Genomic DNA, 72089 nt, shown 5'->3' with positions numbered 1-72089 from the left:
GATTTTGATGTTGCTCTATGTTTGATTTTGTTGTTGTTGTTATTGTTTCGGCTGTTGCTATCTTGTTGGTAGCTCACCAACTTCTGAGGATTAGTGCTTGCAAATGACAGGGTTTGCTTCCTAGTGCCAACCTAGTTAGGATGGGGTTGCTTTACTGTGATGCTTATGCACTTTCCTTCCCCCCTTTATTGATGTATCTCATTACTTTATAATTATGTTTTCATTAATAAAGTCTCTCTTTTACCTGATCAAAAAAAAAAAAATATTCGAAATGCTATTTTACAATGAGTCCAATTATAATTTGATTTGAAATTTGGGAGTTAATTGAGATAAATAAAAAGATAAAGAATAAAAAGAGATTAGATGTAAAATACAATTTGTAAAGTAAAATTTACCCAATATATTGAATAATTTTAGGTATTATGAAAGAAATATATATATATATATATATATATATATATATATATATATATATATATTTATAAGCCAAAAGTAATTTTATTGATGAATAAATGTACAACCATAAGAGTTACACCAACAAATATGAGGAAATGCAAAGAGCATCACAATAGAAACACTATGAAATGCTTTTTGAAAATTTTATATTAGTTGATTAGTGTGTAGTGTTTTATTATATGTGTAATTCAATAGTAGAGAATTTTCATAATATTTTTTTCATGATACCTGTCATTACTCATTTATTTATATGAAGTGTACATCCCATTTGGGATGAATGTTGTCATACTTTTTCTTTTTTTTTTTTTTTTTTTAATTGCCCTTTGCTTTCAATAATTTTCACCTTCAATAATTGCTAATTTTTTTTTTTTTTTCATCCATCAAACCATGCACAACTACTAATTGATTTTTATCATTTAAAAATCGCTAAACAATTTTTTTGATTTATCAAACTATTTAAAAATTAAAATGTATAATTGTAAACGCATCACGTTTACATCCACTACTAATATATATATATGGTTGTGTTTAAATCATAAATTTAGGTAGATATTTAAAAAGGAAAAAATAAATATAATGACATTTTTTCTTCTTTTTTTTGTTTATTTTTCTCAAATTACTATTCGAATCCATGATCCAAATGCAATCTAAATGTGCACAGCTTGTTTCTTACGTAACTGTTTGCTTAAGTTTCATGTTATTTATTTACTTATTTGTCATAACCAAATTGAGACATATGGTATATATATTTTTTAAAGTGTGTATTATAGAATTTAGGGAATGGCTTCCCTCCAGTCCAATCACGAATTGAAGGGTACTATTGGGCCTACGAGGGCCGTGACGGGTCCTATTTCGATAATACGAACCATTTAATATGTAGAACTCGTCAAGTACTATATGCCTATAAAAAATCACGTTGATCGAATATCGATAGCTATTTGATCAAATCAATTTTATATGAAAAAAAATTGGACGGTGAAAAATAAACGGCTTATTTGTTTATTTAGATTCTCTCAATTATATAATGGGATATAGTTTAGGTGTGATAGCCAATAATGGTGTGCCTCTTCATACCATGTGGGAGCATGCAGGTCATGCTTTCAATGAGGTAAAAGTCAAACTGCAATTTTATTTTTTATTTTTTTTAAGGATCGGGTGTTCGGATCAATTTATGCACAGTTCGACTAATTTAGAGACCCATGCAAAGCGCCCCCTCCATATGAATCAGGCAAATCTCGGGCAAAGCTCACGGGTATGGCCTCAAGGAGTTGATAGCACCTAGTGGGTGCTGAACCTAAGACCTGGAGAAAGCATACTCCCAGGCCCCAAGTTACACTCATTAAGCCAACCTTTTGGGGTTTAGGCTGCAATTCATCATAGCAAAAAATGAAAACTAAATTGGACCCAAAAAAAAAGAAGAGAGAGGATAAATTACGACGGTAATAATCCCTGTACTTTGGTCCTTGTATTATTTTAGTTCTTGTAATTTCAATTGGTGCGATTTTGACCCTGAATTTATGAATTTGTCTCAATTTTGTCCAATTAATTACAATTCTTAGCATTTTTTATTATGCACAAAGCGTCATGTGTGATGGGAGGCAAAAATGAGCTACAAAAGGGCAAGATCAAAATGCTTGATCCAGAATGATGAGGCGGCAGGTCCAGGGGAACTATAATTCCAAGACCAGGGGTCCAGGTATATGCAAGAATAGGAATGGAGAACCAAAATGCGCACCCATAGGGGGCAGACCGAGTCAAAGGCGTGTTCTTAAAGGAATGTATAGCACTTGTGTCCTTTTAACCATTTGAAAGTATTTAAATTCCTTTATTTTTCGTTATTGGAGTCTTTAGAGTTGTTGTATCTTAGTTTTGGAGGAGTACAATTCGATTTAGACTTGTAAGAATTGTTCATTCGCGCTTGGTTTCGTCGAAAAGTTCATCAGGAACTTAGAATTTATGTTCTGGTGTCAACACTAGACTTCTAGAGGGTCGGCACCTACTGTTCTCCCTTTCTTTCTTTTTGGTTCTACTTTCTAGTGTCGACACCACTCTTTTTGGGTATCGACATTGCCCTATCTATTTGTTCTTGGTATTGGTACTGATTTTTTGGGTCAACACCAAGGCTTTTGGCTGTCAACACCCTATCTGCTACACATGTTAGTGTTTCACCGCTGTTTCTTGGGGTCAACACCTCTCTTCTAGGTGTTAACACCTATGAGAAAATTATGATATTTCTCTGCCACATTTGGTCCTACTTTTTGGGAGTTTTTGATTGTTTTGGGTTGACTTTGGAACTTTATTTCACTTTGACCTAGTATTATAAATAAGATCCTCACTTATCTTCTCTTTTCTCTCTGTCTCTCTCTCTGTCTTTCTCTCGTGAATCACCATAGTTCTTTTTGAACTCAAGCTTTTTCACTCAAAGTTGCAAATCTATTCACCTCGGGTCATCTTCTCATCTTGTTCTTGTGAGATACAGTATAAAGCTCGTCAAGGGCTTCATTCTAACCGAAGCAAATTATTGTTTCGCTACCGTCGACTTTTGGAATTTTCTTTTTCTTCATTCTTCTTCTTTTGCTTTGAGGTAGAGATTTTCTTGATATCTTGTATGCTATTTGACTTTGATATATGTTAAGTTGTAAAGTAAATGATTTTGGAAAGGTAAGGTTTGATTTAAGTTATGTATTAGAGCATAAAAAGAGGGTTTTCTCTTAGGTTTTGCTTGTTGGTGAATAAATATTCTTTTGGTTAACTTGTGACTTGGTTTTGGAAGAAAATGATATTTTGAAAAAGATATGCCAATTTTTCTATAAAAACATAGTTTGACATTGAAGATTTTGGAAAGAGGTTTGGTTGGAAAGATTTGTGAAATCTTTGGAAATGATAGGTATTGATTACTCTTTTTAAAATATTAAGCTTGTTGGGAAAATTATATTACTTTTTGAAAATTGGTTTTGAAATATTGAGATTCATGAGACTTTTAAAAAGTGTGAATGTTGTTTATTGGGAATTGTTGAGATTTTGAAAAAATCATAGAGATTCTAAATTTTGATTTCGTGTTGGATTAATTCATTGTTGTCATTCTTCAAATTTTGAAATTTAAAGATAGTTGTTTTGGCTATCGGTGGAGGACAGCATTGCCATGTACTAGAAATTGCATGTTGTTTACGCAATTAAATTGTTTATGAATTATGCATCTCATGGAATCATATCATGAATTTGTGAACTACATACGTTATGTTTTGGAAATGATTTTGTTTTGAGAAATGGATAAATAAAATGGTGAATCCGTATAGGGAGTGTGGTTGTAGTTAATTACCCGCGCAGTTAGGTGCCTTCCTTCCAATTAGGAGCTAGTAAAGTGGTATTTTTTGTAATGCTTGAGCTACTTACAGACACTATCCCTGGGGATTTACGGTATTGTATTTACTGTCATGTTTTTTGATTCAACAGAAGTGTTTGGGATGTAGTTTTGGAACTCTTGCGTGGCATTGTTTCAAAATGATAAAAACGCATGTTTTTGGCCATAGCATTTTATGTGCATTCACCATATGGCATTATTAACTATCATACATGTCATTAAGTTATCTCTAATGGACTTTATGCTCACCCTAGGTGAAAACAACTTTCAACTGTTAATGGTATGCCTCCGCCAAGGTTATAGCTTGGGAAGACCTTGCACCTAAATGTTCGTTTTGTTAATTGGTTTTTTTGTATAGCCTTGGGCTTTTGTGTATTGGACTTATTCAACTTTTGTTGTAACCGAGTAAGGCCTTAGAATTTGTAACCTTTAAGGCATTAATTTGTATTGATTTAGATATTACTTTCTTTTCATTTACATGCATTGGAACTTATGTTTATGATTATTTAAGCTTCTGCACGTTTAATGAGAATAATAAAGAGTAGTTCAGCAATTTGTATTTTTTTCAAGGCGTTACAAAAATGACTCAACTAACTCTTAGGAAATCGCGCCTAAGTAGTACATGATCCCTAAATAAAATGGGTTGACTTGAGGAGTGGGAGGAGGCATTACCGCCTATAATGACTAGTGAGAGCAGAGTATCAATAAGGGTAGCATCCAAAGCTAAGGTACACACATTGCCACTTCTACCTGAACTTTCACTTATACATTGTGCTCATTTGTCTACACGTTCACAAACTTAAGTATCAGAAAGTCCCCAGGTTGCTCCCCAGCTGGACTCTTCACTTTTTGTGAGTATTTTCAGGTTCATTAGAGTCCAACTGTCGCCGAAATGCCGCTGCAGCTTGATTCAATTTTTGCTCACTACATATGTCATATTTTTATGAGTAAAATTACAAAATTACTCAGCTTAGTGAGTTAACTTTAACCAATTTAATAATAATTTTCCTTAAAAATATTAACAATATTATCAACTGGATCAAATTAACACAAAATTTAAAATAAATGGTTAAAATTGAGCTAATTGAAAATGTAAGGATCAAAATGACATAAGAAATAAAATACAGGGGCCACTGGTGTAATTTGTTCCAAAAAAAATTAAAAAACTATAATTATTTAATAAAAATGATTTTTAAAATAATAAGACCAAAGACTATATTATATCATTCTGAATAAGTATTCATCATAATTTTTTAATTTATATAACACTATTCTTATTTAATATACCACAATATTTCATTTATTATTTATGGAAAGTGTTTGGGTATGCAAAATGCATACCATATGTACTTGTGTAAATTTTTATAAATATACATAAGTTACCTTACAAAATAACGTAAGTTCTCACAAATATACGTAAATTATAATTTATCAAATTTTTATGAATTAACTTACGTATATTTATGAAAACTTACACGAATTTGTGAGGTAATATGCATATATTTTGTGCATTTAAGAATTATCTATTATTTTCAATGCCTTAGAACATATTTAATGATGTGTCATATTTCACGCCAAAATCAAAATTTAATATTGGAGCACAAAATAGTCACTTCAACGATATGCCAAAAATCGACAACTTTGGCCGATTTACTTTTATCTTGAAATTTATCGAGCTTCTATTTTTTTTAATTTCAAATTAAAATTAGATTTACATAATCACATTATACGGTAAAATGGAATCATGTGATGGTTGTGCTAAAAAATAACATTTACACAATTAAAGCAGGATTAAAAATAAAATTCTAACATTATAAAATATCAAAATTTGCGAAAGTCAATTGTTAATTGTTAAATTAGTATTAAGAGCTAGTGTCTCCACCATTGCAAAGTACTAAATGTTTGCCTCATAATTCAACTCTTTCTTAGAGAAAGTTGAACCTATGACCACCTTAGAACTAAACTCTTTAAGAGAGTTATGCTGTCGAACTATGTTACGTCTAGTTGCTTATTGCAAAATTTGACCTTGATAATTCAATTTTTGACAATGACCATGAAAAATGCTCTTAGTAACCAACAAAATTATAAGGATTGAAAGTTTGTGCACTTTCTATCAATAATACTAGAGACTAAACTCTAACACTGGAAAGTATTAAGAAAATTAATATATAATTCAAATTCATTTTAAGCATAAATCCTACTAAACATGAATTGAATCTATATCATATACAGATGTATTTTTTGAAATAATTTTTTTATCTAAATTCTCAATCTCATCTTCATAATTGTATCCCTATCTTTGCTCACATTATTCTGAATACTGAGTCACTGACTGCTCTGATTTGGGTTTCTCTCTGAATTGGTTAGAACTTTGAATGGCTAGAGGATATGATATGATAGCAATTCTAGTACATAAAAGTGGTTTTGGGTAAGTTTTTCACATTTTAAGATGAGAAGTTGGACTGTTGCAACTTCCACAAAGCCTCACATCTCTTGGCTTTTTCTATTTATTTAGGTTTGTTTATGAGTTGTCAACTAATCATAGGAACCCTATTCGTTGAGACATGTTTGATTGCAGAATTCTTTTTTATAAAATTGAGTGTTAATGAGATTATTGAGAGAATTGTATGAATAGTTATATCATAGGATTAAAATTTTATTTAGAGTTTTTATATCTTGCTAAATAAATACCGGATTAAGAAATATGTGAGACTAAATGTTTTTTCATCCAGAATGTCCCTTTATTCTGTAACCAAACGTGGAATTAGAAACCTAAATGAGAGCCACCTAAAGCATCCTTATCAAACTAATTATTTTTATTGTTTAGTTAAAATAATGAGTAAACTATTTTAGAAACATGGTTAAAAGCACTTTTTTTGATTTTTTTTTTTTTATCACATCTCCTCTCTACTTTTTTGTACTTTTTTTTAAAAAGGTAAAAAAAAATAAAAAAACCAATTTTTAATCTACTTCCCAAAATAAGCTTAAATTTCACTTTCATCAAACTAGTTTTTTTTTTTATCAGCAAGAAGAAATCTTTATTGATGAAATCATAAAAAAGAGTACATCAATAAAGAGGAGCTCGGAGCTACATTAAGCTCGGAGCTCCAGTTGGAGAGAATCCAACATAGAGGAAAACCAAAGAAACAGAAACAGAATACACAGCATGAGAGTAATGTAGCAGCATACACCAAAAAGGCAGATTGCACACCCCAGCAGGTTGCCCACCATTCAGCACCCAAATCTGAAACAAAACCAAACTAAACCTGCAAGCTAACCATCTAAATTGCAGCTGACCATCAAAATTGCAGCAAACAATCCTTCATCTCCAAACCTTAGCACCACAAAAACTTCAGATAGCTGAATCAGCAAGACTAGCAACAAAACACTCTGAGAGCCACCTAAACAGCAGAGGAATTTTCTACAGATCAATAAGTAGCAATGGTTAAAATAACTGGATTCCTGTAGAGTAAGTAGAGCACACATCAACTTCCATCAAATCCAACCAACACCAGAACATAGAGACTAAACTACATAACTAATGACAAGCACATTCTAGCTGCATAACCAGAGGCAGAACTTCCTCACACACAACAGAGACTGTCCTGCACAGATTGAGACAAAACTCTGCAGCCTAGCATGCCAACCGAGATCATTCTGCAAAAGGACTGGTAGGAAAAAATAGGCCTCCTCATATACTTCACCCTCTGACACCATCTCCCAAACTAAATCTGATACACTGTAGATTAAATATGAAATCATGAACAGAGAACAAGTGTTCCTTAAATACTTCCTTAAACCACACAGCCATTTTTAACTTAATCAGATCTATAATTCCATCCATACTTGGGACAACCTCCTGAAATAAACATTCATTCCGATGTTTCCATAGAGACCACATCACTACAAGAGGAAGGGCATTACACATCATCCTTTCCTTTTTATTAAGACCCACCCCTGCCGACCATTCAAGCATGTCCTCCACTGAGGCTGGCAGTGCTCCTTGGATCTTCCACCATCTAATCATTTCATACCACACTCTCCAAGCCACTGGACATAATAGAAGCACATGTATGAGAGACTCAGCTCCAGATTTACATAGACAACATTCTACAGATGCACCAACAGACAGAACACCAATCGTGTGTAAAAACTCAACCGTCTTTAGTTTTCCTTTCCAAGCAAGCCATCCAAAAAATTGGACTCTAGGCAGGACATGTTTAATCCAAATCCTTTTGCTAAATGTGCATCTATTGCTGGATCCCTCAACCAATAGCTTATACATAGATTGAACTGAATATCTTCCAGATTCCGAGGCTTTTCAGACAAGAGCATCTTCTGAGTAACACCTAAGATTAGGACCTACCTCAATCTGACTCACCAATCTGATTAATTCCACTCTTTCCCAGTCAAACAGCGCCCTTCTAAACTGAAATGACCATTCACCAACTTCCTCCTTCCTGATCATCATATCAGATAAAGTCACTCTCTTATCAACTACTACCCTATACAACAGTGGAAATGCATCTTTAAGGCTCAAGTTTTCACACCACTTATCCTTCCAAAACTTGATTCTATGACCATTACCCACTTTCACCTTACAATTGTCCAGAAAAATAACCACTAGACTGCTACTCTGTTCAGATTGTAATAAGATATCCTTCCACATTTTAGAACATCTCACATTAGAGATTACTTGAGGGCTCCAACTCCCCTCCTCAATCCTATATTTACTGCTCAAAACTTTCCTCCACAAAGCTTTATTTTCCACGCCAAACCTTCACCACCATTTCAACATAAGGCAACTATTCACTTCCTTCACTCTCCTAACCCCCAAGCCCCCTTGGTCTACAGGCTTCGCCACTTTCTTCCATTTTACTAGATGAACCCTCCTCTTCAATTCAGATCCCCCCCACAGAAAGCAAGCTTGAAGCTTGTCCAATTCTCTAGCAATCCCCTGTGGCAACTTGAACAATGACATATAATATATAGGCAACGAGGACAGAACAGATTTGATTAAAACAAGTCTCCCAGCAAATGACAGCAGTTTCCTTTTCCAACCAGCTAGTTTGCTTCTGAATTTATCTAGTATAGGCCGCCAAGTTGCTTTCCTACTTGGGTTAGCCCCCAGTGGTAAACTGAGGTATTTGAACGGCAAACATTTAACTTCACAGTTCAGCACTGATGCGTACTCAGACATTTCCTCTTCTAGAATACCCACACCACTAATTACACTTTTATGGTAATTTATCTTCAACCCTGATATCAACTCAAAGCACCTCAGAATCTTCTTTACATTCTTTATCTCCATTACATCAGCTTCACAAAATAACAAAGAATCATCTGCAAACTGGAGATGAGTAAGGACTAACCCATCAGAGCCAATCTTAACCCCCTTTATCAGCCTCAGGTCCAAAGTTCTATTGAACAAAATGCTTAAGCACTCTGCAACTATGATAAACAAAAATGGGGACAAGGAATCCCCTTATCTCAGTCCTCTCTGTGGACTGAACTCCTCAGTAGGAGAACCATTAACAAGCACCGATAGCCTAGCTAAGGTAATACATACCTTAATCCACTCCACCCATTTTCCCCCAAACCCAAAATTAACCAACATGGAGAGTAAGAAATCCCAATTCAATGAGTCATAAGCTTTCTGAAAATCTAACTTAATAATCACTCCTTTCTTTGTAGATTTCTTCCAACTGTCAATAACCTCATTGGCCACCAAAACACCATCCAGAATGTTCCTCCCTCCAATAAAAGCTTATTGGTTTTCACTTACGATCTGAGGAATCACTGCCTTCAGCCTTGAGGAAAGAACCTTAGACAGAATTTTATACATCGACCCAACCAAACTGATAAGTCCATAATCCGCCAACCCCACTGGATTCTCCTTTTTAGGTACCAAAGTGATGAAAGAGCTATTGATTCCTTTGACCAACTTACAATTCTTATGGAAATCGAACACAAAATTCAGCACATCAGACTTCATTACCTTCCACAGTTTCTGAATACAACACTACAAAAAAAAGTGTTTTTTGCGACGGCAAAACGCCGTCGCAAATGCCCCATACGCCGTCGCTAATATTTTTTGCGACAGTAATTTGGTTTTTTGCGACGGCAAGTGGGGGTCGCGACAAAGGGGGTTGCAAAAGGGCTTTAGCGACGGTAAGTGCCGTCGCCATTGTTTTTTGCGACGGGAGAGTGCTTTTTTTTGCGACGGCAATTTTCTGTCGCCAATAAGTGAAGAAAATCTGAGTTTTTGCGATGGTACAGTATTTCCGTCGCTAAAATGGGTTTTTTGAGACTGCAAGAATACCGTCGCTAAAAGAGTCGTAGCTGATAACTATTGGCGACGGCAATCTGAGCCGTCGCTAAAGGTTTATTTTTCAATTACATTCCATAGCTTTTGCGACAGTATGGGTGCCGTCGCAAAAGCCCCGTACAATTTTTTTTGCGACGGGTGGTATGCCGTCTCAAAAAAAAAAAAAAAAAACTGTTGGGAAATTATTAAAAAAATTAAAATAACCTGTATTAAATGAAAAATAACTATAAAAAATCCAAAAATTACATAATAATATAAATACATACATAAACAAAAGTTGACAAATAATGAAAATTCATAATGTTGTTCCATTCATAACAATACATAAATAAAAATTCATAACAATAAAAGTTATGCCACGACATAATGTCGCATAATACATACATAATATTGTTCACAAATTTAAATAACATAAATCAAAATCAAAATCAAAATCAAAACCAAAAGTTTTCGTCTTGATTCTTTCGTGGGTTACAAAAACAAAAGTTGGTCATAATCTTTATGCGCCCGCATTCCACAAGAAGCAAACTGCTACTCATGAAAATCTGAAAAAAACAAGATAAAAATAATTAATAACCATATAATGGTGTTAATATTTTAATTACAGAAAATTAAAAAAATAAAAAAATAATTGACTACTATATAATTAGAAAGATAGTTTAGTAAATAATTTTGCCTAGACCGAAATCCGACTCTAACTCCCAAACCGGGAACCCGATTCGAGCCCCGTCTTCTCCCACAAGTCTATCGTGCCTAGGCGGTCGTGTGTGCCAAGTTTCGTGCTAAACCGACGTCGTTTGGTGATTTTGGGGCATTAACGTCTCGAATTCAAGTTTCTTAAGGAAGTAGTTTGTCTAAAGTGAAATCCGGCTCTAACTCCCAAATCGGAAACCCAAGCGAGCCCCGTCTTCTCCCACAAGTCTCTCGTGCCTAAGCGGTCGTGTGTGCCAAGTTTCGTGCTAAACTGACGCCGTTTGGTGATTTTGGGGCGTTAACACCTCGAATTCAAGTTTCTTAAGGAACTAGTTTGCCTAAAGTGAAATCCGGCTCTAACTCCCAAACCGGGAACCCAATTCGAGCCCCGTCTTCTCCCACAAGTCTCTCGTGCCTAGGCGGTCGTGTGTGCCAAGTTTCGTGCTAAACTGACGCCATTTGGTGATTTTGGGGCGTTAACACCTCGAATTCAAGTTTCTTAAAGAACTAATTTGCCTAAAGTGAAATCCGACTCCAACTCCCAAACCGGGAACCCGATTCGAGTCCCGTCTTCTCCCACAAGTCTCTCGTGCCTAGGAGGTCGTTTGTGCCAAGTTTCGTGCTAAACCGACGCGGTTTGGTGATTTTGGGGCCTTAACTCCTCGAATTCAAGTTTCTTAAGGAACTAATTTGCCTAAAGTGAAATCCGACTCTAACTCCCAAACCGGGAACCCGATTCGAGCCCCGTCTTCTCCCACAAGTCTCTCGTGCCTAGGCGGTCGTGTGTGCCAAGTTTCGTGCTAAACCGACGCCATTTGGTGATTTTGGGGCGTTAACACCTCGAATTCAAGTTTCTTAAGGAACTAGTTTGCTTAAAGTGAAATCTGGCTCTAACTCCCAAACCGGGAACCCGATTCGATCTTGAATATACTGCAAATCCGTCGCACGATTCACTTTCGAACACAATTGTCTAAAGAAATTGCTCAATTCAATCAAGGGTTCAATTACATTCTTCAGTAACGATCTTCGAATAGCCAATGGAATAAGTTGTTGCATCAGAATATGACTATCGTGGCTCTTAAGACCCCCAATGCTTCTATCATGTAAGCGCACACGACGTGATATATTGGATGAATACCCGTCGGGAACTCTTACTTCCTTCAACACTTTCAAGAACAAATCTTTCTCATCCTTGGTCATCGTGAATTGTGCTGGTGGTAAATAGGCTTTATTCGACCCTCTTAACTGCAAATGTAGGGGTTTTTTAATATTCATATCTTGTAAATCACGCCGAGCATTAACACCATCCTTCGATTTTCCTGCAACCCCTAATATTGTCCACAACACATTGTCACAAACATTCTTCTCTATATGCATCGCATCGAGGTTGTGTCTTATTAGATTGTGCTCCCAATATGGCAATTCATAAAAGATATTCTTTTTCTTCCAACTATGAGTGCGATGTCCAGTTTTCTCCTTCTCTACATGTCTCCTATGCCTCTCCTTAAGGTCATTCCTCTTGTATTGGGTTAAAATACCCTCAGATTCTAATTGTAGCAACATCTCAGTTCCAGACAACAATTTTGGTTTGAGTTTGACTTCCCGACTACCATCAAATGATACTTTATCCTTCCGGAATTTATGGCCAGTAGGTAAAAATCTGCGATGACCCAAGTATGATTGTTTCCTACTATGCTTCAACCAACACGATGTAGTTTCCTTATTGCAACAAGGACATGCATATTCGCCTTTAGTGCTCCATCCTGACAAGTTTGCGTATGCAGGAAAATCACTAATTGTCCACAGTAAAGCTGCATGCATTTGAAACATTTGATTTGTTGATGCATCAAATGTTGACACACCCTCATTCCATAGTTCTTTCAACTCATCAATCAACGGTTGCATATACACATCAATCTTGTCACCAGGTCCTTTCGGGCCGTCAATAAGCACGGATAAAATTAGAAATGGTTGCTTCATGCACATCCATGGCGGCAAGTTGTATGGAATGAGCACAACAGGCCAAGTGCTATGAACTATGTTCATCGTCCTGAATGGGTTAAAACCATCAGATGCTAAGCCAAGCCTTACACGTCGGCAATCATTACTAAAGTCAATATTTCGATGGTCAAAACCTTTCCATGCAAGGGAGTCAGCAGGATGCCTGAAGACACCATCATCAGTTCGTTCCTCTGCATGCCATCTCATGAACTTGGCCGTCTTGGATGACATAAACAACCTCTGCAACCTTGGCTTTAAAGGAAAATACCTCATCTGTTTTGCAGCTATTTGTTTGCCACCTTTGTTAGGACCATTTGAACCACCATCACCATTTGATTTCCATCTAGAACTGTTGCATATGACACATTTGTCAAGATTGGCGTCCTCGTTTCGAAACAACATGCAACTGTTGGGACATGCATCCCACGTCTCATACGTGAAGCCCAAATCTGTTGTGACCTTTTGAGCTTTATAATATGAGTCCGGGAGTTTCACACCCAACGGGAACGCCTCATTCAATAACTCAAGCAACATGTCAACAGACTTGTCTGTCCACTGATTAAGCTCCTTCAAATGTAGAAGTCGAACAATGAATGACAACGATGTGAACTTCTGACAACCCGGATACAATTCACTTTGTGCATCTTGAAGAAGTTTGAAATACTTTGCAGTCTCTGCATTTGGACCGAGCTGGGGTTCAAATGCATGGGGATCAGGCCCATGTGGTTCATCACCCTCAACACTTGTACCGGCATGTGGATTTCCCATATCCCCTTGTATCATTCCAATCATATCATCCCCAATGTCTGAATTAGCTAATGTTTCATTCTCTCGATTATCATGCAGAGATACGTAAGATTCCCCATGATTAATCCAATGTTTGTATTTTTTTAAAAAACCATTCAAAATCAGATGCTCCCGTACATCCTCTCGTACAAAATAGTATCGATTCTCACACTTCCTACACGGACAACTGATCATCGAACCTTCAACCCTATTGGTGTAGGCAAACACAAGGAATTCATCAATCCCATTAATGTATTCGCTCGACATCCTATTTGGCAAATCGACCCAACTCTTATCCATCATCTGTACACATCCACAAAAATATCTCATCAAAGTAACTCTAAATATAATACCTACGTATTCATGTACCATGATACCTATCCATCCAATTTCTCTCAAATAGGTAGGTAGTCTTATCCTAATTAGTTATTTACCGATTTAATAGGAGAACATAAAAAATGAAATACTTATACAACAACATGTGAGATCAATTAATTGAAGAAAAAAATGATATAATTTCATACTTTCTGAGTCATAACTTAAAAAATAAATAAATCATAACCAAACACCACATGAGGCACAACCAAAGATCTTATAAGTCTTAACTAAAATAATATCATAATTAACGAAGATAATTCATCATAACTAAAGAAAAAAAAAATGACATAACTAATGATGCATATGATAAATGGATATGTATGGTAGAATTCTCCAAATTATTAGTATTCCATAATACTATGCGGCATTATTTATAAACTTGATAGATGAGTTATACAAAAACACACTAATCAAGTATATTGTCTCAAAAATTATTTAAGAAAGATGGATCATTATTCTGTATATTATAATTTTGAACATCACATACATAATCTTATGTAACAAAGTAGAATAAGAAAGCCCAGTCCAAGTTTCTTTTCTATCTATATATATGGAGGCCCAATTACTTTCCATACTACAAATTACTTCCACAAACACACCAGCAAAGATCAACCAGATAACGTAAATACTTAAATGCCTCGCACGCTACATGTTGGGAACATTGTAAGATATGCTCTCCTTGAAAGAAAATACAAAAACTACATATAATGAAATGATAGCAGAACTGCATTAGCTATGGTTATGAAGTTCACAGACTAGATAGATGTACAGTACAACCAAATTAAGCACAGAACCATTACCTGTCGATAGAGTGGTGACTGGAACTTAAAATCCACCAAAAAATAAAGGCTTCAAGTTCCTGGTTCAAGTCCCGGCCTAAATTCCCAAAAGTTTATCAAATGATCAAAAATACTACTTTTCGATACAGTTGTCTGGAAGAAAAACAGAACAAATGATAGGTACATCAATAACAGTATCAGCAAAATTAAACTCATGATTTATTTTATTATAAGACTTACACTTTGAGTTTTTTTTTTTTTTTTGTAATTTTTCATATTATTTTTTATTGGACACTTCTTATATTATTGAGAATTGCATTACTTTAGTGATTAACTAGTGTATATAATATGAGAAATTTGTTGGATTATATAATGAAATTTGAAGTATACCAATGAAGTTTTTTGAAACTCTTCAATCGTGGAACTAAACTGGATTTGAACAAATTTTGCAGTTTGGTTTTGGTTCGATTTCTAAAATTTCACGATTTATGATTCCAAAATTTCTCTAAGGATAGGTTTAGTACTTAGATCATCTCATAAACAAATTAAACTAGTATGTAAACACCCCTACTAAAACAATTGATTAATCAGGCTAAAAATGATTATACATCATTCACTTTTATAAGTCATGTATATTTTTATTTCTAACATTTTTAGCAAGTGGCCACAAATAAGAGACCCGTTAACAATTTTTTTTTTTTTTAAATATCTAAAAATAGGTTGTGAATTTTTAAAAGTTTATTATTTTTCAAAAAAATAAAATGATTGGAAATAATGAGTGTTTCCATAAATGTTATTATTATTTATTTAAATATACAAATTAAGTGTTATTATTTATTTTCAAAAAAATAAAATGATTGGAAAACAATGAAAACAGATTTTAGTTTTAAGTTAGGAATAATATCAATGTAATTAGAATTATAATGTATATATATATTTATATATAATTTACATATTTATATATATATATATATCAATATATATATATGATACAGATATATCATATACATTCGCAGATGATCTACAGATCTGTATATATATATACACAGAGAGAGAGAGAGAGAGAGCATACGCAGAGAGAAGACTTGTCGTCCTCGCCGCTGGTACCTGTCGTCCTCGCCGCAGCACCACCGCACCACCGTTTGCCGTTCGCCGTTCGTAGGGATTTGGTTGAAATAATCAATACAGCCATTCGGCTTCGTAGGGATTTGGGGGAAAAAAATTTGTTTCAAACATTTAGGGATTTGGACTATGTTTTGATCGAGCGGCAAGATGAATAGGGAAAAGCGGGGGCAAAATTTTTTTTCACTTTTTGCGACGGTAGGTTTTACACCGTCGCAAATGGCAAGTATTTTGTTCATAAAACGACGTCGTTTAAATTAGACTTTTTTGTGACGGACATTTACCGTCGTAATATGTAAACTATTTGCGACAGCAAACGTATGCCGTCTCAAAACATTTTTTTTAGCGACGATAAAAACATCCGTCGCTAATACTGATGCATTTACTCCCCTATCCGCGCATTTTTTATTACCGACGGGGACAACGCCGTCGCTAAAGCCTTCATTTGCGACGGTTTAAGCTGCCGTCGCAAAAAACCATTTTTTGCGACAGGACAAGCGCAGTCGCTAATGCTTCCGTGTTTTTTACCCCATTTTCTTGTAGTGCAAGCCAAGTTAAAACCATCTAGACCTGGAGTATCACAACCCTTGACAGCAGCCCATACCTCTGCCTCAGTAAACTCTGCCTCCAACATATCAAAACAAGGATTATCCCTCGCTGACTTAAATGGACCTACCAATACAGGCCTATGCTGCCAATCCTCAGAGTACTGCTTCCAAAATTAACCAACATGGAGAGTAAGAAATCCCAAATGCATAATAGGCCACCAGCAGAGCCCTCAGCATCCACAGTCATATATTCCATTCTATCCCTAACCCAAATCTCTTTGATCTCCTTTTCGGACATGGAGGCCTTCTTTGTCTCTTGAAAGAGAGTTATATCAATATTGCTATCCTTCAACAACCTCTTAATTTTACTTCTTTTTTCCTTTCTCCCCAAACCTCTGACATTCCATGTTAGTAGCTTCATCATAACCATTTACACTGAACTCTGACCCCCCAAGATCTTATTAATCCGCAGGAACTACATCCCCTTTCCCTCCTTGCTCTATCATTTGCCTCAAGGTCCAAGATTTTGGTAAACACTTCCTCTTCTTTACCTTTATAGTTTATACCCAACAACTTTCCCATCTGAATAGTTCCCTGAGCCTCTTTAAGCAACGATTTGCTTCTAGCTACTCCACTAGATGTTGAATCTGCACCTGATGCTGTCGCAGCTGTTGCTCTCCATATAGCACCTTTCGGTCCCAATTTACTAGAAGAGGCTCCTCTATGATTATGGCTTTTTGGAAGCTTCAGATATCCCTGCTTCATCTCTCTGATTTTCTTCCCACTGGATTTCGTAACTACTCTCTTCCTCCCTCTATTCTTCTGGAGTTTTTTCCTTGAGCTCAATTTGTTGCACTGTGATTCAGATAAGTCAGAACATATTATTAAAGGGCTCTTTTCAACCTGAAGCCCTCTTTGAAAACCAGCCTTGGAGCCTTGGGTTTGCGTCTCCCCCCTGCCCTCATATCCACAAGCCCATTGCATAAGCCCACCCCATTACTCCGACCCAGCACCACCTCTAGATGGACCCCCGGTTTGAGCAAACTAGATCCACTCAAGCTTTTAACAGCACCTTTCATGACAACCTGCTCCTTACTTTTCTGACCTACCAACTCACAGCCATTGCATATGCTCCCAGCTACTTCCATAATGCTATCTGCTATACCCTCGAAGTCACCGCCAGTAGACTCTGGTACCACAGTTTCAGACTGCCTTGGTGACCCCATCTGCACCTCATCGTTACACTTCACTCTTTCTGGCCCAACCCCCAATACACACCTCCTTCGATTGGTCCAGCTCCCTAGCTGACTCACCATCCCGATCACTATCTTCTACAGCCACATCAGTCGCCATAACTTGTACACCCACCTTCTCACCATTATTTGAACTGCAGACTCTTACTCCTCCGTGTTCCATAGAGCTCTCACTCCTCCCAGCCAATATTTGTGGTACCCCAGATAAATGTTCCCACACTCTCACAGTTTGGGAATACCCTTTGCACTCCAGATTGATTACTTTATTGATAGGCTCCATACACTTTGTTAAAATTTGAATCCTTGCATATTCAAACGATTATGGATTGCATATATCACCTTCAATACAAATAACCTCCCCTCATACCTTCCCAATTCTATTTAAAGTTGTTCTATTCCATAAACTCCATGGGATCCCAAAACAGCAGACCCACACCTTACGTTCACCCCCACTGTGAACATCAGGATTCCACATCACAATTTCCTCGCACCAATCCCCTATCCATTCCTTCACAGTTCCCAAACTATCCTCCATACACTCCTTAGAGTTGAAAGTTAATAACACATCTCTACCTCCTCTATCCCTCACTACCACATTCTCCATGCCCCTCTGTTGTAATTCATATTTAATCTTAACATTGGCGTATTCAACTTTAAGATGAACCACCACACTTTCATATAGCCACCCGTTTCCGACTTCCTCTGCCTGGACAGACACAATTCCACTTTCCATACCATGACTATTCGTAATGACCTCTGCATACGTCCGAACACCTGCTGCTGGCTTTCACACACTACCCTCACCCCTTTCACCATGTGGAAAACCTTTTGTTTGATGAGGATATCGGGTTTTGACTTCCATATCTTTCTTACCATAATCTTCATGCTTCACTACCAGTTGCTTATCATCCACCCATATCCCATTAGCCTTCTGCACTGTTACTTCTGCTGCCACTTCACAATCATATCGAACAAAAGCAAACCTAGTGTTCCTCACTCTCCTTCTCTTCAGAGGAATGTAGACATCCTTCACCACTCCAAACTTCCTGAATATTTCCTCCAACATCTTCATGTTCATTGATCTGGGTAGATCATCAACAAAGATCGTGAATAATCTTGCATTAGCTTCCTTTCTCCATCCTCCTTTACTTCCTCTCTGATTCAATATCGGAATCCATCCTCCTTTCTCCATTCCTCACACAACTCTGTTCAAGCTCAATTTTTAGACTCAAACACATTCCATCTCCATGATCGAACTCAGATAGATCCGAACAGAGTTTTAAGAGAGAGAGAGAGATTTGCAGAGAGATCGAAGATAGAAGAAGAGAATCGAAGAATGATAATGCTCTGATCTGAGATAGAGAACAAATCAAGATTGAGTACGAGCTCGATGAGGACCTCATCAAACTAGTTAATAGTTATCAAGTTAGGAGTGTTTTGGGAACTTTCAAAAAAGCTAATTTTTTTGGCCTTTTAGCTTTTTTACACAAAAAAGATCACAAAAAAGTCAATTTTGTTTAACACAAAAAAGCCAAAAATCCACAAAAAAATCAAATAGTCATCTTTTTATCAATTTCTCAAAACACCACCTAGTCATTTTAGTTTTAGTAGTTTTGACTCAACAAATGTAACTAATGGTTTCACTTAGTCAAACATTAAAAAATATTACTTTTTCATATTTTAAAATTAATTGTGTTAAGGTTATAAAAAATAATTATAATTAAAATGAATAAAAGTAATATTTAAATAATACGAAAAAAATAATAGAGAGTTTGTTGAATAATATATTTGAAAAACTGTATAGCCAAATAGAAAAAATAACTTTCAATTTAAAACATAACAAAATTTTAACTAGTTTGTAGTCTCTCATATAATACCGAATGAATAATCGCTTTCCATAAGCCACCAAAGAGATTAAAAAGGAAGAAAATTCTTTCAACTCCTTGGCATGACTATTCTATGATATACTCAATCCCCAAGATTACACAAGTTGATTCTTTCAACTCATTAGATGTTTTTTCTTTTTTTCTTTTTTTTCTTTTTTTGTTTGCACGCGCGCGCGTGTCTGTGTGAGAGAAGTTTTGGATTGTTTTGTTTGTATTGTATCTGTGGTTTTAGTGTGTCAAGCTAGTTAAGATGTCCCTTTAGTGATGATACTCTTTTCAAAAATGCTCCGTAGCCCGAAAAAATGAGGCTCGAATGGCTCAAATGGTACTAAAAATATTATCTTACCGGTAAGAGAATAAAAAAAAGTCTTAAAACGACGTCGTTTTGGGATTTCGAGCCATTCGAGCCATTGATTTTTCGGGCTCTGTAGCGGTGTTGTACTCTTTTTAGCCTTTTTTTATTATTGATGTATTCTGTAGGTACTTTTGTACTTTATTTCACACTAATAAATTTTATTTTTTTTTGCAAAAAATAAAAGTAAAAAGGATAAATTATATTTTATCTCCCTAAAGTTTTACTTATTTCTCACTTTGGCCCTTTAACATTAATTTTTTTCACTTTAATTCTTCATGTTTACAATCATTTTCACTTTGACCTTTTAAGTTTGATTTTTCTCATTTTGACCGTTCATGTTCGCAATCCTTCCTACTTTGGCCATCATGTTTGCAATCATTCCTATTTTACTTCTAGACTAACCTTCATCCAAAAAATTAACAAAATCTGTCACATCACCAACACATCAGCTCCATGTGTAATGTAAAAAAAATCACTAAAGATGCAAAAAAATAAAAATAAATTGAAATTTTGAATTTTGAATTTTGAATTTTTTTTTCTTCTAAATTTACTCATAAACATTATTACATTATAGATGCATCTAGATTAGATGCACCTAAAAAAATAAAAACAAATTTAACTAAAAAAAGAAAAAAGTTTACTAAAGACGAAAAAAATGAAAATATACTAACTCAAACGCCTATATTGTCAATTCTGAAATGAAAAGTTTACTTTATTTTTTTTCGTCTTTAGTGAACTTTTTCCTTTTTTAGTTAAATTTGTTTTTATTTTTTTAGGTGCATCTAATCTAGATACGTATATATGTAATAAAGTTTATGAATAAATTTGAAAAAAAAAATCACTAAAGACAAAAAGGAAAGTCCAATTTTTTTGTTTTCTATTTTTTTATTTTTTGCATCTTTAGGAAAAAAAATTATATCACACGTGGAGCTGATGGGTTGGTGGTGATTTGGCAAATTCTATTAGTTTTTTTTTTATGGAAGTTAGATTATAAGTAAAATGGGAAGAATTACAAACAAAAAAAGCCAAAGTGGAAAGGATTGCAAGCATAAAGAGTCAAAGTGAAAAAAAAAATAAATTTAAAGGGCCAAAGTGGGAAGGATTGGAAACATAAAAAACTAAAGTTGAAAAAATTACAAGCATGAAGAGTCAAAGTGAGAAAAACTAAATTTAAAGAGCTAAAATAGAAAATGCTTGAAACTTCAAACGGGCAAAGTGTAAATTACCCACGTAAAAAGTAAAAACTGAAAGTGGAAATCATGGTTGAAGCACCATGGTTCACAGAAGCTTGTACTTCAATCACAAAACTTTTTAATGGTCCATAGGAGAGAAGACAAGTTTAATGGTCCTTAGGTTTTGTTGATGTTTTATTTTTTTATTTTTTTATTTTGTTTTTGTTTTGCTGATATGTTGTACTTCCTTTTTCTTATTATTAATGAAGTTCTTACTTAAAACAACCCTCAATATTTTTCTTTCATTTTTAGCAGCTTCAAGTTTTCATGACAATACTTTCATGTTTCCTATCCCTTTCTCTATTTTTTCCCTAAATAATCTCATAGTGTCCCAACACTCATAGGAATCACATGATCATGTAAAATCAACTCCTAAATGAGGGTGCCCGTGTAATTGTGTAGCTCCTAGAGGCATTGAGGCAATGCCCCAACGTAACAGACAATAATTTTATCAACGATCTCATGTAACTTTTGAGGGAATCAAGAGATGCAATACAAGCCCAAATCTTTAAAGAGACTCAGGACCTCACTAATGAAAACTATTCGATGCTCCAAGGACACCGCGTGACCATGCCACTAATCAATTACCAATTGTCATGGTTCCTTATTGTTCTCCCAATCACCAAATAAATCGCTGGGTCAAATCCTCTCCACCAATCACAGTCAATTTGGGACACCACCATAACTTCTCCCAAACTAACCATAACATTGCTGGACCATGGTAGAGTATTTCATAGCACTAGGACACCTAAACTGAAAAGCTAATTAAAATGTACTTGTGGCTTTAACAATTTTTATTCGGTGTTTTTTACTTGGTACAATATTTGCAGTCACTGAAAGAAAAAAGTCTTCTGTTGATATTCAAATTCAACAAGATCAAATTCATTAAATCGTTCCTATGATTATAAAAATGTTGGAACCATAACCACACTGTTTAGCCTATGTAACCAAACCAAACCATAGAAATGGATTTAGTTCGGTTTGATCCTACAGTTTCTGAATATTATCTAACAGGAGATATAGCATACATTTTATTTTTTGATAAATGAGCAACTTTATTGAGATAGCATCAAGGCAATGCAATACAAACTAACACGAAGCAATAAAATTGAGTTGGCAAAAATTATTCAATTCCAGTGTCAAAGATAGGTGTTTGAATCTTGCTAGCCACTTCTACATTTTCGTTTACATATACCAAAAATATTAAAAAGAATAATAAACAAAAAGATCACAGTTCGGTTTGGTTCATAATCATAACTAAACCTTAACACTGCAAACCGACCGATTTTTCCACAATTTTCGAAACTGTGACCAGAACCGAAGCTAATAAAATCTGGACCAAACCGGGACCAGATTGGATTGGTTTATCAGGTATATGACTCGATACTATTATGCCCTAGATAATATAGAATAGTCAGAATCCATGGGAAGGATGCCAATAATCAACACCACATTGTCATGACAGACAACACCACATTGTCACGACAGACAAGATCAAGCTTTCTAATATTACACACAACTTTCTTCGTTTTTGGTGGTCATCTTTTGGTTCAGAGTACAAAGTCTTACGCAGCCATAAAGACCTGTTGAGGAATAATTCCCGAATGCACAAATTCTTCAGACTAGTAAAAACAAAAAACAAAAAACAAAAACAAAAAAAGAAAAATACTGTATATGAAATTCATATGGTAGTGTCACATATCTGTTAAAGTGAGTTCAACCAAAAGAAAGTAGTACCAGTACTACATTTCGTAAAATGTCGGCTGTGAGATTTACATATATATATATACTGTTTCGCAGGAAAGGACTTTTCAAATGCTTAACTGCACAATAAAAAAGATATAACAGCACTGGAACTACATAATAACCACACATATTACTAATTCACACTGGGATATACACTTCTTATTAACCAAGAAAGTCGAGAATGTATTACCTTTATTGTCGTATATTTTCTTCTTTCTCATACGACCTTCATTAAAGCAAAATCATTTTTTTATTGAGCACTTGGTAGTTCTAACTCTTTGGTTCTTCTAGTTTGTGTGTGCTAAATTTAACATTCACCAATTGAGCAGCTGCACGGGCAGCGGCTGTTGCACGCTCTGCAGCAGCAATAGCAGTGTGAGCTCTCTCCAATGCATCAGACGATTGCCGTCTCATCTCCTTTTTTAATTCACTAACTTGTGTTGCATTATCGTTCATTGATGACTTAGTTGCATCATGACTTAACAGGGGCTTGATGTTGTCAGGGCTTGGAGATTGATGGGATTCGAGCCCCGCTTTCTTTGCTGCTGACATGATAGAATGTGCTTCGTTAGAAGGTGAATGTTCATGTAGGCCTTCTCTAGAGGGAGCTTGAGAAAGTGGTGTGCCACCATATACTTGCTTTGGTCCATTCTACAAATAACATAAAAAATTCATGATTAAATATATAATGTGGAAGAAAAATGTCAATGTTGACAAGGACAGTGACTTTATTCCATTTTTATTTTACACAACTAGAATTTAACATACTTTCGAGACAATTTTCTTTTCAATTGTTAGATATCTAATAAAATCTAGTATTATTCTTTTTTTTAATTTATCATGGAAAAACACATAGTATACAGGAGAGCATTATGTAACCTCTCTTTTTTTCTTTTTCTTTTTTAACATTTAACACAAAATTTTAGTTCATTATATTTGATTTTTTCCTTCCAAGAAAATCTATGGGGAATAAATCAGAGACAAATTTGGGTTAGCTTTGGATCGTTAAATTTGCTGTTTCGAGAAATTGTACCATATTTTGGAACATACATTCTAAAACATAAATCGCCAGGGTATTAATATTTCTAGTAACACTGCCCTAAACCATGTCGATCTCGCTACTAGTAGTCAGTAATGAATCAAATAACAATATGGAGGGGGTAAAAAAAGTATCCATAAAAGAAATGAGGGGAACAAATGCAAAAAAGCCAGTACCAGCAGATCCTCGGGTGTTTTACTAAATTCAGCTTCAGTTTTGGAGGAATCCCACTCCACATTGTACTCTTGTGCAATATCCTTCAATACATTGAGCTTTATTTCCACAGATGGAGCACTGACTGAAAGTTTCTCAACTATCTGTAGAAATAATAGAAAAGATTCAAAAAGATGAAATCGATATGTCCAATTCACAGTAGTGCAAAAGATACAAGAGCCAATTAACTGTACGGTTGACACTGGTATCAGGCCGAAGCTCAGACGCAGCTGATATGAACTCCTTCCCATATTTTGCAGCAAATAAATTCCTCACATGCAACAAATCAGGCACATCTGAACATCTGGGACCCGCAAAGATTATGCTTGCAACAGCCTCACGCAATTCTGAAGGGCATTCCCTGTAATGTAGAAAGAGATATGATCATCAAATTGTGTCACAAACACAGATCTTACTAGAATAAGTGCATTCACTACGGGTTGTCATTTCAGGCCCTCAAGAATTGATGTACATGGGTATCAAAATGATGAAGACTGTAAATATAGCAATGACTATTGTCCAAAGTTCAAAACTGTGCACAAGTTGTGTAAAAAACACCTCAAAATCTCAACATCACATGACAATACCATTTTTCATGAAGAATTCAAGAATCAAATTTCGCCTTACACCTGAGAATTTCATCCCAGTCCATCCAAAGAATAAAATGTAGATTCTAGAATGCCGCCTGTTAAATTTCCATTCTTTTCATTCTTAACAACCCCAACCAAAATGAAAGAAAGAAAAACTTCTCCAGATGTTATGCAGCAATGGCTAAGAGAAACTCTGTTGTCGATGTACAAAACAAACCTCTTTTAGCGGGAGATGTGCCATCTGAACTTGCCAACAAACTTCTTGTTGGGTTGAAGTTTGAAATAAGGTCAATGATAATATGGTGCAATTAGCTTGTGACAAAGACAGAATGACTCAAGACAACTCCAACCTTTCCATGAGGTGGTTATTTGAACCTAGATTTTGATCTTCGGATATCCACAAGAGAATATTTTTTTCTAGGACCTTCCTTCTTGAAAGCTTTGACGGCCTCCAATTGGAACGTCAAGAGAACTTCCAAAAGTGTGAATCTTCATACATATAAAAAATAAATAAATAATAATAACAACAATAACAATATCTACTACTATTATAAAAGTGTGAACAGCCTGCCATGTTTTCTACTTTTTTAAAATCTCAATTTTACCCTCTCAAATCTACTATATTTTCTACAAGTCATAAAGAGTCCTATATAAACCAACTATAAACCAACTATCTCTTTATTTTTAAAATTGAACACTCAAAAACGATATATATGTTTCTAAGAGTCCTATATAAATATAAACAAACCGTCTCCCTTCTTACATAAAAAAAATAATAAATAAAAAAAATAAAAATAAAAAAATGAAGAAGCCATCTCCATTTTTTTTACATTGATGATGATTGAAGAATAAAAAACAATTACTATGTCTTATTTTCTATGTCTGCTTCTATACTGATATACATAATATTTACAATTGTCCATCATGGAACTATCTCTTTATTTTTAGAGTTAAACACTAAAAAACAATATATATGCTTCCAAGAGTCCTATACAAATCAAGGCTATCAAGATCGCTATCCGGATTGTAGGATCGTACGAACCTACAATCCAATATACACCATTCGATCCGACTCGTGCTTTAAATTGACCCCAGGTCAAGATCGTGGCTGGATCGTTAGGATCATTGGGATCGTATCAGGATCGCGACTCTATGCGACCCTGATTTATAGGGTTTTTTGGCAACTTAAAAGCAAACAAACCTTTATCAGGAGCAAAAAAGAAGAAAAGTTGGACCCTCTGAGTTGCGATTAGGGCAATACAAATTGGGGAAAGAGAAATTGGACATCAAATTTCAGATTTTGAGTTAACTGAACCAGGTACGCTTCTTCTTCTTCGAATCTTCCATCTCTGTATTTTTTTTTTTTTCTGTCTTCTTCTTCGTTACTGCTGCTCTTCTTTTTCTTTCTCTTCGCTGCTCTTCTTCCTTTCTCTTCGCTGCTCTTCTTTGAATCTTCTCTGTAGTTCAAATCACTATTTTTTCTTCTCCCGACTTCTTTTTTCCTCCTTTTCTCTCATCACCATTTTTTCTTCACTGTCTTATTTTTTCTATTTCTATATATTTTATATCTATATATATAGTCCGAATCACCTTTTTTTTTTTTTTGCTCTTAGTTTTTCTGTTTCTGTATATTATATATATATTATATTATATATATTTGTATGAATGATTTTGTTGTTCTATTTCTTCATTTTCCTTCTTTTATTCTTCTTCATTTTTCTTGGTTCTTCTTTGCTGCTATGCTACTGCTATTCTTCTTTGTTGCTTTTTCCCTAAACTTTGCTGAAAAATTTTCTTTTAATTTTAACAATATGCAACACACAACTAGCATAGTAACACAATGTCAGCCTCTATTTAAGGAAGAGGGAGGAAGAGGAAAAATGCTACTGGTCACAGATATGATCCTGGTTGGGAACATGGCACTGAAGTAGATGCTGTGAGCAAAAAAGTAAAATGCAAGTATTGTAATGTTACTCGTTCTGGAGGAATATTTAGATTAAAACACCAATTTGCATGCACTCATCAAAATGTCGAACCATGCCCCCAAGTTCCGGAAGATGTTAGAGAAAAATTTATGAGTCTTTTAAGAACTCAAACATTAGAGTCTCAAAATAAGAAAAGGAGGGTGCTTGATATTGGTGATGATGATTCTGATGAAGAAGTGGAATTATTGCATGCTGGCCATCAAAACAAACAAAAACATTATGAGCGTATGGAGAAATTTTTGGTGAATAAGTCTCAACACCAAAATCAAAAAACTATCAATCAAATATTTAAGAAAGAAAAAAGAGATGATATTTGTCAAACAATTGTCCGATTTTTTTACACTAGTGCAATTCCTTTCAATTGTGCCAACGACCCTATATTTCCACTTATGGTTAAAAAAATTGGAGATTATGGAAAAGGCCTTGTGCCACCATCTTAACATGAAATTAGGGTGACATTTTTAAAAAAAGAAGCGCGTGAGATATTGCAAATACTTGATGAGTTCAAGGAATAATGGAAAAACACCGCGTGTACAATTATGTCTGATGGATGGTCGGATAAAAAGAGAAGGTCAATTTGTAATTTTCTTGTCAATAGCCCTAAACTATCTTTCTATCATCATCGGATACATCCAACATTTCAAAAACCGGTGAAAAGGGTTTTGAGATGTTGGATGAGGTCGTTGAGAAGGTTAGAGTGGAACATATCATGCAAGTGGCGACAGACAATGCTTTCTACCTTGAATTGCTATATTTCTTTTTTTTGGGGGGGTCATTCTATATATATTTTGATAGTATTACTTAGTCATATAAAAATTATTGCGTTTTTTATCATTTTAGTAGGATCTTACGATCCTCAATCAGATCCTACGATCCGATCCGATCCGACAGACCCCCAAAACGATCCTGTGTAGGATCTCAATCTTAACAATCTTGATATAAATATAAACAAACCGTATCCTTTCTTATCAAAAAAATAAAAAAATAAATCATTTACATATTTTTTACATTGATGATGATTAAAAAATAAAAAATAATTATTGTCCTATTTCCTGTGTCTGTTTCTATATTGATATATATAATATTTATAATTGTCCATCATAGATCAAATTACTGTGAATAATTTTGATTGAGTCTTAAAATTGTATACATTCGGAAAATGCATACATTTTTAAAACAGACATTTGTACTACATCTCAAAAATTCGCAAATTATCTTCATACACTTTCTTTTTGTTTAAATTATATTTTATGAACAAAAAGAAACCTTGTTATCCTTACAATTTGACTAAAATATAATTCGTTCTTTCTTTTACCCCAGCTCATTGTGCATTAAGTTTTGACTAAATTATCTTCAACGCAAATTATATTTTATCTTCATACACTTTCTTTGACTAATTTCCTTACAATGAAACCTTGTTATCCTTTCCATTACTTTCAAGAATTCGTTCTTTCTTTTACCCCAGCTCATTGAGCATTAAGTTTTGCAAAACAAGATTGGATTTCAACATTGAAAAGATGATTTTAAGGCAGGCGTCATAGGTCCCATTCATGATGTATGTCATTCATGATGAACTCGTAGAAACCAAGAGTAATAAGACACTACTTAGAAGGCATGCTGAAGTAGTAGCTACAGACAAATCAATTGGCACTAGAAGATAACACTTAAACATCAATGAAGGACCTAAGGGAGAAAGACTACTTTCAAATATTGAGCTTCAGTTATCTAATACAGAACAATCTGCATTACCACCAACTTAGGTGTGCATTCTCTTGCTAGAACATTAGGAGTTAGCTACAAAAATATTAGAATTTTGGTGGCATCTAACTGAAAACCAATCTGTTCTCTTATAGAGGTGAAGTAGTACACATCTAACACTCCCCTGCACAAGCAAACAAGTCTCACATGGTGGTGAGAAAGAGAAGAATGAATTGAGAGAAACACACCGCGAGCGAAGACTTGGCCCACGAGATCACCCAAGGCTTAGTTATGATACTATTGGAAATTTTGGAGGCATCCAACCCAACATTAATTGGATGTAGGTGGAGAGGCCTCTAAACTATATGGACCCAGATTGGGTGGTTTACAGCGGTGATGTGAGACAAGTTTCTAACAAGAAGTATCCAAGTTGATATAATCATCTATATTGCTAAGTTTACCGTGCTTCCTAAAATAGAATTTTCAAAATGACTGAAATGGAGAAAATATAACTGATACTTGTTGCCATGAACCTCAAGGGTCATGCCAAGTATATCACAAACAGAAAACCATGAGGAGCCTGGGACCAAAACAATGGTGACAAGGAATGATGAGTTGTCACCTGTGACTACTCTTAAATCTCATTATCTCAAGTAACATAATATGCTTAAATAGCAAGATCAACTCAAATCCGACGTAGCAAAGAATTATACAAGTATTTGAGTTGAGCAAAATAAAAATAAACCAATGATCAATTGGTGACAACTTTACTTGAAATTGAAAGGCTCAGAAAGCTACCAATCAATCATCAATTTTGCTTCCCTCACCTTAATTCTCTTCACACTCCCTCAAAATAACTCTTATGCACAAAATAAGTCATAGATAGAAGTACTTCTATTAAAGTCAATGTTTTTTGTACCTAATTTTGGTAAATTAATGGGCTAGAACTTCCAGTGGAAAGTAGGAATTACACACTTTACCAAATGCTTAATTTCACATTATACAAGATAACTTATTGAACTGGTAGTCGCATCACTTTAAAACATCTTCAAGTGACCAAAATGGGGGTTGCTTCCTAAAGGATAGGCTATGTTCAAGTATAGATACTCACTTGTGTTTGAGATTTTTAAACTTTAAGTATTTTGCACATGCGTTGTTGCAGAATAAACCCCACACACACACGAACAACAGCAAAAAGATCAATCACAAACAACAAAACACAACACACAAATTTGCGCGGTTTGGCAAGATTGCGTACATCCACGGTTCATATTAGTTCCACTATACTAAAAGAAGAGAAGAGTACAATATGGTTGCTATGAAGACAACAATATGTATGATAAGATTTACACCAACGAATTATTGTAATGCCAATAATACACTTCATGTCCGCACGGTCAAGTCTACAGTACTACGAGGCTCCACAAACCCAGAAAGCATGTGTGTGAAAATGGTTTTCATTTTAGTCAAAATGGTTGTATGTATGTCTTTATGTTTTGAACAAAACAGTACAAAAGAGAATTCATAAAAGTTAATGACTTAATCCCAGGTCAAAAAATTGAAAGAACTTAAACAGTTAAAAAAAGACAAGAGGAGGTGAGACTAAATACACTCATATTTACACGTACACACACACTTACATTATGTATAATACATATATGTTGTGCACGCATCATGATGTAATCTTTATTTTTTTAAAGATATGATAAAAGTCGATAATCATGATAAATAAATAAAACTTTAAAAAAAAAAAAAAAAAAAAAAATGCCATGACCAATGCATAAAGCTCCTGTTTACAAGTTTGGGAGAGGTAATAGGTAATTAGCCTTACCCCACTTTTTTGTGGAGAGAATAATTCTAGTTACTCCAACCTATATGACAAGATTGGGGCTTGGGAGGAGATGACATTCACTATTGCACTAGGTCATGAGCATCAGGATCAAGAAAATAACATGATCTGAATCAACAATCAAAAACAAATGGTAAAAGGGGGCTTTGAAAATGTAGTGGTTGTTCTTATTTTACCATAAAGTTTTAAATTAGCCCCTCCTAATGTAATCAAGATTCATGATTAATGTTTTAAAAGGCACGCTTAGGCGCATGCCTAAGCTCAAGGCGAGGCGAGGCGAGGCGCAAGGATGCACTTCAAACTGGTCAAGGCAAGGCAACGTACGTGAGGCACAAGTGAGGCAGCGAGGCGATAGCTTTTTGGCGAGGCGCAAGGTGATGGGCTTCTGCGCTTCACTTGTTTTTCTACTCCAATGGTTGATTATATGGTTTTCTATGTGCATACCCATAGGGAATCAAATCTCTTCATTATAAAAAGACCAAAACATGGTCAAAAAGAGCAGAAATTGATTAAAAATACCCTAGTGGTTGAAGAAGATCAGAAAGTCAAGAGACGACACACGACAAGCTTCTTCAGCTTCGGCTTTGGCCTTTCAGGTTCTTCTCTTCTCTTCTCCTCTTCTTCTCTGGTTCTTCGATGATTCGATGGGTTCTCTATTTTCTCTCCCTGATTCTCTTACTCTATTTTCCTCTTCTTCTCTTCTTCTTTTCTTCTTTACTTCTTCTCTTCTGCCTCTGTTTTTTATTTTCCTTTTTTTTTTCTTCGTTCTTTTTTTTTTTTTTTTTTTTGTGTGGTTCTCTGCCTCTGTTTTTTTTCATGGCACTTTAAATCTTTTGTTGGATATTATGATTTTAGTTTTTAGAAACAAAAATGTTTTGTTTAAAGATTATTTGAAATGGTAAAGCTTGCTTTATAATTTTTGGAATTCTATATATATTTGTTATGTTGAAAAGTTTGCCTATTTTCTAATTTTGCTTTTTTTCTACTACACGCATCTCGCTTTGATGAGGCGCGCGCCTCGCGCTTAGGCTATAGGAGACCTTATCGCCTCGGTGCGCCTAGAGCCTTTTAAAACACTTCAGACAGTACAATCTGAACAGTTAATCTCATAAAACAAAATAACTGAACAATCAATGTACCATGCAATGTAAAAATTAGAACATCTTATGATTAACAGTAATACTAGAATGACCATATCTTTGTACTATATTTTCATACAATTTGAGGTGGTATCCTAATACGCACAAACACATCAACAGCGAGGCCTCACAAAAAAAAATACCCTATGCCTTCCCCTATTCCCCTTCCGTCTTCCAACGTCTTCTCTCCCACTCATCACCTCCGCCACCAAGCACCACTACTCACTGCAACCATCACCAAACACCTCCGCCATGTACCCCTTCCTGTACCGCCACCAGCCCCTCCCCCTCTCTATCCGTCCACCACCACCACCACCGCCGCCACCACCAGTGGCAGGAAAAAGGGGAAGAGATACCAACAAAAGGCCTACCGCCAAACAGCACCACTCATCAGCACAATGGAACGCCCACTGCCAGATCCCCAATTGCCTTAAATTTAACAAACAAAAGCATAAAATAATTGTTGTCCAAGCTTTTTATTGTGTCATTTCTGAAAATTTAGCAACTTGCAGCTTTGGGAAATCAGCCCTCAAAGACTTCTTCCACCTTTTAGAACCCTAATCCTAGAATTCATTCCTACCCTAAATCCACTCATAGGCACTCATAGGTAGCTTTAGGCCTTAGTTTCCTAATCTACCTTGCATCAATTTGGTATTGGAGAAAAAAATCCTTCCTCTTTTATTGAGACCATAAATTTTCTTTATTCACATGATTAACATGTTGATAAAGCTAATAAGGAGGACACTGAATTATTGAAGCATGAAATGAGTATTATTATTACACAACACAAAAGGAGTTGAAGACCACTATCCATAGATCTGCTGCTACCATCCCAGATGAGGCTAATGTTAAGGAACAGAAAAAGTGAAGAGAGGCACGCAGATATTAAAAAAATGAAATCCAAAATTGATGTTGTAACCGAAGAAAGAATAAAGGATATTTTAAAAAGTGGTCAAAACCATTTCATTAACGGTGGCATATTGAATCCAATACAAACCGCTTTAGCGAGTAGAATAAAAATCACAAGTGCAACACGCCATTATGATACTACTAAGGCCATTACACTTCCACTACTTGTGTTGCACCCCATCGACAATCTGCTTTAGAACATCCTGGTTTTATTCACAATTTTTCCATTTGTTTTGATCTGAACAAAATGTCTCTGGAACTCCAAAACCATCAAAACTCCTTAACCCTACTACTTTCAAGCATGAATTTACAAGATTTGTGTCGTCGGGGTCTCTTGATCTTCAACCCAAAAGTTTTGATTTTGTGTGAAGAATTATTAAAATAAAGAGAAGATACATCCAATAAATGGGAAATCTCCATAAGTAGCACTTTGCTTCTATGAAATCTATAATTTTGCAACACAACACAACACTATAACCATTAATAAAAATATAAATAAAACAAAGTGGTGCAAGTATGCAACATAACAACACTTGATGGATTACATATCTTTAATTATTTTTTGAGCCTTAAATAGATTATGAAACATGAAATTGCCAATCATTAAAGAAAATATGCAAAACTCTCATGACAATGAAATATCATATTAAATCATATTATTCATTTAAAATTCTACTGGCCTACATTGAGGTTAGTCGTTATTCTTAAATTATAGATGTGGTGGTTGAAATTCAAAACTTTATGCACTGGACCATGAGTGCAAACACTGCTGGGTTAGGAAATAGCATAAACTTTATATTAGACTGCAAGTTTCTGTTTTTATGACCAGAAAATTTGCTTATTTCCATTTCAAATTGTTCTTTGGACTTTTTATCAAATATGAGGCGATTGCAACACAATATATAAGACTCGCGATTCAAGCAATCCAATTTTCTTTGTGTAAGGAGAAAACCCCAAAAATGGTTTTCCTAAATCTATAATCTTTCTAAAGTAAGTTACTTCAAAAGAAAAAAATTTGAAACATCCAAATCATGTGCATTGTACACTAACACATAATAAAGCCAATTAAGCTGCCAATGAAGCAAAAAATCTTCAAAATGCAACCACCTATTTGATACCAAAACTGAGTAAGAACCATTTTACAAGCTCAGACTAATATCTTTGAGGCAAGATGGCAACCTAAGCAACATATAAATTTTAAACCCCAAATAAAAGGCAAGGCATGGCATGAGCACAGATTTGGAACACGGTGACTCTTTTGTAAAAGGATTATAAGCAAGCATAAACTGAACTTTAAAGGTTGTGTTGTATGTAACAAATATGCTAAACTATACCAGCGTTGATGAAGCGCTTCAAACAAAGTCTTCCACATATGAGTTAATTGTATCAATTAAATGATATACCTCTGGCTATCAAGAATAGGGACACGAGCAAGAACGAATTCACAGAACATCTCTAAGATTTCGTATGCCGCCCATATGTTTTGTTCTCTTATAACATGCTCCACCTAACCAAACATATATACACACATTATACAAGATTGCAATTATACAATTAAACCAGTGGCAGTGATAATAACAAACAAGATAAAAGAGTAAATTTGAAGGTGCACCCGTATCCGAGCTATGGCTTCCTGGCCAGCTTGCAGAAACTGGGCTATCTCCCTGCGCATAAGCTTGAGCTGCCGATCTCTCTTGTTTTGCAACAACTTGAATCGCGAGATTGCCAAATTCAAGCATGTTTTACTACAAAACAAGTCACCAAAATCAACATTTTCCATTGAAAATAAGAAAATATGGTGTAAACATTCGTCGTCCCATTCTGAAACAGACCAATACAAAATTTAACAAGGATTGAGAATTGGGTATAAGAATTTCAATCTTCTTAGCTTGAAATTCAACAATCCATTCATGGGAATCACATGAGTGATTGAATGTTTAAAGTGAGATAAAAAAACAGAAAAATTAACAAAACCAAAATCAGAGATCTTCACTACTCTGAATTGCAAATGAGATGTGAAGTGAAAAAGGGATAAGACTAAACTGACCATTTTGGGCCAAGGACGCCTCTGTTGAAGAGTTGATTGAGAAGCGACATTGACGCCAAAACTGAGACGTGTGGATCTGAATGTAACAACCCAAAATCTCGCTCTGTGTGATTGTTTTGATTGCAGATGAGATTGATCAATCATACAAATGAATAATAATTTGTTTGATTTTTCGAATCGAATGTATAGAAAGAACACGGAAACAACTATTTCGGCGTTGAATTCACAATGTCGACCTTATGTTGATATAGCCATGAAAATGAGATATAAACAACAAATCAGAGTGGCGCAGCGGAAGCGTGGTGGGCCCATAACCCACAGGTCCCAGGATCGAAACCTGGCTCTGATAGCTGGAGTTGGAGAAGCTTCCGATGCGTTTTTTTTCAAATTTTTTACTAAATTCTAATAAACATTATAATATCTATATATATATATATATTTGTTTAATGTCTATTTTCGTTTTCCAAAAAATTTTAATAATCATATAAAAATTGAGGTGTAAGTCAAGCTGATATGGTTAGGTTCAAGGTTTTCTAAGTTCAATTCTAATAAATATTATAATATAATAAACATTCCAATAAGCATTTGTTGCAAGGTTTTCTAAGTTCAATGCAAGATTTTCTATATTTGTTTAATGTCTATTTTTGTTTTGCAAAAAATTTAAATAATCATATAAAGATAATTCTCTTTGCTTCTGCTTCGTCAGCCTAGCTAGGGGTGAAGAGAGGAATGACAGTATAAGTTGGGCAAATATGATTGGGTCGAAAGGTTATCTAAGTTTAATTCAAGTTATGACAAATGCTTCTGATGCTTATTATTTTTTGTTTTCAAATTTTTTACTAAATTCTAATAAACATTATAATATATATACATATATATATTTGTTTAATGTCTATTTTTGTTTTACAAAAAATTTTAATAATCATATAAAAATAATTCTCTTTGCTTCTACTTCATCTGCCTAGCTAGGGATAGAGGGAGGAATGGGGGTGTAAATCGGGCTGATATGGTTGAGTTGGAAGGTTATCTAAGTTCAATTTAAGTTATGCTGAGGCAGATTTGTCCACGCTTGTTTATAGAGATGGCAATTTAAAACCTACTCAACGGGGATCCGATCTCCCGATCCCGATTTGAATGATTTTTTCTCAAAATATATCCCCAACAAGACAAAGATAGTATTAAAAAATCAATTCTCAATTAATTTCAGGGCGAAAACAGTGATAAGTGTGCCGGCCCCGACCTCGGTCTCGTTTGTCCCGAAGTAACACATATATATATTAGAAAAATGAGTGAGAGCACTTATTAGTGCTACTACTAATGATGTAATAGTGGATCCCACCATAAATGATTTGATATTTTGGCTTTGATTTTTATTTTTTTTTATTTTTTTTATTAAGTACCATATCATTAGTAACCTCTTTAGAGTTCTAAAATTAATGGTCGATATCATTGTTGTATATATTATATATATACTTGTTGATTAGTTTCAACGAAGTGGTACATAAATATATATATATATATATATATATATATATTATATATATACTTTTTGACTAGTCTCTGATGTATTCATTCCATCTACTTTTTTATTAGTTTCTCTCTCTCTCATTCATTCATTTCATCTACTTTTTTATTAGTCAATTCATCTTTTCATTTCATATCTTCTCTCTCTCTATTTTACTCACCTCACCTCTCCTCTGATCTCTCTTTCTTCCTCCCCTCTAATTTCTTTCTTGAAAAATAATGCAGACCATTAATTAATGGTTACTCTAATGATGTGATAGTGAGTCTCACCCATTGCTATATGTATTTTGTGTCTTAATTTTGTTTTTTTTTGATTTTTTTTTGCTTTCCACATCATTAGTGATGACGTTAGTGGTAGAGATTTAGTGGTCTATAGCATTGTTGTTCTTTCTTCCTCACCATCTGGTCCGTCTCCTTTCTCTCTCTCCTCTCTCTTTGAGAGAGAGAACACGGAATCAGAGTTGCCGCGATACCACGATGCCAGAGCACCGAATCTAATCTCTCTCTCTCCGCGATGCCAGAGTCGGTCTGAACAGATCTCTCTCTCTCTACTCAGATTTCTCTCCCTCTCTATTATGTTGATGATGTGTTGTTGATGTTGGTCGGTGATGTTGATGATGTTTGTTTGTTTTTTTTTTTTTTGTTTGATCGGATGTTGATGATGTTTGTTGTTGAGGATGTTGAATGTTGCTACTGTTTTTCTTTTTCTTTTTTTTTTTTTTTTTTTTGGTCCGGGGAATTTTCAGGGTCAGGGAAACCCGATCCCCGTTAGGGGGCGAGGTGGAGATAGTGATAGGTTCTCCATTGGGAATCGGCCCAGGGACAGAGAAACATTTACCATCAGGAATCGGGGACGAATAGTGTAATCCCCGGCTCCGCCCCGCCCTGCCCCGTTGCCATTCCTACTTGTCTAAGCCTAAATTTTAACCTAAGGTTATCTATCTAAGTTCAACCAGAGTTAAACTCAAATTGTACATGAATTTTAATTAATTTATTAAAATTAGACTCTATTTATATTTTTTTTAAAAAAAATCATTAATAACATCAAACAAGTAATTTATAAAATGTAAGAGCTATATCGTTATAGTAATCTTTACAATTTATGAATAAGAATAAAAAAAAATTTGTATTACTTGTGTATATAATACATATTCAATATAATTTAATAATCTAAATCATTTTAATATCATGTAATGACTAATAATTTATATGAATATTTAATATTTTTATATATATCTATATATATATATAATTCAAGTTTTGGGTTATTTAATGTTTTTGATTAAGTCTGTCCAAATTTAATTTTGATTTCTAAATTTTCGTCTAAATTTATACCGAATTTAAAAATATATTGTCCAAACTTTAAAAAAATTTAGACTGAACTCAGGTTGAACTTGCCCAATTGTAACCCTCGGAGGAGGGTCCGAATCCTACCCCTCCAATGTTTTGGCATAGACCCTATTTGGCTAGAGGCTATTTAGTAAAAATAGTTAATAAAAGTAAAATGTGTTAAAATAGTTAATAAGATAAAATGTCACATCTAACTCATAATTATTTTATTTTTTTCTTATAATAATCAAATCAATTATCAAAAAATAAATAAATTACCATCTCCAATATAATTTTTTTAATTAAGCTAAAATAGTTTAAAAAATTAATAAATCAACTAAAATAGTCTATTTCTAAATGAGCTTATATACATATAAATTTTCAAAAATTTATATATTTTATGTAATGACCCATCTAAACCCAATGCAATACTACAAAATTTTTTTGGAAATCCCACTTTATTTTAAATTCTCTTTCAAAATGTCTCATATTAGAGCAGCTCCATCTAATGTTAGCATCACCCAATTTTAACTGCAAGAGTGAGTTCCGACCAGTGTGCAGCTCCATCTAATGTTAGCATCACCCAATTTTAACTGCAAGAGTGAGTTCCGACCAGTGTGGCAGAAGCTGATATGGTTTTTGTCATCATCTTTGCATGTCAAATTTGACATACTTTCGTTTCGTAACTTTTTGTTTTTGTTTTTTTTTTAAATAAAAAAGTTTTCATATAAAATAAATGAGTTCAAATTTAAAAAATAATAGAATAATAGATTTTTTTTTTTTTTTGATCAGAGAGATGTTTCATTACTGAAGCCAAACGGCACTTACATAGGAAACCATCCAAAAAAAGCTTACACCAAGCTAAGAAAAATCAGAAAATAAGCACACAGGTATAAAAACTATGAAATCTCAAACGCACATTAAGTACTCGCGCTCGTACTGCAAAGCAGAAGTCGAAAAAATCAACTGTAGAGCGTGTCTGAGATCATAGATTGTAACCACAGAGTGGGTAAGCCCTAAAAGCATCGATGGATTCTTTACAATCACACCCAAACAAGAAAACAAAACAAAAAAAACTGGAAAAACACCGCATACCCGGAGGCACCAGATCTGGTTTGTGGAAAATGGAGGCAAGACAGATCCAAAGCAGATCTGGTAGAAGGAACGGCGAGCAACGAAGAAGAAGACCAAGGCAGATCCGGCACCGGTGGAAGGAGGAGCAACCCAGCAAAGCTTCCACCATGGGGGAAGAGACGCCTTGACATATCGAGTAAAGAGTTTCAATGTCAAATTGACATATTTAAATTTGTCACTCAAGTTAAAAAAAAAAAAAAAAAATTAACATAGTAAATTTTAAAGATTTGGGTAAAAACACTCTTAAATTGTGAATAAGCTTAAGCGGTTTTTTTTTTAATATTGATCTACGAATAAGTTGCGAGCATCCTCTTAATTTTTTTTTTGGTGTTTATGAAAATAAAATAGGAATTACCACTAATTATCTTTCACTTTCATGAAAAAAATGTATTTATAATTTTCAAAACTATAGAGGCAATTCGTATTTTAAGTAAACTTAATAAAATGTATTTGTGATTTATCTAATTTTGAAACCAAACTAAAACAACAATATTACATGCCTAGAGAAATTACTCATAATTTAAATTTTGTAAACCAAATCAACACTGCTGCGTAACTTGAATTTGAGCTTAGCCCGAATGGCTCGAAATTCATCTTGCTGATCGTTCGGCGAGAAGGCTAACAGTGCGGTCGATAAGGTGACAGTCGCGGTAGACAAGCATTTCACCTTGTTGTCTAGCCGATCGTCCGGTAAACACCAATACGGGTTATTCGAGCCCCTCCCTTTTCAAGCTACAAGACATTTTTCAAAGCTAATTCATTCTGACTTATAACATGTCAAATTTCAATCTACATTGCACATTTATGATAAAAATTATGAATTTTTATATATTTTTTTATGATCTAAAAAAAAAAATTCTGCTATTTTAGGTTGGTTTGAAAATTGACATTTTTGAAAACTTTTGATTTTTGTGCCAAAAAAAAAAAAGAAATAAAATAAAGATTATAATTTAACAAATTATAATGACATTTTAAGTAAATTGATTGGTTCCAAACATGGTCTAAAAACAGTGTTAATTTGAAAGGCCATAATCAATCAGCTAAGCCATACCACACCGACAACGCAACACAGCACACCAAACCGATTCAAATGCTCATTCAACAGTTCAATCTTCGAACATGGTAAGATTACCTGTATTAACTACTCCGCTGAAGAAAACTTCCTGCTAAAAAAATAGCGAAAATTGCTCTATATTTGGCCCCCAAGTCCCCACAAAGACTTGTTGAAGAGAAATTCATCTCATTTTTGCAATCATGTAAGAACCCAAAACATCTCCAACAGATTCAAGCACAGATAATCACTCATGGCTTTACACACAATGAATATATCGCGCCAAGATTTGTTTCGGCGTGCGCAGAATTGAAGAGAATGGATCATGCACGCCGAATGTTTGATGGAATTCCCAATCCAGATACAGCGCCATGGAATACTATGTTCAAAGGGTATGTCCAGAACGAGCTCTACAGAGAAGTTGTAGTCTTGTTCAATCAAATGAAGAGCCTGGATATAAGACCCAACTGCTTTACATTCCCCATGGTGTTAAAATCTTGTGCAAAGTTACTAGCTTTGCAGGAAGGGGAAAGAGTGCATTGTTTTGTATTGAAGATGGGTTTCAAATCAAACCCGTTTATTGGAACCACTTTGATTGATTTGTATGCGAGTGGCAGTGCAATTGGCTGTGCTTATAAAGTGTTCTGTGAAATGTTTGTGAGGAATGTTGTTGCGTGGACTTCGATGATTAATGGGTATATTTTGTTTGGAGATGTAGTTTCTGCACGGAGCCTTTTCGACTTGGCACCAGAGCGTGATATTGTATTGTGGAACACTATGATTTCTGGCTATATTGAATGCAAGGATATGGTGGCAGCTAGGAAGCTTTTTGATTGGATGCCAAACCCAGATTTGATGTCTTGGAATACTTTGTTGAATGGTTATGCCAACAATGCGGATGTTGAGGGGTGTGAAAAGTTGTTTGAGGAGATGCCCGAGAGAAATATTTTTTCTTGGAATGGACTGATTGGAGGATATGCTCGTAATGGCCGTTTGTTTGAAGTTCTCAATGCCTTTAAAAGGATGCTAAGGGAGTCTGATGTGAGTCCTAATGATGCCACGCTTGTGACTGTGTTGTCTTCCTGTGCGAGATTGGGAGCTCTTGACTTGGGTAATTGGGTGCATGTATATGCAGAGAGCAATGGGTATCAAGATAACATTTTTGTTAGGAATGCTTTAGTCGACATGTACGCAAAATGTGGGAGTATAGATAGTGCAATTGATGTGTTTAACAGCATGCATACAAAGGATTTAATATCTTGGAACACCATAATAAATGGTTTAGCAGTGCATGGACATGGGGCTGATGCTTTAAGCTTGTTTTCTCAAATGAAGAACACTGCAGAAAAGCCAGATGGTATTACTTTCATAGGCATTTTATGTGCTTGCTCTCATATGGGTTTGGTAGAAGATGGATTTTCCTATTTTTATTCAATGATTGATGAATACTCAATCATGCCCCAGATTGAACATTATGGTTGTATGGTTGATATGTTGGCTCGAGCTGGTCTTTTAGACCAGGCAGTGGATTTTGTGAAGAAGATGCCCATTGAAGCAGATGGTATTATTTGGACTGCCTTACTTGGGGCATGTAGGAGTTATAAAAATATCAAATTGGCTGAACTGGCTCTCCACCGGCTTATTGAGCTTGAACCAAAAAACCCAGCAAATTATGTTATGCTTTCTAATATTTATGGGGATGTCAGGAGATGGGAAGATGTGGCACGATTAAAAGTTGCAATGAGGGATACAGGTTTTAAAAAACTGCCAGGTTGTAGCTTGATTGAGGTTGATGATGCTGTGGTTGAGTTCTATTCCTTGGATGAGAGGCATCCAAAGAATGAGGAGATATATGCAGCCTTGAGAGGGTTGACGAAGCTGTTAAGGTTATCTGGGTATGTTCCAGACCTTATGGAGCTTGGGCATGGAACTTAAGGAAAGAAAGAAAGAGATTAATCACAGATAAAAACGACATTTCCCAGTGTTGGTCCCTGTTAATTGAGGGTGGGGGGAGGGGTAAACCAGGAGGCAGATCTAAGCTTTGGCAGTCATTATTTGCCCAAAGTGGCTGTTCTTAGACTTGACTCTGGATCCTCATGCTTGGCAGGTCAAGCTCTTACCATTATATCAAGTAATGACCCTAAACAACTCATTCAGTTAAGATTAGTCATATATGATATTTCACATATAAAACACATTCAGTTACTTCTCTCAAGGAAGCCTCATGCTCCTGATCAATGTTGATGATTCTTGTGGAATTAATTTGTTGCTTCTATGTTAATGTCAATAGGACATTCTCTTGATCTGGTCTACCATGAGAGTTGATGTGCTCAGTGTAAAACTCCTCTTTTCAACTGACACGTCGTTCCCCAATAATATTCGTAACTTGATAAGATCGTCACCTTTCTGACTTTTGATCCAATACAAATCTCTTTGAAAATGTAGTTATGTTAAAAAGACATTTATATAGAAGAGAAATTTTTTTAATAAGCAACCACAATAATTGTGCCGGTATCCTTGTACCTGTTTGAGTGCTGTTATATTGAGCCACTGAGCGTATATGTCCTCCTTACATGCGGAGACCCCCTTTTTATAATTCTTTTTCTGGGGCTTTGATTTTGGAGACTCCTCTTTGCTGGAGAGCATTTGTCTTGTCTGAATTTCTGATTTCAGCATTAATGGGGGTTCTTGATTGATTATTCTTAAGAGAAATTATTGCTTCCTCTTCTTGGTTATTTATTTATTTTTATTTTTTGATAAATCCCTCTTCTTGGTCATTTGTGGCCTTTTTTATTTTATTTATTTTATTATTTCTAATTTCATTCTCAAAGGAAGCTGTGAATCCTGTACAAGGGTGATTAGGTAACCTTGATATGGCAGAAAGAATCAAGCACGTAGATCATTGTTTTCTCAGGTGCTATTGTGACCTTGTTTCTTGCTCAAAATTTAAGACCATTTGACCATCCCTCTTGGATGACGCAGTTTTAGAGGATCTTTTGATCATGCAGAAAATTTTGTTGAACGAGGCCCTTTCTTTTAATAGGCATTTCAGTGACCTTTCTTCAACAGTTGTTTCATAGGAGGTCCTATTGGGTAATGGAAACACAAATTTGATGCAAAATATGTCGAGAGTAGTATGATCTGATATTTTTTAGCCTGTTTACCAACTGATCCACCCAAAACACTAAATATATAGTGAGCATACAATGAAGCAGTATGGAAATCCGAGCTTTATTAAAACTCCTCCAATTAAAAGATCGTCATTATAGAAGTTGCATTTACATAACAGACGGACCCTTTATTTAGAAGTTTCATTCCATCGTTTTTCCTTTAAAATGTTTCCTTAAATTTCACTTGATTCCCTGTTGAATGCACTTCATTTTCTATCATTTGTGAAAAATTCATGATTTGTGCATACAACAATGTAGAGTTCTGCATTCTGGCTTAATCTGATCAGGGCATTGAGATGAGTTCTATGCATGAAATATGTCCAGAAAACTGGTGGAATAATGATTTGAAGGTCATTAGGTCAGCATTTCTCATTTTATGTGTGAAGCTATTATTTTAGGGTGCTAAATGTTGGCCAACTTATGGTTACTTTCTAGTTCATTTCTGTATAATTTGTTAAGTTGGTATTGGTGTCATTCTTAGACTTGTATGGACATGGTTGATTGTTCTTGGTAGGACAAGAGACTGTGTCTCTCTTCATCTACACTTCATATTAGCCAAGTTTGGCTTATTGAAGCCATTATTTTATTTTTTTTGTTTTGTATTGTTTTTGTTTTTTTTAATGGTTTTGGATAACAACACCTATGATGGATAATTGAGATTATTGTTTTGGGTAAAAAGGATGGTTTCACTTTCACCCAACTCTAGCTTTGTGAATAAATGAGGCTCGTTCCAGTTGTTGCAGCTGTGTTGATGCTTTTCCTGGATGCCTTTGAAACATAGAAGCAGGTTCATTAACTTAAAGTGAGCACATAACAGGTTCCTGCACATATCATTTATTGTATGCTGTTAATTTGTGCCTAATCTTTGGGATATTGTCATATTTTTACTTGCTGATTTTATGATCTTTGATCTCATAAATGTTTGGCCTATAAAGCGTAATTTTTTTGATGATAAAGGTTAGGACAAAATATTTGATAGCTGTTTTTAGAAAACCTCGGCAATTGATTATAGTTTGAGATTAGCATTTTACCTCTTAGGAGTGCATTAAACCTTCTTTATCTTATTATGGATGTTGTCTGGACATCATTTCTGTATCCTTTCCACATGATTAATTTGTTCTTGATGTAACTTGGCTGTTGATGCTCATATGATTGGCAAAATGCATTATTAATTAGTTATAATTGTTTTTTCTCCTAGGCAAAAGCAGTATTAATTTTAATCATTGATGTGATCAACAAGTGGGAAATAAGTTTCCAATATTCTTTTGATCACCTTGATCTGTTGGATCAGAAGTGCATTGAACCTGTTTCATAGAAAGCTACGACGACTAAATAAGTATTTGCACAATGAAGATTCCCCATTATTATTATAGAATTTTTTATGTAGAACTTATGAATGGTTTTCATTCTTGTTCTTTATTTATTTTTCATTTTTTATTTGTTCCTGGTGTGGTTGATGAATGAGTTATTAGCAGCCAAGGTAGAACATATACTTGCACTGAACTGCCAAAGGCTAGATTGCTGGTGCTCTTCCACGGGTACAGTTAGTTCCCCGTTTAATATGAACACACACTACAAGAAAATGTGTCTATTGTAGCATTTTCAGCAGCAATCAGCAACCAATGCTGCTATAAATAATAATAGCCGCATTTTTCGACCGCGGGTATGTTAGTAAAAATCAGGTATTATACCTGCGGTTTTAAGTGAAACCGCTGATGTATTATTTATTTCCCTCTCGGTTTGTCTAAAAGTGCTGCAATAAACCTATGATTGGTTGTAAATAATCAAATCAACTGGAGTTATTTGTGTAATTGTATTGTCTATATAAATATACCCTACGGTTGATAGTGTAGGAAAATAATGGTTTTCGGCAACTATAATTCGAAATTAAAGTGGGACTCAACCGCCGATTGAGGTGGGTCCGAGTGGGGTTGTATTCTCTTAAGTGAGAAGATTATAATATAAAATAATATTGAGTTGTGAATGAGAATTGTCTCATAAAGTGGACATCAATTAAAGTTGGGCTTGTGCATGAACATGTGTTGGGTATGGACTTGGCTTTGGACCTAGTTTTGAGCTTGGGCTTTGTGTTGAGATTAGCTTGTGCATGTGTTTAAGATTAGGTCTGGATCGGGTTGTGACCCAACACCCATGTCTGTTTTGCGACCCATTAGGTTTAAATAACATTATATACATATTTAATTATATATGTTATGCACATGGAAGTTTTTCATCTTTGTAACTCTAGCCCTAATGGCTAGAGTTGATGGCCATTGATGTTAGGTTTTATAATAGCCTTCATAGCTAAGACCCCTTATCTATAAATATGAAAAGGGTCTTTCCCCTCCAACTTAAAAATATGACATAGAGATGATTTTTGTGATGGAAAATTTGTGATTTTCTTTAGATAAAGTTAGCTATGTTTACAACAGGTAAAATTTAGAATTTTTTTTTTTTTCCTATCTTCTTTTTACTAGTCCCTTCTTTGATTCTTGTTAGAGAGAGAGTGTTGCACTTAGTTAGTTCACCAAAGCTATCCAGGAGGTGCTCCTGTAGTAGCTAGTCACAACCGTCGTATTCTGAGAGACAGATGCCGATTTTCTTCCAGCATCCTTTAGCGAGGTAGCGAATATGTTTTAAGGAAACTATGTAAACCACAGGCTTTGGTTTGCTTCTCTTGTCATTTGTTCTTTATTTTTCAAAGTTAAATTTACTTCAACAAGTTCTAATATTTATTTATCTATGTTACTAATTCGTCCTATTAATGATTTTGTTTGTAGGAATCCATTATTTAACCTATTCATATTGTTGTAGTTTATTCTGTATTTAATTCTTCAATAAAAAGACCCAGATTATTTTGTCATTTCTATTTAATTTTATTTTTCTATTATTATTATGATGTAGAACAAGTAGCCGAAGACTTCTTGAAACAATTGGACTGACAAAAGGCAAGAAATATGTAGAACAAAATTCTATAATTTTTATATTTCTTAATTTTATTATTTTAGAATTAGATTTTGACTAGGATTTTATGTAGTTTAGAATTTTAGTCTCTTAGGTTTCCTAATTTGTGTGGATTTAAGTTTCCTAGTTTATTTTAAAATTACTTTTCCTACAAGTATTAGGTTTAGTGTATTATAAGTAAGCTTACAAGCATATGTGATTCATTCTATGAAGCACGGATACTTCAAATAGGGTGACGTATCCGTATCGGATACCGATACTCCTTGGATACTCGCGAATACGTATCGGATACTTATTAAAAGTATCGGATACTTTTTAATTATTTTTTCATTAATTTTGGAGTATCGGATACTTTTTTTTTTGGGTGAATAAGAGATAGTATCGGATACTTAATTTTGAAGTATCGGATACTCCAAGTCTAAGAAGCACAGGCACGGACACGTGATACAACACGAATACGACACGGACACGCCGACACATTAATTTTCAAAAAATGCAGGATACGACACGTGGGGGACAAGCATGAAATATATAAATATATTTATTTATTATATGTTATATATATAAATATATCATTCAAAAATAATAAAAAAAATGAAATATAACACTAATTCCTATAAATTTATATGGTTTTTGTTTTATTATTGTATCTTAAGTTCTTTTGTTCGAATTTATAATTAGTTTCACATGTGTCTAATTGATAGATAAGTGTGTCCTCAAAGTGTCCAAAGAGTGTCTGGATCTTTAAAAAAAATTTAAAAATAGGACACGTTTTGAAAATTGTCGGACACGTATCCTAAGAGTGTCCAAAGAGTGTCGGTGTCCGACACAAACACGACACGGATACGTCACCTTCTTAGAAGTGTCCGTGCTTCTTAGCTCCAAGTCATGTTTACTTGTTTTATGAAATTAAAATTGTAACATTTCTTGCATAATAATATAATATAATATAATTGCAAGTATAAATATAAGAATATTTTTTTAATACTTTGTTAAGTTCTTTGATAAGAAGAGCATAGTAAGTTAAATAATAGAATTTATCAAATTGACGTATCGTAATTATTTCATACATGTCCCATATAACTACATAGAAAGTAAAAATTAACAAGAGAATATAATAATGGTAAAATTAAATATCAATAAATAAATAAGCAAGTAAACTTGAATACAATATTTTTTACTAGTGTCAAAGGAAAAAAGCATAGGAACAAGTTGTGAATTGTTCTATTATTGTAATATAAATATATTAAACTTGATATTGAAATGAAATATTTGCAAGACTTATTAAAAATTTAAAAAGTAAACAAGCTACTACCTTAAATTAATACAAAATTCTTAAAAGTTAGTATTTTGCATTATAAAATTACATTGTGGTTTCTCAACGTTCTTTAGCTTATGTGTTACTCACCATTAATAAATTTAAAAAATATATTTTTCACAAACGTATCCTAGTCGTACCGGTATGCTATTTTTTTAGGTTTTGTCGTATCGCCGTATCCGTATCGTGTCGTATCCGTATCTCGTATCCGTATCTATGCTTCCTAGGATTCATTCAATCAATAATATTTTGAAGAGTTTTTCTTCTATCTTCCTTATGGATTCAAGGGTGTTCTTGTGGATTCAAGAATTCTCGTCTACTAAAATGATATCTAGTCTTGTGTGATTTATTCCGCTGCGTCAAGTGGTATCAAAGTAAGGAGTCACCTGGCTCAATGGCACAAGACAGAGTAGATCATGCAAACTCTACTGCCAAAGATCGTAGGGTCGAGGCCCTGTGGGTAGCATATGAGAAACAACAAGAGCAGTTGAACGAAATTCGTGATCTACTTATTGGCTTGAATCTCAATGCCAACAACAGGCCACCAGTGGTTGATAGGGTCCGTGCTGAGGGAGTTACCCAAGGCCAACTTGTTAACCAGAATAGAGTGCACACCAAAGGATACACCCGAGGTCAACCTGTTCAAAATGCTCCTAGACGTCCCCTTCGTTGTCCATCTGATAGTGAGGAGTCTGAACCAGAGTTTGAACCACTTCTAGCCAACTATCAGCCTAGAAGGCAACAACAACAAGGGTTCGATGAGTACCGAATGAAGATAGATCTTCCCCAATTCAATGGAAATCTGCATATTGAGGATTTTCTTGACTGGCTTTCAGAGGTGGAGCGGTTTTTTGGGCTGATGGATGTTCCAGAATCAAAGATGATGAAATTGGTGGCGTACAAACTAAAAGGAGGTGCTGCGGTATGGTGGGATCAATTGCAGAAAAATAGGCATCGACGAGGAAAGGAATCTGCACGGACTTGGCGTCGAATGAAACAACTCCTTCAAGACAGATTTTTACCACCAGATTATGATCAATACTTGTTTCAGTTATACCAAAATTGCACCCAAAGAAGCCGATTTGTATTTGATTATACAACTGAATTTTGCCGACTTTCAAATCGCAATAATCTAAATGAGACCAAAGGACAGCGTGTAGCCCGGTATCTCAATGGGTTAAAATTAACTATTCGAGAGAAGATGGGGTTATCAGTAGTGTGGACTATGGATGAAGCACATAATATGGCTCTCAAAGCCGAGCTAATGAAGCGCAAGACAACCTATTCTGGATTTCGTCGGAACCTTCCTGATTCTTCATTTCCTACTAAGGAAAAAAGAAAAGGGGCTGCCCAACCAACAGTTCCAGTAAATCAGCAGAGGAGTACCGCTGGTGGAGGAGGAAACCAAATGACTCGATCAAGTAGCAGAGAGGCATCTCGAAACACAAATCCTTATGCTAAACCAACAACGGATAAGTGTTATAGATGTAGTTTGCCTAGCCATCGCTCTAATGTGTGCCCAGAAAGAAGGACTGCTAATTTAGTTGAAGAAGAAGATGAAATTGGGGATGATGGAGATGCAGAATATGAGGGTGATCAGTATGAAGGTACTGAACTCGCCAGAGAAGAAGGAGAACGAGTCAACTATGTAGTTCAAAGGGTTCTATTTACACCAAAAACTGAGGACCTCAGTTAACGTCACAGTATTTTTTGCTCTTATTGTACCATAAATCAAAAGGTGTGTGACCTTATTGTGGACAATGGAAGTTGTGAAAATTTTGTGGCTAGACGATTGGTAGCACACCTGAAGTTGTCTCCTGAACCACACCCTCTCCCTACAGTATTGGCTGGATCAAAAAAGGACCTGCTGTCAAGATAACCGAAGTATGTAAGGTACCTATTTCTATTGGCAAACATTATAAATTCGATGTATTATGTGATATGGTTGATATGGATGCTTGCCATGTATTACTTGGAAGACCTTGGCAATTTGATATGGATATTACATTTAGAGGGTGAGACAACACTTATGTGTTCAATTGGGGGTCTCATAAAATTGCTATGAGTCCCTTAAAGCAACACACAGTACCTCCGAAAGTCGAAGCACAGTCTTTCCTCACTATAACCAATTTAGAGGCCGAGTTTATAACAGATGCGAAAACTTCACAAGAGGTATATGCTATGGTTATGAAAACAATGGTACCTGCGGCCAAGGAGAACACAGTCACACAAATCCGTCAGAAAATTCAACCATTGTTGGAGGAATTCCAAGAGCTTACTGCTGATGAGTTTCTAGATGAACTTCCACCCATGAGGGACATTCAGCATCAGATTGATTTCATACCAGGAGCAAGTTTGCCAAACCTACCACACTACAGAATGAGTCCAAAAGAGAGTGAGATCTTCCGAGAGAAAGTCGAAGAATTGCTGCGAAAGGGACTTATTCGTGAAAGCCTAAGTCTATGTGCTGTTCAGGCATTATTAATGCCAAAGAAAGATGGAAGTTGGCAAATGTGTGTAGATAGCCGAGCCATTAACAAGATTACCATCAAGTACAGATTTCCCATTCCCCGACTAGATGATATGTTGGACATGCTGGAAGGATCAAAGTGGTTTTCAAAGATCGATCTGCGAAGTGGGTACCATCAAATACGAATCCGTCCTGGGGATGACTGGAAAAAAGCATTCAAGACTAAGGATGGTTTGTATGAATGGTCGGTTATACCATTTGGCCTTTCTAATAATCCCAACACCTTTATGCGAGTTATGCATCAGGTATTACGACCTTTCACTGGGAAATTTGTCGTGGTTTATTTTGATGACAACTTAGTCTACAGTAAATCAGAGGAGGACCACATGGCCCATTTACGAGAAGTGTTGACAGCACTGGAGGTAAGCAGATTGTACGTTAACCTTAAGAAGTGCAGTTTCCTCACAAGTATCTTCTTGTTCTTGGGTTATGTGGTTAGTTCAGATGGCATTCATGTAGATCAAGAGACGGTTCGAGCCATCCAAGAGTGGCCAACACCCAAGACTGTTAGTGATGTTCGGAGTTTTCATGGGTTGGCTACGTTTTTTAGGCGTTTCATTCGAAGTTTCAGCACTATTGTGGCACCAATCATAGAGTGCATGAAGAAAGGAAAATTCCTGTGGAGTGATGATGCGGAAAAGAGCTTCTTGTTGATCAAAGAGAAGTTATGCACTGCACCAGTGCTAGCTTTGCCCAGTTTTGAGAAGATTTTTGAGGTAGAGTGTGATGCTAGTGGTGTGGGCATCGAGGTTGTCCTATCTCAAGGACATAAACTAGTGGCCTTTTTCAGCGAAAAATTAAGTGAAGCTCGGCAAAAGTGGAGCACTTATGACCAAGAATTTTATGCAGTGGTTCGAGCTTTGAAGCATTGGGAACATTACCTGATACAGAGAGAGTTTGTGTTGTATACTGATCATCAAGCCTTAAAGTTTATCAACAGCCAGAAGCACCTGGATAACATGCATGTAAGATGGTCTATTTTCCTTCAGAAATTTCCTTTTACTATTCGCCACAAATCAGGGACTCTGAATCGAGTCGCGGATGCCTTGAGTCGATGGGCTAGTTTGTTAGTCACGTTGACACATGAGATTGTGGGGTTTGAGTTCCTGAAAGACCTTTATCCAGATGATGATGACTTCAAGGAGATATGGGCAAAGTGTATTCAAAGGCAACCAGTCATTAATTTCCACATCACTGATGCCTATCTATTTCGAGAAAATTGCTTGTGCATTCCCCGTACCACTTCGCGAGAGAAACTAATTCGGGATCTCCATGGTAGTGGCTTAAGTGGACATTTGGGCAGGGACAAGACTATTGCAAGTATGGAAGAACGATATTTCTGGCCTCAGTTGAAGTGAGATGTTGGCAATTTTGTGAGGAAGTGCTATATTTGTCAGGTATCCAAAGGGCAGTCTCAAAATACTGGCCTCTATATGCTTCTACCTGTTCCTAACAGCATTTGGGAAGACTTGTCAATGGACTTTGTATTGGGACTCCCTCGTACCTAACGTGGAGTTGATTCTGTGTTCGTAGTGGTTGATAGGTTTTCAAAAATGGCACATTTTATTCCTTGTCGAAAGACTTCAGATACCTCTCATGTGGCTTGATTATTCTTTCGAGAAGTAGTTCGTTTGCATGGAGTCCCTCAATCCATTACCTCAGATCGTGATGTCAAGTTCCTTAGCCACTTCTGGGTGACTTTGTAGAAGATATTTAACACAGCCTTGAATCATAGTTCAACCGCGCATCCTCAAACAGATGGTCAAACAGAGGTGACTAATAGGACTTTGGGCAATTTGGTTCACAGCATTTGTGGAGACAAACCAAAGCAATGGGATCTTGCTTTGCCTCAAGCAGAACTCGCATATAATAGCACAGTTCACAGTGCCACAAGAAAGTCACCATTCTCTCTAGTGTATGTCACACCTCCAAAACATACAGTTGATTTGCTCCGTTTGCCTCGGGGTCCAGGAGTGAGTATTGCCGCCAAAACCATGGCCAAACAAGCCCAATCAGTACAAGAAGAAGTACGACAGAAGCTAGAGGAAACAAATACCAAATATAAGGCAGCCGCAGACAACCATCGACACTCCAAACTGTTCAAGGAAAGAGATTCAGTAATGGTGTTTTTGCGCAAAGACAGATTTCCAGTTGGCACATACAATAAATTGAAGCCTCGCAAGTATGGTCCATATAGGGTGTTGAAGAAAATCAATGACAATGCTTATGTGATTGAGCTACCAGACGACATGAAGATTTCCAAGACTTTTAATGTAACTGATTTATATGAGTATCATGCTGAAGACCCCCTATCCAGAATCGAACTCGTGGTCGAGTTCTCTCCAAGAAGAAAAGACTGATGTAGAACAAGTAGCCGAAAACTTCTTGGAACAATTAGACCGGCAAAAAGCAAGAAAGATGTAGAACAAAATTCTATAATTTTTATATTTCTTAATTTTATTATTTTGGAATTAGATTTTGACTAGGATTTTATATAGTTTAGAATTTTAGTCTCTTAGGTTTCCTAATTTGTGTGGATTTAAGTTTCTTAATTTATTTTAGAATTACTTTTCCTACAAGTATTAGGTTTAGTCTATTATAAATAAGCCTACAAGCATATGTGTTCATTCAATCAATAATATTTTAAAGAGTTTTTCTTTTATCTTCCTTGTCGATTCAAGGGTGTTCTTGTGGATTCAAGAATTCTCGTCTATTAGAACGATATCTAGTCTCGTGTGATTTATTCCGCTGCGTCAATTATTATTATAGGAAAATGCCAACAGATAAACCATTTGCAGTTCATGATGACATTGCTACTATTGTCAGCCAATCAGTCCATCACAGTCTACCACCAATGAGATGAGTCCGGCCTCCATCTCTGTGATCACCATTGTCAGCCAACAATAACCAGATCCATCACTGTCTCTGACCAGTGTCTTCACAGGCGACCCAATTGTAGACCTTACAACATGAAATCAGACCCTTCTCCCAAATAAAAGAGATGATGGATTAGCAGTTATACAAAGCCATATTATCTTGGGAGTTCTTGGCCATTCATAGGGATTGTGATTGTTAGCTTAATTGGAGGCTAGATGATCGGTTGTTGAAATGGATATGGCAACAATATGGTTTTGATATCCCAAGGTGAGATCTATTTAATGCTTTTGGTGATTTTGATGTTTATGTATATTTGTAATATCATGGATAAACTGAAAATTGGCTATATGATGGGTTTTCTCTTCTTTTTCCAGCTACAAGGCAAGCTTGACTGAACAAAATTGGAGATTGTCAAAGCAAATAAAGGGTATTGTCCATAAACAGAACACAAACAACAGCAGTCGAAATCGTCGCTATATGTAAGCTGTAGCAGCGGTTTCTTACGTCGCTCTATAATCTTTTGGAACAAGCATCAAATTGGGTAATTGTTGTTTCATTGAGGTGCAAGTGGGCTTGCGTCTGGTGCAAGTAAAAGTTATGATATGAGACACATCTCTCACTTGTTCTAATGATAACTTTAAGTTGTTTCCACTTAAATGCAAATTTTTCATAATTTTACTAGTATTAGTGTTTGTTGCAAGTGTTGCTACAGGTCTATGTTGATGGATATAGTGCGGCAGTTTTAATGGCCTTTTTTACAGCCGTTGGTATAAATTTCTGAGTCTTTAGCTATAGTTTTTGGTATCTTTAGCTATCTTCTGACCACTATTGATAACCAAAATTTATGTAATGATATTTCTGTCATCGTTTAAATAAAGAAGTGTACCAAAGAGTCAGAGGCCAAGGGATTGCCCTCGTGGAGTTGTGGATAGATTTGAGATCCTCTAGAATGATCTCCAAGTAATTTTTTGTATTGTTGAAAAGAAAAATGTTTCAAAGTTCTAGAACTGCTCTAATGATGTGGCAGTTGCATGGGTCTCACCTGGATGTGATGTTTTGGCTTGGCTTTTTTTTTTTTTGAAAGTTGGCAGCTCAATAGAGCTCTACTTTTAGAGTTTTAGATCATCACTGAGTTCAAAAACAAAGGTTCATAGTACAAAAGTATTGATAGTCTTTTTTTTGTTTTTGTTTTTGTTTTTGTTTTTTTAAATCTCAGCTCTTTAAGAAAAATTACTCTAAAAGATTCATACTCATTGATAAGGTACCTTTTATTTGACATGATATATGAGTTCGAGCATAGTTGCTGTGCGATACAACTCTACTTTGCTTATTTCCTTCTAACCGATTGTACCCAAAAAAAATAATTAATTAATTGCACAAAACCATGATATTGGAGTTTGAAGCCTTCCTTGCTTGTGACACCTGAAAAGTTATCAGTAAAAAATAAACTTTCCTTATAGGTAGAGGGTAGGGGTGAGCAGCAGAGATATCGATCTGCTCAAATCGATTAAATCGAACCGATATGTTGTATTTTGGACGGATGTGTGATGACGAGTAGACGGCTATGGATTGATTTTTTTCAAGAAAAATGAATGGCAGCTCGAGAAATGTGGCTCGAATAGTGGCTCGAATAGACAAAACGACGTCGTTTTGTCTAATTTTTTTTCTTTTTCTTTTTCTTTTTCTTGCTTCAGTTTGTTGGGGTGGATAATTTTATTGTTTCAGTTGCTTTCACAGAGGAGAGAAGAGGCGAGAGAGCGAAGAGAAGAGAGAAGAGAGGAGGAAGAGAGGATGAAGAGAAGGTGGCGTCTCTCTCTCTCGCTACCGGTGGCGGCGATCGGTGGCGGCGCCGTTGGGTATCGCCTCTTTCAAACTCTACTTTTTTTTTTTTTTTTTTTTCTAGTTGATCTGGATCTGAAGATGAGGGGGGGGAAAAAATGTTGTTGATGATGATGATGTTGATGTTGATGTTGATGAAGAAGATTAGTTCATCAAAAAAAAAGTAAAATTTGTTGATGAAAATGATCTGGATCTGTTTTCTTTAGTATGAATTTTTTTTTGCTTAAAAAAAATAAAAATAATGATTTCATTATTTGGTGATGAAATTATGATGTTTTCTTTGTTGATGATCTGGATCAATGATCTAGTGATGAAATTCAATGATCTGGATCTGTTTTCTTTGGTGACGAAATTCACAAATCATGAAATTCAATGATCAATGATGAAATTTTTATTTGGTGATGAAATTCACAAATCATAGAGATCAATGATCTGTATCTGTTTTCTCGGCAAATTTTTTTTTCTTCTTCTTCTCCATCAGAAAAACGCAGAAAAAAAGAAGGAAAAAAAAAAAGACACCAAAATGACGTCGTTTTGGTGTCGAGCCACAGACTTTCGAGCTACGAATCGGAACTGTTTTTTCAATCCGCTTAATTTTGGACGAATGATGGATTTGAGATTCTTTTGGTCGCAACCGAATCGTCAAACCTAAGTATCTCTACTAATTTGTAAGATTTTGTATTTTCAATTTATTTAGATATTCAGTTTGTATTTTCAATTGAAAAATAGTTTAAATATTCTGTTGAATATATTCTGCTGAAAAAGAGTTTTCAACTTAAATATATTTTTTGAATTAAAAAAAATAAATGTTTTATTTATCTATATTTTTTGATTTTTTAATCTAATTCTAAAAATAATAAATAAAAAAGATGATATATGTTGGTTGGTTTTTGTTTTTAAAAACAGATATAGATATAACAGTACAGAGGTACACAATCTCTATTATTGCTCTGTTCATGATTTTGGTGGTTTGAATTATTTTTATATTTTAAGAATTACAGATTGTAATATTTTATGTGGATGAAGTATATTGTGATTGTAATACGTGGACGAGGCATGTAGTGATTATAATATTCTAAAGTTTTAACTTTTTTCTTTAGATGAGTCATGCAATGATTGTAATACTTTTTTAAATCATTGATTTTTTTTTTTTTGAGGAAGTGCACACGTTGAATTATGTTGACAATTAGTAAAATTTTAAATCGTCAAAATGATTCACATCCATTCGCTAATCCGCTCAATCTACATCCGCTAGATTGGTAGACGGATGTGAATTGATTTTCTCCAATTTATTAATTTGGCAGACGGATAGTGGATTGGAGGTTCCGTGGCCACGATCGACCTGTGCCTACCGCTAGTAGAGGAGTGTAAAAATGCTCCCCAGTCCGAAATCCACCTGAAGCTTGTCTGCAGTCCGACTAAGCTCAAGCAGGCAGGCAGGCCTGAGCCCCTAGCGAACCCTCAGGCTTGGGCTGTGTATTTTTTTGTTGGGCTTAGGCCGTTTGGCTTGGCTCGCTGACCCGCTCCAAGCCTATTCTGAAGCCCAACCAAAGCTCGGTCCTCTTAGCTGACCCGAGGCCCAACCTTATTTTTATTTTAAAGCTATTTTAGTTAAAAAAAATATTAAAAAAATAAGTAAAAAATTGTTTAGCCCAGTCTAGCCCACCCCAGACCCAAGGCTTGAATTTTCATAGGGCTTGGGCTTTGTGGCGGAGCCAGGAATTTAATATAGGGGGGCCCCTGGATCTGCAGGAAGGTCTGCTAAATTGATTTCTATGCGACTTTGTTTTGCGGAAAAATAATTATCATCTTTTTCTTGAGGAAGAGATGATTCCAACTTTGATTTTCTTTTGAAATATTTTTCCATGACTGTTTGAAAAAAATAAAAATAAAAATTCATAATCAAAATCACAAACCCCCACAAATCAAAATCTCCAATTTTAATACAAATCAAAAAATTAAATTAAATTTAGCACAAATCACAACAATTCAAAATTTCTAATTTTAGTACAAATATAACAAATTATAATCCCTAATTTAAATATTAATCACTGCAAATTAATATTTTTAATTTTAGCACAAATAACAACAAACCAAAATCCCTAATTCTAATATAAATCACCACCAATTAAGATTCATAATTTTAGCATATCAAAATCTCTTATTTTAACATAAATAATAACAAATAAAAAAAATTTACAAATTAAAACTTAACAAACAACTATAAATTAATACTCACAATTTTTATTTAAAAGTAAAAAAAAAAAAAAATAAAGTTACTTGTAAACAATGAAGAGAAGATACTAAGGTTGTAGTGTGGTTCCAAATCTGTGTTATGTGATCCTAATCTGGTGAATCGCGAGTCGATAAATTACAAAGCAACAAAGGGAGACAAAGCAAATACAAAAATACTTAACAAGTACTGTAAATAAATAAAAATAAATAAAGAATTTTATATACTTTTAAAGTTTTAGCCTTGCCGTAATTAGAGTTGTGTATACTCATCAAAAAATAATAATAATTGTGTGTCAGTGTTTGATTGGGATTGAGATTCAAAAAAAAAAAAAAAAAAAAACATGGGTCTGTTGTGTGGTGTCAGTGTGTATTGGGATGCATTTGGAGGGCTATGTAGCAGGGGCACTGTGTAAGCAAGACCAAATCAAAAAAAAAATTTTGAAAAGTCAAGGGGGTACGTGACCCGCTCGACCCAACATCCCTCCGCCACTTGGGCTGCGATTTCCCAAGAGTGGCTCAGCTCGGCTTGGCCCAATTTTTGGTGTGAGCTCGCAAGGCCCGAAGGCGGGGCAGCCAGGCTAGGATAGGGAAAATCCATAGTGGATAGTGTTCATAAAATCTTTGGGAGGACCTCCAAAAATGGGCCAAGTAAACCCATTCTCAAAGCAGTCTTGTAATAAGGCCTTTTGAGGCCCTCCAAGCATGAAATGGATATAACATGGGCTTAAAATGAAATCCATATAAAAGGGTGTTTCTGTTAATCTCATGCATTACAAATCTGTCAAGGCCCATGAAATTCCATTTACAAATTATTCATGATTTTTTTTTTCTTTTTTAAAAAAAATTTCAATCCATGTTTTAATCTTACATTTGCAAAGAGATTTTTTAAGGAAAATAGATAAGGAAAGCGTAAACAAATTCAAGATTCAAACATCGATTTCTTTTCTTTATTCCTTCATAAATTCAATTGTAAATCCAAAACGTTGTGTTTTGAGAAAAGATTTGGAAAGGGCCAAAAAAAAAAAAAGTGAAGAAAAACTTGAAAATATTGTATTTCATCATAATTTCCTTTCCTTTCTTTTTATTTTTAATACAAATTTCTATCTAAGTTTATGGTTTACACAACCAAAATGATTTTATAATAAGCTGAATCAGTTTTAAGGGGAATTCCATGTGTGAAGAAGTTTTAAAACTGGGCCAAAGGTTTGCATTTGTACAATCAATCAAGCCCACTAAAGAGAGGTGGATGGTTTGCATTTTTGGTGAAATAAATAGTCGAAAATGAATCAAGATTGTACGCAATAATTTCTCTGCAATGTTTTTGTTGTGATGTTCAATGATTTGCATTTACAATTAAAGCAAAATTATGTTGTATTTAAAGTGTGGTTTTTTAATGTTCATATAATTTCAACACAAATCATTGAATTATGTAGTTTATTAACATATCTTACTATTTGAGTTAAAAGTGAAATAAAATGACACTAAAATCACACCTCCTATAATAATAAAGTTTTGTTTTAACTTTAAACATCGACCATTGGATTACCACTAGATTATTGTAGAGATTCTGATCTTAAAAAAAAATGCTATGTAATTAGAAATTTGAGGTGTATTGTGTAGATTTAAAATTAGTGTGATGTGAGTCACTTTCAGAATCAATGTGGTCAATTGATGTAAGTTTCACTACATATAAGAAGTTTTAGGAATCAAACTTTTTTATTTCTAAAAATGATAATTTTGTTACAATAAATATTAGGAGATCAATTCATATCGTTGCGAAGGTCGTCGCTAAATGGTCATCTCAAAAAAAAAAAAAAAAAAAAAAACTTTTAGTAAAATTTCAAAAATAATCATAATAAATGTACTTTTAAGAACAAAACAATTTGGTGCAAAAAAAGTTTACTTTTTTAAACAAATTTTGATCTCAAAATCAAAAGAATAGTAATTCAACATTAAATATCCAATTCGTTTGCTAAAAATACGACACTGTTAAAAACTAAAATATTTCAATTTTAGAAAGTCATTTTATTCTTAAATTTTTTTTTTCTTTAAAACTTTAAATTATTGTAGTCCTTTTTAATAAATTTTTTGAAATGCAGAGCATGTTGAAATTTTTTTTCCCCCTGATTGAGAGCATTGTTGAAGCCTTAATCATGGGATACATGTGTACACACAACTTGCCTAGCATTTCACATGATTTTAGAGACAAAATCATATTGTTAGCTTCTAAACAATATTTATTATACTATGTTCTCATATAAAAATTATACCACCAAACTTTTAGTATTTCACATGGTTTCATTACTTTTGAAATTGTTTTTAATTCTCGGAAACATAAATAAATCAATAAATAAATTAACAGAATAGTTTATTACAAAATAGGATTAAATTATTTTTTTGAATTACTAAAAAGATCAAATTCAAACTTCTCATCATTTTTGTTTAAAAACATGAAACACGATTATCAAAAAAAAAAAAAAAAAGAAAAAACAACAAAAACAAAAACACCTCCATTCAACAATGTTGGCATTGACCACTACCTTAGTTTGTCATCGATCCAACACCCTTTTTTGAGTAGGGAAAAAGGAATATGGATGGTAAATCTTAATAAAAAGTACTATTTTCATCAATCCAACACCCCTTTACATGTGCTGTATGCTGTACTATTTTCTTTTAATAAAAAGTAATTACGCCTTGGGCCACAACGTTAATATTTTTGTTTTTAAATAAAAGCATTCTTGTATGTTAGACAACGAATGCATGTTATAGTGGTTAGTGCAGGTAAACCACAACACATCAATATGAATATATTATGAGTAATTCTAGAGTCTAAATATTTAATCAAATATTCTACTAAATGTCTCACATAGATATGGAGTTCACATGAAGCCCACACACTTATTTGAGATATTTGAAAAAACATTTGAAATTCCTAACATTTTTCATATATTATTATTAGTAGCCTATCAATATTGCCACCCGCCATGGTAGTTGAATCTCTCTCATTGTGCAGGTGTTGAGCTTCGCCTCACCTCTAGCCACAATTCTCGTTGCCGCCTGCTAGTCCCCCATTTCTAACCACCCTGCAACCATCGACAACCACTGACCACCAGCTTACACTCATAACTAATTCTTTATGCTTCCTCTCTTTTGTTTTCAAATTAGGTTTTTGAAACATGTGTTCTAAATATACCTTTTATTTTTGTTTTTACTATAATTAAATATAAACATGTTTAATGTTTGTTGTAAAAAATAAAAAAATAATAAAAATAAAAAAGCCTACAGAATCTGAGGAAACTTGATGAAAAATGTACGAGTAATGATACACGTTCTAAAGAATTTTACAAAATTTTCTTTAATTACTTGAGTCATTCATATCATATTATCCAATTGGATCCTATTTTAAATGTCAAACTCTGATCCTTGGGTGCCAAATTTGTTCCCAAAACACAATTCAAGTTTGTTAATTTATATAGCATTTTTTTCAAATTTATTTATGTTCCAGATAATAATTGCAGCAGTTTCTGAAAAAATTTAAACAAAGCTGGACGTCTTCAAAAAAAATCGAAATTTTTTGAAGATCAAAGCAGAAAACACACAAAAACTAATCAGATATATATACTGCTTAAAATTAATGTCAAAGACATAAAAATCCCTGTTCAAGTCTTGTACTCAGTTTGGAGTGAATTTATTGAGCCTAACATTCTAAACAATAGAAAAGCAGCAAAGACACTACCGGAAGGAAGAATGAGAGGAAAAGGAAGGGCAAAAAAACACGGTGGAAAGGAAAGGAATTACATCAACAAAGGAAATTGTGTGTGGCGAAAAATGAATTGACCTCTTTTATTTAATGGAGCACCGGGAATCAAGCCATGCGATAATATCATTAAGTACAGTAAATATTCTGTCATCGGGTTCCCCTTCAAGAATGCAGTGAAAACCTTGTTCATAGATCTTTAGGGTTTTGTCCTTGCTTGAAGCCTTCTCATAAAGAAACTGGCTCACTAACGGATCTGTTAGTTTATCAGAAGCCCCATGAAGAATCAGCAATGGAGATGAAACCTGCGTGTAAAAAGTGTTTTGGAAATAGGTGAAAAAGGTTAGAAGTGTAATGAAATTAGTGAAAAATGTTCTGAAAAAATTGAAAGTGTCTCGTGTTTTAAGCTCCAGTAGCATTTGTTAGCAAGACCAATTTCAGCGAATCCAGTGATAACAAAGGAATAATGCATTATTTTGAGAAGGATTGGACAAAAAAAGAAACTTAAATGTAATCTCACCTTCTCTACATGTGATTCAATATGCTTCGTAGTATTCAAAAGCTCCACAGCAGTCTTTAAGCGCATTGGATGATTGTAACAGATCACATTGTATGGAGCCTAAGAAACAAAGCAAGGAATACGTTTCACAAATCTTTGCTTAAAAATAAATTTATTCATAAGAACTTTGAGGTTATGGATTCAAGTCTAGGAAAAACCACTTCGTGTACTATGTCAAAAGTTATGTGTGTGTACCCAATCTTTCCCCTCTCAAACACACATTAACATGTACTAATTGGACATTGTCTTTTTTTTTTTTTTTTTTTAATAAGAAAGTGTGAAACCCAATTAGAGAACTAGTATCATTGGACATATTGTCATTTAGTTCCATGAAAACCATTCATTTTGAAGGAGGCTCCCTCATGTAAAAATTACATAGTGGTATTGCAAGCTTTTTCGATTACGAGTAAACTGTATCAGAATTAACAGGTGTCAGCTATTCAAGAAGAAAAAAAGGACTATAGAACAGAAGGAGAATGATTATTCATTGAAGGCTAGAAATACTGATTCTAAAGCAGGCTCAGATAGGTGTAAAGTTCAAATTTAAGCTTGTCTGAATGTATATTTGTCAAATAAAGATTTGAATCCATAATCAAAATCTCAATCCTATGAATCACAAATCAAATGAAATTGTGAATCAAGAGATTCAATTACAACATTAAAGGTATAAAGAAAATGCTAAATATATATATATATATACAAGAGAAGTGATATATATAACTTTTGCAGAGGCATGATTACCTCATCTAGTGGGTAAACAGTAAGACGACTGATATAGTCACCAATTATTCCCTTCACTTCTTTTTCTGTATCGTCTAAAGTTGCATCAAGGTTGTACTACTTTTGTCAAGAAGGTGACATTAATATAAGCCAAGTTCAAATTATTCCCTTCATATTCTAGATTAAGTTTCCACATAAGAACTTATATCATCAAGTCAATTGACTATCAGAATCTTCACAAAAATTTTCTGGATTTCTGTCAAAATGAGGGGAAAAGAAAAAGAATGGGCTTTTGGAATGCATTTCTTGTACTATTCCTTCTATTTGATTAATTAATGACTATTTTAAGATCCTGGAATTCCAGGGTGTGACCATTCAAATAGAAGAAAGCAATATTTTCCACTCATAGACTTGAAGAAGGAAAAATCAAGTAAAAGCAATGACACCAATTTAAAAGGAACTTGTTTCTGTTCAGGACCACTCCACTGTGGACATGTGACATGCTTGTGGTGGGTTTCAAACCATATAACCAGGCTCCAGTGCCAGTCTTTAAGATGTTCACAATTGGTTTTAAAGATCAAGGAGAATATATACTAATCATTTCAGAAAATGTTAAAAGTGTCTTCTCAAACTTTAAGCGAAAAACAGGTTTCCTTTGGCAATTATAATCACATATATATATATATATATATATATATATCCACATGAAGAGAGTAAATGAAGAACAAACCATTTTCCTTTTATTCAACTCTCTGAATGCCAGCTCAGCTAGATCTTTCTGGGGTACAAGCTTGGCTTTCGGCATAACTTTAGAGAAAAGTCTGATGATCTTTACAACAGCTTCTGGCGGTGTCACATCCTCTGAAATCTTAGCAGCAAATCAAGGTCAGCAATTTTATTTTTTGGTTAAATGAAAATTGTTGCAAATACAAACTTTGATTGCTCAGGTTCTGTATAGAATACTTGAATAAATCGTTAATGATGATATGAAAAGCAAAGTTCATTTGAAGTCAGTTGATGCAGAGGGCCCACTGTCTAACCATCATTGAATGATCCGATATATGGCGATTGTTGAAGATATAAAATACACTTGATTAATGCAAATGGAGCATAGGAAACCAAATTTCATCTTATAGTCGGACTCCAAATTTAATTGACCGTACTCTAAATTTAAATGTTTATACCCGCAAGGAGTTTCAGTTAAGGTTCTAGATCCATCAATGTTAGAACTTCGGAGATATAAAAAGTATATTACGATATCAAGCTCATTCATTAAAAAACCGGGAAATCTGAATAGAAGAACGGCTGGAACTTCAAATTTCAAGAAATTTGAATGTCTATGAAAGTCAAAGAGATTGGCAACATGATCTCGTATATAAATAGAACCTCTGAAAGGAAGGATGCACATGTTGGAATTGTTGAACTATAAATCTATGTATTGATAATTCTCATAAAAATTCACAAAGTTCAATACATTAATTATGGTTTATCTGATAACTACTAGATTGGCTTACCTTACACATTGGGGCTACAAGGACAACTCCATCCCATTCCCGTGGTTCCTTCAGATGAACTTTGAGAGCCACAGCTCCTCCCATGGATTGGCCCAATATAAAGCGGGGTAACCCTCTCACTTCTGGTCTTCCTGCAATCAGCAATAGAATTACATAAGCAAAACTAACCAAAATAACTCAATATTGGATGGGAAATGAAATTCCTCGGAAGGCCTGATCTCAAATGCTCATTTTGAATGATTTAACAAGAGTTGCTTCAAATTTATAAGAATCATGATCATTTTGTTTGAGATAAAAATTGATTAAAATAAAAAATAAAAAATAAAACATAAGGTAGTGAGCTACACAAATGAAGATGAGGTTTGTGATATGTAGTGTGGCTCATTAGAAATGGAGGTTATGGCCGTGATCTTATTAAGAGGCACTACTTTACAAGATGCACCTTTGATTAGTGTATACTGTTCAATAACATTGTCAACTATATCATCAAAGCTTGGGATGTAACCATGCAACCCTTCAGATAAGCCGAAACCCGGATGATCAATAGCATAAACACCATAACCAGAAGCAGCAATATGCTTAGCAATACCTGAAATTGAAAATACTTTGTATGTCAGATAGAGTTTCCTCACGGTAAGTGTTATATTCAAATAAAACTTTTATTGAAAAATCTTATCACAAACCTTCAAAGAAGAAGGTGCATGTATCACCATATCCATGACAAAAACACAAAGCCCCTTTAATTCGAACACCTGGTTTTGGCAACCAGCTTTTGCAGAAAATTTCCAAACCTTTTGAATTCCTCTCATACCACTACAAAACCCATGAACAAAATCATCATCTATTAAAACAAGTGAAAAACAACTTCATTACTTTCTCAAACTTAGCTTCTATTTGGTTGCTAAGAAACTAGGGGAGGGAGAATAAAATATAACTTCAAATTATGCTTTATGTAACTATACCTTTCACCAAATAAAAAGTAAATTCAACTTAGCTTAGCATCATCTCAAATGACCGGCCAAGCAGTTGTATTTTCTTGGGACCCAAAAGAGAGTTACAGTCTGTTTGCTTGAGTTTTCAGAACTCGAATTTTTTTTTTTTTTGGGAAATCTTAAAAACTAGTTTGACAAACAAAAAAATTAAGAAAATATATTTTTAAATTTTCAAAAATTATTTCAGCCCCCCAAAAGAGAAAAACATATGCAATTTGTTAAAAACAAATTATATAAACTCAACGCGAGCAAATATAATTTTTTTTTTCTTGGGACTTCGAGAGAGAAATTTGAAAACATTTCACCTCACGTAGTTTCTGATAAGCTGAAAGCTTATAATCAAAGAAAGTCCTCAACTTCTATAATTAATTTTTTCAACTTATTTAAGTTATTTATGCCACCTAATAAGCAGCTCATATAATAAGTTACACAAATCAGTCCTTTTTGTTTGATCTTTTTGGAAATTTCTCAGCAACCAAACAGGTATGTATATACACATTTGTAACCAAATTCACAGATAGCATATGCATAAATAAGACCTCAGAAGTAAGTAGAGCATTGCATACCTCATCTTCTCTGATCCCAGAAGGAGCCATCTACACACAGATCCACAAAACAACAAACAAAAACAATAAAAATCCAAAAATTAGACAAGAAAACACTGTGTCAAGTGAACACATCAAATCAAATAAACTCATCAGAGAGTGTCTCAATAATGGAATCAAATGAGAAAAACCTTAAACAAGCAATGATCGAGCTGTTGTTGAGCATCCTTGAAGGCCGATCGAACGCGCCTTCGAGCGGGAGCGAAGTCCAAGTTCTGAGACGCGATCGCATTCATCTCGTCGCTCACTCCTTCGATCACTGTCCTTTTCTTCGCCGAGATCGTCAGCCGAGTTGGCCGGAGAACAATGGTCGGTGTCTCAGATTTCCGGCGTAGAAGAGGGAGTTCCGGTGATCGGAATAATGTGGAGGAGGTCAGACAAAGTTCCATGGCTTTTCAGCCTCAGTGGCCAAAAAAAGGATGTAGTCGCCAACTATGCTTTAAAAAAGGGACAGAAAGTAATGTTGGGGTATTCGGTTTGGTATACTCTTTATCTTCCTAACTTTTTATATTTTATTTTTTAGGCATTAGTCTACATTTATATTTATAATTTAAATTATTTATTTCATAATCTTGCTAATTTAGATGAATTATGTAAAAAAAATTAATACTATTAGATATTATTAAATATATGTATAAATTATATTTTATTTGTTTAAATGTTTAGTAATTATTAGTTTAAACTTAAATTTGATTTATTTATGTATTTATATGAAATTTGAAATTGATTTTTTATATAAATAATTTTTATTATGAGATTTATAAAATAAATAATTTAAATTATCTTTTTAAATCTAAAATAAAACCTAAAAATTAATAAAATATATTAAAGAATATGAAAATGCTCATTTGATTTGGACACGTCAAATAGATTTATGTGGGCACTTAAAAAACGTGACACTTTATTATATGCTTGTGGTCAAAAGTATGCATATACATGGGACATTCCAAAAAGGCGCAGGCTTCTTTCAAACCGGCGCTCTTAAAGATGGTCGGAGAGAAAAGTTTGGTATTATCCGAATTCATAAACTCTGTTTTGTTTCGTTATTTTAAGGATAATGTTTGAGATCTTTTTAGGCGATTTCTATCATTTTTACAGTGATATGGATTAATGATATAGTTATATATATAATGATACAGTTATGATGCGATAGATTTTTAATAGAATGGGTCGAACTGATTCACGTTTCTCGAACCAATATTCGAGTGGTCAAGCCCACATGAGAACCTGCACAAGAGTTCAACGGGGAACGGGGTGTTCCCCAGCGAACCCTCCGACGAGCAAGTTAGAGAGAGAGAAGTGGAATGTAGAGATATTAAATAGAAATAGAGAACTTAACCTTCTTCTTGTCTTCAACGTCTGCTTATATCCTTTGGTAATCATTTCATTGTCCCGTCCGACCTGTCACCTTGGCCAAAAGTCTATGCTGTAGCTTACCTTGTTCAAGGTGAAGGCGTATTGTCCCGACAGAAGGGTGTTGTCGTAATAAATGCTGTGAGGGGCTGCATTAATGGTGATGTGCAGTGGCAATAACTTTGTAGATCTTTGTCTGCTGAGGTGGCTTGTCCTTTACCTGCCACGTATCTAAATATCATTGGTCTTTCATGTCATATTGACTTCCAGCTGTGCTGGGCCTTATCAATTGGGTTATGTATTGGGCCCTAAGTGGTAGGCTTGGGTTGTTCATAGTGGGTTATGGCCTTTATGGGCCTACCCACGTCCGTAGTCCCCCATTCTCAAGTGCAACTTTAGCCCAACGAAGGGAATAATGAGGAAGATGGGAGTTGAAGGTCGAGTGGAAGGAACGACCGATCAGAAGTGGCCGAGTGGAGGGACCCGCCGCGAGGAGGGCCGACTGCGAAGGGTAACCGAGTGGGGGGACCGACCATGAGGAGGGTCGACCGCGAAGGGTAGTCGAGTGGAGGGACCGATCATGAGGAGGGCCGACCGTGAAGGGAAACTGAGTAGGGGGACCGACCATGAGGAGGGCCGACCGCGAAGGGTAGTCGAGTGGAGGGACCGACCATGAGGAGGGCCGACCGCGAAGGGTGAGGTGGCGGGGTACGGGGCTCGAGAGGAGGCGGGTCACATGATGACTTGAAGTGGAAAAGAAAAGGTAGGGAACGGGGGCAGTGAATCGTGGTCGTACACGTGGCAGCATCTTGTGGTGAGGGGAGGTTAGGCGTTGGTCTAGAAGTGAAACGATGGGTCATAATGGGTGTTGAAAAGACAGTTTTGGCAGAATGTTGAAAATTTTTCAAACTGGCGAAAATTAATTGCGACCCTTGGAATATAGGGAAATTTTGGGCTTTTGGGATTATACGTTTTACCTACCTTTTTTCGAAAAATCAAAACATTCCAAGTGTAGACTCCTTTGTTGCAAGTGATACACCCTTGCGACATTTTTTGAATTTCCTTGCACCTGTGTCCGAAGCGATTCATAGACACACCACAGAAATGGCCTAACAAGAAGCTAGAACCACCAGGGTTGATCCACTTGGGGATGACAACGCGGTGGAGTTGGCGGAGCAGTACAGGACGGAGAGGCAAGTGGAGAGGGTGGGGGAGCCGGCGGTACGATCTCATTCTTCTACCATGATGGCGGCTCCGAAGCCAATCAGTCAGGCGGAACCAGATCACTGGCACACGAAGGCTGACAAATCGAAGGTGACTGCGGTGGAATTGGAGGGTATGCATGAAAAATACCAGGTTCTCGCCGAAATAGAGCTACTATTGCCGACGTCAACAAAGAGGCCATCCGACGCCCGGCCGGGGTAGTTTGCCCTTTACGAGAAAGCATTGAAGGGGGGACTGAGGCTGCCACTTCCGCAAGTGGTGGTAGATGTCCTAAACCTATTGGAGGTGGCGCTGGGCCAACTAATGCCCAACGTGTGGAAGATTATACTGGCCTGTGCAAGCGCGTGGTAGAAGGCGAACGAAGGGGCGGCTATGACGGTGGATGAGTTTTTCACGTGTTATAAGGCCTCAGGACAGCAAGAGACATGGGTGACGTTGTAGGCGGCGGCAGGGAGGGGCCTGGTGACTGGTTTGCCGTCATCAATTAAGGGGTGGAGGCCACGGTGGTTCTACGTTTTCGCGAATGGAGAGGTTGGGGTGCGCACGATGTGGAGAGTGCCCACTAAATCTGTGGAGCCAAAATTTGGGGCAGCAGCAAAGGAGAGAGTAAAGAATGTGAAGGTATGGAGGGAGAAGGAGGGAGTCAGGTGGACGAACTCGTTCAACCTTCGGCCTTGTTTACTACGGGGTTGGACCCTCAGCCGAGCGGTGGGGACTTGGAACCGGCGGAATTAGATGCGAGAAGGAAGGTGTAAGAGGTGGAGGATAGGTCCATTCTCGCCAAGGCCAGCAAATTCAAGGAGTCGCAGGCAGACCAGCCGCCGAAGCCGATCGCGCGGGAGAGGATCCGACGGCGCCCCAAATCGCTGGGGAAAAAAGACTTAGGTGAATCTGAGCCACGACCGCCCCCAATTAATCCTTTGAAGCAGAGGGCCAACAAGGAGATGGAGATGGAGGATGTGGGGAAGAAGAAAAAGAGAAAGGTGAGGACGGGTGAGGAGGAGCCTGCCTTGAAGAGGAGGAGGGAAGTGACAGCAGAGGAGACCCTTATGGCTAAGGAGGCAGAGGAGGGGGGAGTGGGACAGACCCCAGGAAGGGTGGTTGCCTTAGAAATGGTGGCGGTCACCTCGGAGGTCATGGAGGTCGTCCCAGAGTGGTGGAGATCGCCTCGGAGGTCGCAGAGGTTGCCCTTGAAATTCAAGTAGAAGGTGGGGCAACTGGCCCTGAGGCAAGGGGAGAGGAACAGCCTCAGGGGGTCCTACGCCTCAAGGAGGGAGAGTGAGGCCAAAGTATGCCATCTACCATGCTCCAGTACCTTCTGGGCGACTGGAGGGAGAAGAAGGCCCAGCTAGGACAGCAGCGGATCTTCTTTTGGGGGTGGTGGACGAAGGAGTCGTGCGTTCTACAGCCAGGTTCAATGAGGCGGAGCTGCTAAGGGGGTTGTGCTCTGCCCAGATGGAGGCAACTACCCTAAAGGGGCTCTGCTGAGAAAGGCGGCGGCTACGAAGGCCAAGTTGGAGGAAACGAAGGTTCAACTTGCAAGTTTCAAGAAGGAGAGTGCAGGCTGGAAGAAAGCTACGCGAAGTGCCTGCACTAGGGAGGTGGAGGAGGCTCAGAAGGTAAGGAAAATTGAAGTGTTGGCGATTGTGCAGCGTAATATTGCCACTCGAGTGGGTGCTGAGCTGCTCGCGGCCCAGTTCGAGTTAGAGGACGAGCGTCGTAACGTAGTGTTGCTCGAGTTCCAGCTTGCTGGCGAGCAGAAAAGGGTGGAAAATGCTGAAAAGAGCTGCGCAGTTGCCATCGAGCGGTTTGAGGAGGCTATGACCAGTAATGAAGATCTGCGCGCCCAGCAGATCAAAGAGAAGGATGAAGCAAACCTGAAGATTGTTGGACTGCAGAAGGAGCTGAAAGATGAGCGGGCGAAAGCAATGGAGGAGAAGGCGAGGTTGCAGAAGGAGTTGGAGGAAGAAAGAACCAAGGCAGCCTCTGAAAGGGCAGCATACCCCGATCTATGTGTCGCAGCAGTAGAACAATTCAAGGGGTCTACTAAATTTCAGATGGCAATTGATGCTGCGGTCGCCAGCAACTTGGCGAGGGAGGTGGCTGAGGGGGCGGGCACGTCGGGGGCGACTGTTGGGGGCAGGACTGAAGCAGAAGTTATTGAGAGCTTCCAGCGGTCGAACTTCTACAAGCACGAGATAGCTGAGTTCTGGGACAGCGGGTGGAAGATGTTCAAGCGTAAAGCAAAAGAGCTGTTCCTAGACTTAGACTTCAGTGGCGTTAGAATCGATGAGGACGACGTAGCCCAGACCCCCCTAGATGAGGGGATTGAGGAAGGAGATCTCGCCTCGAGTGAAGGAGAGGAGTGAATGGAGTGAAAAAATATGTACTTAAGAGTTTTGGTTGTGTTTTCCTTTTTTTTTTTTTTTTTTAAATTGCTGTAATGAACTTATGTACAAGTTTGTGAATAAATAAAATTGGAGTTGTGTTTTCATTCCATTGTTTTTTCTTGTGTACCTGGAAATGTAAGAAAAACTGGATACAGAGTAAAGTTAAGAAAAACTCAATGCAAAATGAAGTTGAACTTGTAATACAGACGCTATGCAGAGTGAGGTTGAAAATGTAATAAAATTATAAATTTGTGTTTGCCACACTGTTGTCTTTATTTTGGTGAGTCTGAAGTGGATGAGGGTGCCTTGCAAAAGTTGATGAGTAAGAAAACAATCTGAATTGTAAAGGAGACTTGTAAAAGCGTCAAAGATGTAAAGTGTCAAATTACCCACAAAATGGAGTTGTAAATCATGTTGTAAGAGTGTTGGTAAATAAAAAGGTAGTTTGGAATTTGACTAAGTAAAGAGTGTTGTAACAACATGGACCTGGGATTTTGACCAAGTGTGGCTACTAATGCCACAAGCGTGAAGTTTGCGTGAATGACCTTGACCGAGCGCGCGCGCGGTTTCGGTTAACTGATTCTTCAAGTAATTCAGGAACTTTGAGTAGTCCAGTCTAGCTGAGCTCTTCGTGCTCAGTTTGGCTGAGACCTGAAGTAACTCAAGCTGGCTGGGCTTGTCACGCTCGATCTGGTAAAGGTTTGTCGCGCGTAGTCTGGCTGAGGCTTTACATGCTCGGTCTGGCCGAGGCTTTTATGCTCAGTCTGGCTGAGGCTTTGCACGCTCGGTCTGGTCGAGGCTTTTATGCTCAGTCTGGCTGAGGCTTTGCACGCTCGGTCTGGCCGAGGCTCGTCATGCTCAGTCTGGGTGAGGCTTTGCACGCTCGGTCTGGCCGAGGCTTTTGTGCTCAATCTAGCTGAGGCTTTGCATGCTCGGCCTGGCCGAGGCTTTGATGCTCAGTCTGGCTGAGGCTTTGCACACTCGGTCTGGCCGAGGCTCGTCATGCTCAGTCTGGCTGAGGCTTTGCACGCTCGGTCTGGCCGAGGCTTTTATGCTCAGTCTGGCTGAGGCTTTGCACGCTTGGTCTGGCTGAGACTTTTATGCTCAGTCTGGCTGAGGCATTGCATGCTCGGTCTGGCCGAGACGTTGATGCTCAGTCTGGTTGAGGCTACAATCAAAGTGTTATTTGAAAGATCATACAGATATTTGAGATATAAGCTTGTTGTCATTAAAGTGTAGCCCATTGGATCATAAATTTACACCGTATGTGGAGAAAATGAGAACATTCAGGTGTGCAGATTGTCAAAAAGAACATACATCAATTGGACAATACAAAAATACAACTTTTATTGAAAATAGTGCTTCAAATGCTCAGCATTCCAAGGATGGGGGAGGTCTTGACCTTCCATGTCCTGAAGTCGGTAAGTGCCTGGGCGAGGTCTGGCTTTAACAACGTAAGGTCCTTCCCATTTGGCTGCCTGCTTGCCCTCAGCCGGATTCTTGGTGGCGAGGGTTGCTTCACGTAAGACAAGGTCCCCTACGGCGAACTCCCTTGGTCGGACTCTGCGGTTGTAGTGTGTTCTCATTTTCTGTTGGTAGGAGGCCAGTCTGACAGCAGTGGTTTCTCTGAGCTCTTCGATTAGGTCAAGGTCAGCCTGACGGAGCTCTTCGGCCAGTTCTGGGTTTGGATGTAAAACCCTTGGGGTGGGCAGATCGACTTCCACTGGGATGACCGCCTCAGCGCCGTATGTTAAGCGAAAGGGGGTCTCCCCAGTGGGAGTCCGAGCAGTAGTACGGTAAGTCCAGAGTACATTTAGTAATTCCTCAGCCCAAAGTCCTTTAGCAACTTCTAGCTTAGTTTTGATGATCTTTAGAAGAGAACGGTTGGTAACCTCGACTTGGCCATTGGCTTAGGAATGACCTGGGGAGGAGAAAACAGGGTTGGATCTGGAGGTCTGCACAGAACTTCATGTACTTGGCGTTGTTGAATTGTTTGCCGTTGTCGGAGACGATGGCTTGAGGGATGCCAAACCTGCACAAGAGTTCAACGTGGATCAGTTGGGTTATGTATTGGGCCCTAAGTGGTAGGCTTGGGTTGTTCATAGTGGATTATGGCCTTTATGAGCCTACCCACGTCAGTATATATATATTTTTTTACTTGGACCAATCACAAATGAGTGAGGGTTATGGAGGTGATATTTTGTGGGCGTCTGAATCATTACTGTTATTTTAAATGAAAAAGATTATGATTCTAAATAATTTATTAAATTTTTTATATAAGTGTAAGATATACATAAATTTATGTGCGTGAGTTTCATACTCATATGAGAGGTTTGATAAAAATATTTAATAGATTATTTAGAATTCTTAACATAATCCATTTTAAATTATTTCATGTATATTATTTAGAAAAATTAAATTAATTTGATAATTTTAATTTATTTCTTTTATTGTATTTGTTATAAAAATGCACTTGTCATACATTTTTTTAGGTAAAAATATGATAAATTGAATAAATTACATATACAAATTATTTTACAAAACGAACAGTTCAAATCATCGAAACGGAACTTATGATGTGTTTCACAAGCTCAAGGAAGAAATCTAACTC

At 35.9% G+C, this 72089-nt stretch overlaps 3 protein-coding genes and 1 long non-coding RNA gene across 5 annotated transcripts; 2 read left to right on the top strand and 2 right to left on the bottom strand.

Moving 5' to 3' along the window:
* Positions 1–22925: 22925 nt before the first annotated feature.
* LOC114302376 (uncharacterized) lies at positions 22926–34796 on the bottom strand. The gene is made up of 6 exons (XM_028247391.2): positions 34394–34796; positions 33959–34091; positions 33750–33853; positions 24366–24537; positions 24140–24280; positions 22926–23575 (listed from the first exon to the last, which is right to left on the bottom strand). The coding sequence occupies exons 1-6, from the start codon at positions 34441–34443 to the stop codon at positions 23195–23197; spliced, it is 981 nt and encodes a 326-aa protein (XP_028103192.2). The 5' UTR covers positions 34444–34796; the 3' UTR covers positions 22926–23194.
* Positions 34797–39377: 4581 nt separating this feature from the next.
* Positions 39378–41743, top strand: LOC114302379 (Tetratricopeptide repeat (TPR)-like superfamily protein). Its single transcript, XM_082892610.1, has one exon. It carries the CDS (start codon positions 39750–39752, stop codon positions 41364–41366), a length of 1617 nt encoding a protein of 538 aa, XP_082748736.1. The 5' UTR covers positions 39378–39749; the 3' UTR covers positions 41367–41743.
* A 10439-nt stretch (positions 41744–52182) lies between these two features.
* Positions 52183–52963, top strand: LOC145801371 (uncharacterized). The gene is made up of 2 exons (XR_014342746.1): positions 52183–52557; positions 52665–52963. It is a non-coding gene; the product is annotated as an uncharacterized LOC145801371 (long non-coding RNA).
* A 7001-nt stretch (positions 52964–59964) lies between these two features.
* Positions 59965–65015, bottom strand: LOC114302378 (alpha/beta-Hydrolases superfamily protein). Of its 2 annotated transcripts, none has more exons than XM_028247394.2 (8): positions 64643–65015; positions 64473–64502; positions 63598–63727; positions 63357–63503; positions 62915–63045; positions 62131–62268; positions 60642–60740; positions 59965–60426 (listed from the first exon to the last, which is right to left on the bottom strand). In XM_028247394.2, exons 1-8 carry the CDS (start codon positions 64898–64900, stop codon positions 60208–60210), a joined length of 1152 nt encoding a protein of 383 aa, XP_028103195.1. In that variant the 5' UTR covers positions 64901–65015; the 3' UTR covers positions 59965–60207. The 2 variants fall into 2 exon arrangements, with proteins under 2 accessions (XP_028103195.1, XP_082748735.1); XM_082892609.1 differs by having other exon boundaries at positions 64446–64502; positions 64643–64985.
* Between the last annotated feature and the right edge of the window lie 7074 nt (positions 65016–72089).

This window comes from Camellia sinensis, chromosome 10 (genome assembly GCF_055761805.1).
Source record: "Camellia sinensis isolate YWXY chromosome 10, ASM5576180v1, whole genome shotgun sequence".
NCBI lineage: Eukaryota > Viridiplantae > Streptophyta > Magnoliopsida > Ericales > Theaceae > Camellia > Camellia sinensis.
The sequence above is the reverse complement of the archived record's forward strand: the minus strand, read 5'-3'. Positions and strand labels throughout refer to the sequence as shown.

Coding starts and splice junctions, on each gene's coding strand:
- LOC114302376 (XM_028247391.2), bottom strand. CDS start 34,443: ATGTCGCTTCTCAATCAACTCTTCAACAGAGGCGTCCTTGGCCCAAAA. Junction 33,854..33,958: donor AAGCCATAGCTCGGATACGG/GTGCACCTTCAA, acceptor ATGTTTGGTTAG/GTGGAGCATGTTATAAGAGA. Junction 24,538..33,749: donor CCTATTCTTGATAGCCAGAG/GTATATCATTTA, acceptor TCTACATTACAG/GGAATGCCCTTCAGAATTGC.
- LOC114302379 (XM_082892610.1), top strand. CDS start 39,750: ATGGATCATGCACGCCGAATGTTTGATGGAATTCCCAATCCAGATACA.
- LOC114302378 (XM_082892609.1), bottom strand. CDS start 64,900: ATGGAACTTTGTCTGACCTCCTCCACATTATTCCGATCACCGGAACTC. Junction 63,046..63,356: donor ACAGTATACACTAATCAAAG/GTGCATCTTGTA, acceptor TGCTGATTGCAG/GAAGACCAGAAGTGAGAGGG. Junction 60,741..62,130: donor AGTTGAATAAAAGGAAAATG/GTTTGTTCTTCA, acceptor TTTGTTTCTTAG/GCTCCATACAATGTGATCTG.